Source organism: Loxodonta africana, chromosome 2 (assembly GCF_030014295.1).
Source record: "Loxodonta africana isolate mLoxAfr1 chromosome 2, mLoxAfr1.hap2, whole genome shotgun sequence".
Taxonomy (NCBI): domain Eukaryota; kingdom Metazoa; phylum Chordata; class Mammalia; order Proboscidea; family Elephantidae; genus Loxodonta; species Loxodonta africana.
In genome coordinates, this window is record NC_087343.1 from 214,103,905 (window position 1) to 214,171,146 (window position 67,242).

At 40.8% G+C, this 67,242-nt stretch overlaps 1 protein-coding gene across 2 annotated transcripts; it reads left to right on the plus strand.

Moving 5' to 3' along the window:
* The first annotated feature begins 12,067 nt into the window (after window positions 1–12,067).
* On the plus strand, window positions 12,068–59,354 carry LOC100674473 (zinc finger protein 420-like). Of its 2 annotated transcripts, XM_023539714.2 has the most exons (4): window positions 12,068–13,358; window positions 44,261–44,387; window positions 52,835–52,895; window positions 53,762–59,354. In XM_023539714.2, exons 1-4 carry the CDS (start codon window positions 13,356–13,358, stop codon window positions 55,677–55,679), a joined length of 2,109 nt encoding a protein of 702 aa, XP_023395482.2. In that variant the 5' UTR covers window positions 12,068–13,355; the 3' UTR covers window positions 55,680–59,354. The 2 variants fall into 2 exon arrangements, with proteins under 2 accessions (XP_023395482.2, XP_064135506.1); XM_064279436.1 differs by lacking the exon at window positions 44,261–44,387.
* Window positions 59,355–67,242: the final 7,888 nt, after the last annotated feature.

Consider the following 67,242-nt stretch of genomic DNA (forward strand, 5'->3'; position numbering starts at 1 on the left):
ACTCATGGTGACCCCGTTGTGCAGAGTAGAACTTCTCTATATGGTTTTCAATCCTGTAACTTTCTGAAATCAGATCACTAGGCCTGTCTTCCAAGGAACCTCTGGATGTGTTCAAACCAACAACCTTTTGGCTAGTAGTCAGCACTTAACTGTTTGTGTCTCCCAGCCACCACAGTGCTCTCTTTAGGTGAGATTGCAACTGAACAAGGGTTCTTGTCCTGTCCTATGAAGCAGTTGAAATAAGACGGATGCCACAGCTGCAAGGGAAACAGAAAGTAGAAATTTATTATTTGCACAAACAAGGAGCAGTGTGGGCCCTAGCAGCCGAAAGACCAGGTGCTCCAGCCCCAGGGGAACTTTTATGCCTTCCAGTCCCCAGGGGGCAGTATTGGCACCCAAAATCCAACACCCTGATCCCTCCCATGTCCATAGTTGGAGATCCAAGTCAGAGTCATTTGCAAAGGAAGGGAACTCTCACTTTGCAAATGAGCTTGGGTGCAGCTGTGTGGGGGGAAAGCGTCTTCCTCTCCAGTGAAGTTCAGGTCCGGGGTCAAGTTCGGGGCCACAGCTCCTCAGGTCCTCTGCATATGCCAAGATCTTGGTTTGCGCATTGCGCATACTCAGAATTTTAGCAACCCGGTTAGGGCCTGTCACACAGTGGGGCCAAGCCACAGTTAGGAACTGCGGCTTGATGTGTTACAAAGTCAGGGGGAGGGGGGGCTGCGGTGGAGCAGGGGGAACCTCGGTGGTGGCTTCCTTACTACAGAAGTAGAATTTAAACATGTCCGTTGTACTAAAATACTAAAAAACATCAACAGAAAATGATAATGAAAATCCAGCCAGAACAGGCATGATTGAGAGACAACTGCTCTAATTTTGGTCGATTATACTGTTGGTTTGCATGCACCATAGGCTTCTTTAAAAGACATTTTATCATTTCATAAACAAATTTAATGTATTTTTCCCATAGTATTAAATATTTTTGTACTATCATGCTAATGAAGAGCCCTGGTGGTGGAATGGTTAAGCGCACAGCTGCTAATTGGTGGTTTAACCTGCCCAGCTGCTCTGTAGAAGAAAGACCTGGCAATCTACTTCTATAAAGATTACAGCTTAGAAAACCCTATGGGGCAGTAGTACTCTGTCACATGGGTTCGGTAGGAGTCAGAATTGACTTGACTGCACCTAATATCAACAACAACAACATCATGTTAAAACCAGAAAAGCCAAACCTGTTGCCGTTGAGTCGATTCTGACCCCCAGCAACCCTATAGGACAGAGTAGAAATGTCCCATAGGGTTTCCAAGGAGTGGCTGGTGGATTCAAACTAATGACCTCTTGGTTAACTGGTGAGCTCTGAACCACTGTTCCACAAGGGCTCCGAAATCATGTTAAAAGTAGTAAAAATGTTGTTTTTGTTGTTGTTAGGTGCTGTCAAGTTGGTTCTGACTTCTAGCGACCCTGTGTACAACAATGAAACACTGCCTGGTCCGGTGCCATCCTCACAATCATTGCTATGCTTGAGCCCATTGTTGCAGCCACTGTGTGAATCCAGCTCATTGAGGGTCATCTTCTTTTTTGCTGTCCCTGTACTTTACCAAGCATGATGTCCTTCTGCAGGGACTGGTCCCTCCTGATAACATGTCCAAAGTACGTGAGATGTCTCACCTTCCTCGCTTCTAAGGAACATGCTGACTGTACTTCTTTCAAGACAGATTTGTTCTTCTGGCAGTCCATGGTATATTCAGTATTCTTCACCAACACCATAATTCAAATACACCAATTTTTCTTCAGTCTTCCTTATTCATTGTCCAGCTTTCATCCGCATATGAGGGAATTGAAAATACTATGGCTTGGGTCAGGCGCACCTTAGCCCTCAAAGTGACATCTTTGCTTTTTAACACTTAAAAGCAGTCTTTTGCAGCAGATTTGCCCAATGTAATGACTGCATTGTTTGGCTTCTTGACTGCTGCTTCCTTGGACGTTGATTGTGGATCCAAGTAAAATGAAATCCTTGACAGCATCAATCTTTTCTCCCTTTATCGTGATGTTGCTTACAGCTGCAGTTGTGAGGATTTCTTTTCTTTATGTTGAGGAGTAATCCATACTAAAGGCTGTGGTCTTTGATCTTCATCAGTAAGTGCTTCAAGTCCTCCTCACTTTCACCAAGTAAGGTTGTGTCATCTGCATATTGCAGGTTGTTAATAAGTCTTCTTCCAATCCTGATGCCACATGCTTCTTCATATAGTCCAGCTAGTTGGATTATTTTGCTCAGCATACAGACTGAGTAAGTGTGGTGAAAGAATGCAACCCTGGTGGACACCTTTACTGATTTTTAAACTGTGCGGTGTATCTCCTTGATCTGTTCAAACGACTGCCTCTTGGTGTATGTACAGGTTCTGCATGAGCACAGTTAAGTGTTCTGGAATTCCCATTTTTCACAGTGTTATCCATAATTTGTTTTGATCCGTACAGTTGAATGCCTTTGCATAGTCAATAAAATACAGGAAACCATCTTTCTGTTACTTTGTGTGTTCAGCCAATATCCATCTGACATCAGCAATGATATCCCTTGTTCTACATCCTGTTCTAAATCCAGCTTGAATTTTTTGACAGCTCCATGTCAGTGTATTGCTGCAACCGTTTTTGAATTATTTTCAGCAGAATTTTACTGATGCGTGAAATTACTGATATTGTTTGATAATTTCCACTTTCTATGTCTTCCAGTCAGTTGACCAGGTAGCTGTCTTCCAAATTTCTTGGCATAGATGAGCAAGCACTTCCAGCACTGCATCCATTTGTTGAAATATCTCAGTTGGTATTCTGTGAATTCCTGGACACTTGTTTATATGTGTGTGCATGTATAATGACCTCTTAACTACTTCTTCATTGTTGCTTTTTCACTTGTTCAAGTTATCTCAATTAGGAAACCCGCTGCCAATGTCATTTCAATAGCGTATATTTTACTTGACTTTTTGATTCCTTGGGTTCAATTCCACAACCCAACCATCTGCATTCTGCCAGTTATTAAGATGTTTGACTCAAGGCAAGTTAGAGTCTATGACACAGTTTTTATCTCTCTCTAATGAGAACAGATGATTTCTGTTGTGATCACAAGGTTAGATCCTAACCTTTCTTAAAAGACTCTTATTGATGTGTTGTCATCCATAATGGGATGACTTGTTGGTCTTACTCATCTGAGAAATTATACATCCCCTGGTGGATACCAAAACCAGTAAACCAAACCCATTGCCATCTAGTTGGTTCTGACTCATAGCAACATTATAGGACAGAATACAATGCACCATGGGGTTCCCAGGGAGTGGCTGGTGGATTTAAACTGCTGACCTTTTGGTTAGCAGCCTTGGTAAAGAAAACCACTTGTTGAATTGTTTTTTCATTTCTATATTTGTTTTATCCTCCACACAAATATAAAATCCACAGTGGATCTCGTATCCTTGGTGTCCCTCAAGCAATAACTCCCCATTCTCTCCTCCCCTGATTCCCTGGTACCAACAAGTAAACTTTGGTCTCTGTGCTTTAATCATAGATTAAAATTAGGGATCTATAACTTGCCCAGAATTATCTTACATGGGCACATCCATGCACTTAACTTCAGTCAAAACTGATTCATATACCTCTAGCCTCCCCTCATAAAAAAACCCCTCATAGCATGTGAAAATAAAAACAACCCTTCCACCACCAACACCACTCTGTGGACCATTGGAAAAATGTATTTTCCATGTTAGCTACCATTGATATACAAGGATTTGCCCCTAGATTTCCCCTGGAAGGAGTGGGTATGTTTGGATCCTGCTCAGCAGGCTTTGTAAAGGGGCATAATGTTGGAGAAATACAGGACCTGGTCTACCTGGTGAGGTGGGAGAAGCCAGGATCTACCCTTAAATGTCTGTGCATTTTCTGTTTTGAGTCTCTTGAGAGCCCCTGCCTTTCTTGACTGAGTTTCTGTTCCCTTCTTTATGCGAATGATTGAGGTTTCGTTGATTGGGAACTGAAGAGCTTCATAACCTGGCATCTGGACTTCTACCTTCTCCTTTCTTCAAATGATCTGCCCTGAACTGATGGTGGTTCCAGAACTTGAGTGTGGGTAAAATCTGTGGCCAGCATTTCAAACATCCATTGTCCTGGTTAGTCCCCTGTGCTTTTGATTTAGTAGTTCAGAGGAGAAGAGTGCTTAGAGGTCTGCGCCTTTAAAATGATCCCTAAGCATTTAGGAGGAAGAGGGCAGTGGCTTCTTCTTGTAAAAAAAAAAAAAATTATAACTAAAATTTTGCTGTTTTCACAGTTTTTAAGTGTACAATTCAGTGACATTAAATATATTAACAATGGTGTGTTTCCAAGCCCACCATCTAATTCCAAAACTTCTTCTTCATTCCTAACAGAAACTCAGTACCCCTTAAGCAATAACTCCCCATTCCCTCCTCCCTGAATCCCTGGGAGCCACTAACAAACTTTAGTCTGTATGCTTTTGCCTATTCTGCTTGTTATCACGTAGGTTATATCGTGGAATATTTTGCCTGTTGTGTCTCATTGACTTCATTCAGTATCATGTTTTCCAGGTTCATCCATGGTGAAGCATGAACACAATTTCTTTTATGACCGAATAAAACTTGATGGCATGTGTTTTTTTTTAATTTCAATCCATTTATCTGTTAATGGACACTTGAGTTGTTTCCACCTTTTGGCTATTGAGAATAGTGTCGCAATGAGATTTGGTTTAAAAGTATCTTTTTGAATCCCTGATTTCAAGTCTTTTGGTTGGGTTCAAATGGCCAGTCTAGGAGTGGAGTGTCTGGGTCATATGGAAATTCAATGTTTAAGTTTTTGAGGAACTGCCAAACTGTTTCCACAGCGGTTGTGCTATTTTACTTTCTCACCCACAGTGTGTGAGGGTTCCAATTTCTCTACATCCTCACCAAAACTTCTTCTTTTCCATTTTTCTGATAAGAGCCATCCTGGTGGGTGAGAAATGTTATCTCATGTGGTTTTGATTTACATTTCCCCTGTGACTAGATGACACTGAGCATCTTTTCATGTGTTTGTTGGACATTCGGTTATCTTCTTTGGAGATATGTTTATTTAAGTACCTTGACCATTTTTTAAATTTGAAAGTAGATTGCCAGGCCTTTCTCCCTAGTTTTTTTTAGTGTGGAAACTCCATGGAAACCTCTTTAGCATCATAGCAACATGCAAGTCCCCACTGACAAACGGGTGGTGGCTGTGTATGAGGTACACTGGCCTAGAATTGAAGCTGGGTCTCCCATGTTGGAGGTGAGAGTTTCGCCACTGTCTTAGTCATCTTGTGCTGCTATAACAGAAATACCACAAGTGGATGGCTTTAAAAAAGAGAAGTTTCTTCTCTCACAGTCCAGTAGGCTAGAAGTCCAAATGCAGGGCACTGGCTCCAAGGAAAGTCTCTCTCTGTCGGCTCTGGAGGAAGGTCCTTGTCGTCAGTCTTCCCTTGGTCTGGGGGCATCTCAGCACAGGAACCTCAGGTCCAAAGGACACACTTTGCTCCCGGCACTGCTTTCTTGGTGGTATGAGGTTCCCCTGTCTCTCTGCTTGCCTCTCTCTTTTGTATCTCAGAAGAGATTGGCCCAAGACCCTACCTAATCTTGTAGACCTTGTCAGTATAATTGCCACTAATCTATCTTATTACATCATAGTAATAGGATTTACAAAATACAGGGAAATCACTTAAGAAGATAAAATGGTAGACAGTCATACAATCATACAAAGGAATCATGACCTCACCAAGTTGACAGATATTTTGGGGGGACGCCCTTCAATCCATGACATTCCACCCTTTGGCCCCTAAAAATTCATGTCCTTGCCACACGTAAAACACATTCACCCCATTATAGCAAAAGTCTTAAATCAACTCCAAGTCCAAAATCCAAAAATTCTTCCTCACTGTGAAATCTAGAATACAAGTTATCTTCTTTCAAAAGTACAATGGCAGAACAGGCACAAGCTAGACATTTCCATTACAAATTGGAGAAATTGGAGGGAAAGAAGGCATAACAGGCAGCAAGCAAGTCAGTAGAACATATTAGCCCTCAAGGCTTTGCAAATAATTCTCTGTTCTCTTAGACAATTTACACAATAACCCTGCCCTCCAGACTGTAGGTGTTGGCCACACTCTCCAGATTCTGAGTTGAGGCCCCTCAGCTCTGGGCTTCAGCTTCCTCTTCCAGGCCCACTGGGACAGCAACTCTGCTCCCTCGGCTTTAGACTCACCATTTTCCTGGTCCATCTGAGTGGTGACTCTACCCTTAGAAACACCAGAGGCCACAGCTCCACCCTTTGCAACCCCAGAGGTCATGGCCATACCTTTTTTTTTTTTTAATTTTTATTGTGCTTTAAGTGAAACTTTAGAAATCAAGCCAGTCTCTCATGCAAAAATTTATGTACACCTTGCTATATACTCCTAGTTGCTCTCTCCCTAATGGGACAGCACACTCCTTCTTTCCACTCTATATTTTCATGTTCATTTGGCCAGCTCCTGACCCCCTCTGCCCTTTCATCTCCCATCTAGACAGGAGCTGCCCACATAGTCTCATGTGTCTGCTTGATCCAAGAAGCTCGCTCCTTACCAGTATCATTTTCTGTCCCATAGTCCAGTCCAATCCCTGTCTGAAGAGTTGGCTTTGGGAATGCTTCCTGTTTTGGGCTAACAGAGGGTCGGGGGACCATGACTTCTGGGGTCCTTCTAGTCTCAGTCAGACCATTAAGTCTGGTCTTTTGATGAGAATTTGAGGTCTGTATCCTTCTGCTTTCCTGCTCCCTTAGGGGTTTTCTGTTGTGTTCCCTGTCAGGGCAGTCATCAGTTGTAGGCAGGCACCATCCAGTTCTTCTGGTCTCAGGCTGTTGTAGTCTCTGGTTTATGTGGCCCTTTCTGTCTCTTGGGCCCATAATTACCTTGTGTCTTTGGTGTTTTTCATTCTCCCTTGCTCCAGGTAGGTTGAGACCAATTGATGCATCTTAGATGGCTGCGTGCTAGTGTTTAACACCCCAGACGCCAGTCTCTGAAGTGGGATGCAAAATGTTTTCTTAATAGATTTTATTATGTGACCATACCTTTTCAGATTGAGGCAGTTCAGCTTCTTGTGTTCCTTGTCTCTTCAGCTTCTGCTTCCTGGTTTCTTGGCCTCTCGGCCCTGGGCCCTCACACCCTCATCTACCCTGCTAGGGCAAATGTTTCAAAGCTCTCTGTAGCTCCACCAATAAGTGCCTGGAGGCACCCCACTCCACCAGTAGACTTTGGCCAGAAGGCAGTCAGCTCTCTTGCTCCAAGGTTCAGCAAGCCTAGCTCCACCGATAAGTGCCCAGAGGCACCCCACTCCGCCAGGAATCCTCCTGCGCACAGGCACTTAACTCTCTCGCTCTGTGGGTTGGCTCCAGCGCTGTGTGGCGCTGGTCTCCTGGTTCTGCTGCTATTGGTTCTCTGCTGCCGCGGGTTCTCAGCTGCTCCTGCTTCTCTGCTGCTGCCATTTCTCTGGTGCTGCCGGTCCTTTGCTGCTGCCAGTCCTCTATCCATTCACAGTTTGAAAACCGCTTTCAAATTTTAGGTTGGACCAGCACCCCACTCCCAGTACCAAATTCTGTCTTAGTCATCTAGTGCTGGTATAATAGAAATACCACAAGTGGATGGCTTTAATAAAGAGAAGTTTATTCTCTCACAGTTCGGTAAGCTATAAATCCAAACTCAGGGCACCAGCTCCAGGGAAAGGCTTTCTTTCTCTGTTCTCTCAGGAGGAAAGTCTTTGTGATGCATCAGTCTTCCCTTGGTCTGGGAGCATCTCAGCGTAGAAAACACAGGTTCAATGGATGCACTCTGCTCCCAGCACTGCTTTCTTGGTGGTATGAGGTCCCCAACTCTCTTTTTGCTTCCCTTTCCTTTTTATCTCTTGAGAGATAAAAGGTGGTGCATGCCACACCCCAGGGAAACTCCCTTTACGTTGGATTAGGGATGTGACCTGGGTAAGGGTGGTGTTACAATCCCACCCTAATCCTCTTTAACATAAAATTACAATGACAAAATGGAAGACAACCACGCAATACTGGGAATCATGGCCTAACCAAGTTAATACACACGTTTTTTCTGGTAGGGGAGACATAATTCAATCCATGGCAACCACTGAACAACCAACATCCCAATTTTCTATTACAGTAAGGGTGGCTATTCGACACAGAACTTGCCAATAACATAGACAAAGTCACTGGGTCTCATACTTTTGCATATAAACAACGCAAAGCCCAAGAAGGAAAAAACAGGCTTTTCCCTCCTCCTTCAGTCTTACTCTTTCTCATACAGCAGCCGGCTCGCCACAGTGAGAATGTAGGTTGTGTGGTAACGTAGGCAGAGTAGGCAGAAGGAGGGAACCTGCCTCACTGATTGCTTCACAGAGCACCTGTCTCCTCCTAAAGTGTAACCTCTTGTTATATGAGGAGATAAAATGATAAAGTTCTTAGGTGTTTCAGTTTTCCAGGTGTTTTGTCACTCACAAAGAAAAACGTTCCCACCTGACCAATGAGATTGTTATTTTGTGTTGAGAGATTATGAACATTGTTAATTTTGTGCCTTAGAAAAATGTCATGAAAACCTTCATACTTTGTGAATGAGAGGGAGTGGCTACAACTAATCTTCTCTTTACGAGTAAATTTTCAATTGGCCTTCTACCTTTCATCTTTCTATTTCCTCAGTCCTTGTGGCTTTTACCTATAGTTCTTGGCTAAGACAGTTAAGACAGTAATATCCTGGTGTTTAAGCTCAAGACTCACACCTAAGGTCGATATTACTGTTAGTCTCAACCATCTGTGATACTGTAGACCACTATTCACTGTGTTTATATGAGAATATATCATATTGTTGTACTGTTAAGTCGGTTCAGACTCATAGAAACCTCATGTACAACAGAATGAAACACTGTGGGCCTGTGCTGTCCTCACAATCGTTGTTATGTTGGAGCCTGTTGTTGCTGCCCCCGTGTCAGTCAATCTTGTTAAGGATCTTCCTGTTTTTCACTGACCGTCACTTTGCTAAGCATGATGTCCTTCTCCACGGACTGATCCCTTCCCGTAACATGTCCAAAGTACGTGAGACGAAGTCTCACCATATTGCTTCTAAGGAGCATTCTGGCTGTACTTCTTCTAAGACATATCATATAAATATGTGTAATTATTACTCTAAGACATATCATATATATATGTGTAATTAATGTTATAAATAACAGTAATTATTAAATGTAATCTAATACCCCAATAGACATAATGTGCCTCCCTTTGTATGCTATGCTGTTGTTAGCTTTTGAGTTGCTCTGACTTGTGGTTACCCCATGTGCTGTGGGATGAAATGGACCCTTGTGACTCATAGGATTTTTAATTGGCTGATTTTCACAGAAGTAGGTTACCAGGCCTTTCTTCCTAGTCCATCGTAGTCTGAAAGCTCCTCTGAAACCTATTCAGTATCACAGCATCACAGAATCCTCCACTGAAAGATAAATCGTGGCTACATCTGAGGTGCGTTGGCTGGGAATCGAAGCTAGGTCTCCCAGATGGAAGGTGAGAATTCTACCACTGAAACACCAATGCTTCCCCGAGTTTTGAGAAATCTGCAAAATGTTTCCCGTAGAGGCAGTAGTACCATTTTAAATTGCTACCATTGATAATAGCCATCCTAGTATATGTGAAGTGGTATCTCACTTTTGTCTTGATTTGCATTTTCCTAATCACTAATGACTTTGAACATCTCATGTGCTTATTGGCCATTTGTGTATCTTCTTTGGAGAAATATCTATTCAGATCCTTTGACCATTTTTTATTGTGTTGTTTATTTGTTGTTGAGTTGTAAGAATTTTGTATACATTCTGGATATTAAGCCATTATCTGATACATAATTCCAAAACATTTTCTTCAATCTGTAAGTTGTACTTCACTTTCTTGATAAAGTCTGATGCACAGAAGTTTTAATTTTGATGAAGTCCAATTTATCTACTTTGTCTTTTGTTGCTCATGATTTTGATGTCATGTCTAAGAATCTGTTGACAAAAAGTAGGTCTTGAGGCACTACCCATACGTTTTTACCCTAAAAGTTTTATAGTTTTAGTTTGCATGTGGTAATTATTCTGTTCCAAGTTAATTTTCATATATGGTGTGATGTCTGGGTCCAGCTTCATTCTTTTGCATGTGGAGACCCAGTATTCCCAGCCCCATTTGTTCAAGAGAATTTTTTTCACACAATAGATTATTTACCTTTTTGGTAAATCAACTGACCCTAAATGTATATGTTTATTCTGGCCTCTCAGTTCTATTCCATTGGTCTTTATGTCTATCCTTATAGCAGAACCAGACTGTTTGGATCATTGTAGTTTACAGTACATTTTTTGATACAGATGGATTCATTGCCCTACTTTGTTCCTCTTTTTAAGATTGCTTTGGATTGATTCATGTCTTCTTGCAATTCCATATGAATTCAGGATTTGCTTTTGGCTTTTAGAATTTTAATAGGGATTGCAGTGAATCAGTAGATCACTTTGGGTACTGTTGACATCTTAGCAATATTAAATCTTCCAATCCGTGAACACAGGATTTCTTCCCATTTACTTAAACTGAAAAAAAAAAAAAAAGCCTTTGAGTTGATTCTGACTCATGACCACCTCGTATGTTTCGGAGTAGAACTGCACTCTGTAGGGCTTTCAATAGCTGGGACTTTTGGAAGTAGATCTCCGGGCCTTTGTTCTGAGGTGACTTCCGTTTCTTTAGAGCTTTTGAATTTCTTTCCGTCATGTTTTATAGTTTTCCGTGTACAAGTCTTTCACCTCCCTTGTTTAATTTATTCCTAGCTGTTTCTTTTCTTTTAGATAACCGTTTTCTGGAAGGGTTTAAAAATGAATCAAGCCTCAGAGAAAGAGGGCTGGCCAAGATGGGGCCTGGAGGTCGAGCTCCCTCTGCACCCTGCCTGCCTCAGAGCCCTGGGACTGAAACCTGAACTTGGGGCCTGGGGGAGCAGTGAGCTTCACGAGGCAAACATGCGTGATGGCAATGCGAGGGAAGGAAGGGGTCTAAAACAAGTTGTGCACTTCTCTAGTAGCCTGGCCTTTGTTGATCAGTTTGTTATGGGCCCTCACCCACACCCTCATCCTGCCACAGCCTCCTCAGGCCTCTCAGCCTTCCACAGCTCCCTGAGGGTGGGAAAAGGGCAGTGCTGAGGGTCTCTAACCAGCCCTCCCTATCCAATGACCCCCTTCTGTCCTCTGGCACAGCCTTTCCCCATGACACTCCTTTTGTCCACTCCCCTCTCTCTAGGCTCCTGGTGGGCCATGATCTATGGTCTCTACCCTCAGAATGAGAGCTGGGTGCTGATCTCTTCTCCTCTCCCAGGAAAGGGAGGCTATCACAGAGGCACCATGGAGCCATGGTCAGTCGCGCCCTCCTCCCTGCCTTCAGCTGCCACCTGTCAGCCTCTCTTCACAGGCTTCCATTTTAGGTTCAGCCAAGGTGGGGGAGCAGCTGATTGGGTCCCTCTTTCCTGGATCCTTCATAGGCACCTCATGGCCTCTGTCCTTACCTTGGCCCTTGGCACCCCCTCTTCACCAAGCCCTGGCCATGTCTGGGCTGCAGGGAGCAGCTCCCAGTCTTTCCAGGAAGGCCGAGATTCTGGATACCCTCAGACTCACGAGCTGTGGAGGCTAGGAAGGAGGCAGCCCTGAGGGCCTGTGTCCTAGTTATGGGATGGCTCTGTCCTGGCCCAGGCTCCTCCAGGGATTCTCTGTGTCTCCTGGTATCTGGCTGTCCACCTCTGGGACAAGTTTCATTGGTAACCTGCATTCTGCTTTGGAGACAGCTGTGGGAGTGTGCATCGGCTCGCACTACCCACTCAGGCCTTTCTCCACACACAGCGCGCTCTAGCCACAGGGATGCGGGGGCACTGGGATGGCATCTATCTTCAGTGATAAGCCCAGTGTGGGCCAGAGCCTGGAACAGGCGAGCAGGACCCAACTGGACCACCAAAGCCAGCCAGGGAGTAGGGGGCTTGGACCTGGTTAGTAGAGCAGGCTGAGACATGGCGTCTATGATAGAATGTTCCTTTCTTCAGTTACAGGCTCTGGAGCAGGGAGCACTTGGATGTGGATACCCCAGGGATCTTGTGCAAATGCAGAGTTTTATCTTGGGTGGGGCTTGAGAGTCTCTGTGTGTCACAAGGTCCCGGTTTAAGCTGAAAATAACTATTATAGATGTAGGATGTAGCCACTGGTACACAGATCACGTGAGAGTGAGAGAAAACATTTACACCAAGACCAAAATAAAAGAGTATGAGACAGCTGCATGGGGTAGTGAGGAGAAAAGAAGTGGGAGCAGACTGCTTCTCAGAGGAAACGTAATGATTTTCTGATTTACTGGTTGAGCGATTTTTATAAGGTTGAAAGAGAATGGGTTCAGGAATTCTCCCAGGGTTCTGGAAAGCTGGTGGTGTCATGGTCAAAGAGTGAAGAAAAACAAAGAAATTAAAAACCTCAAAGGGAAGAAAGAAATGTTAGTTGCAAAATCAGCAGGAAAAATACTGATCACATATTACCGTGCTATAAATGAAAAGTTTTTTAAAAAAACAAAGCACAACAGAAGAGTTTTAACTGCACATAATTAGAAATTATTGACGCATGATGAGTTCATTGACTTGAACTTGAAAAATATATTCTCCCTGAAAATTCACCTATGTTGATAATCAAATAAAATGTGTGGGTTAATCTCATAGGCAAACCCTCAACCTAAGCCACGGGCCCTGATGCCCTGCGGGAAGCGGGGCTCATGTTCCCCAGCCTGGGCAGGCCTGGATGCCTTTCCTGCTCTGGGATGAGGAGGCCCCTCCATCTGTGACTTTGTTCCCAGAGGAAGAGGCCTGTGGAGCTGCATGAAGAATTCAAATGTGTGCTCTGAAGGCTGGAGCAGGATCTGCCTTAAATGCAAATATCTTCAGAGTGGAGCATGGCCCTGAGCCTGGGGGAAAGCCCTACTCAGGGAAAGGGCTGAAGGCCAGGAAGCTGTCTCTTCCTCCTTACCCAGCACTGTCTCCTTCTTCCATTTCAGGTCCCAGGAGTGGCACAGGGAGAGCTAGTGCAGTCTAGGCAGCGGGGGACTGAGGGTGACCGTCCTGCCCATCCACGCAATCACAAGTAAGGATTTTCACTGCTCTGACTGGCTGTGTGGACTGAACATCATTCATCTGCCTCCGGACTGCCTAGTAGCCCTGCTTCCACTGCCATCCCTCTTCCTAAAGTGGCTTCTTGGGCTTAGAGAGCACATTCGCATTGACTTCCAGAAGCGGGAGCCAGGAAATGGTGAGTCCTACAGAGAGCTGGGGTAATGTTACTGCAAGGGGAGAGGCTAGGTATGAATTGTTGGGGGACCATGTGCTCCTGGCCTTGTGCTTCTCAGTGAGGTAAAAAGGTGGCAGAGGAGGCTAAGGCACTGAGCCCTAACAGGCCTCCTGCGGCCCTTTTGCACTGTCGCTGGGCCCTTTCTCTACACACACAGAGATTTTCAAGCCTTGGAAGCCTGGGGCCGCCTTCCTTATATGACTGTCAGGACTGGCATCATGGGGCGTTAACATCCCTCTCCTGGGTCTTGGTTCTCTGCGTTGAATGACAGAACCTCCTGACCAGAGTCTGAAGCAGAGCAGCTGTGACTGAGGAGACCAAGGCCAGGTCCTCCAGAGCCACCCTTGTCCCATCCTGCAGTTTTCTTGGCTTCCCCCAGGCACTGGAGCCTTTTCTGTGCAGTTGTAAAACTACAGGTCCCCCCTCACACTGTGTGGTTTGGTGGAAAATGGGGGAGAGGCTGGTAGCAGAAGGCCCTGACTATTAATGGGATCCTCAGCGGGGCTTGGTCCGCTCGTGAATTCACCACTGAAATAAGGCGAGGGACAGTGAGTGCAGCTGGATCGTGTATGGGGCCTCTAGCTCCGTCCTTTTGGAGGGATGCTTTTTCCTTGAGGCTTTCAGGTGTGTGAGCAGCATGTGTCCCCAGTCTGAGTCTTTGTCCTCCCACCCATCTCTGCTAAAGCTGATATTAAACCCAGTGCCGTCGAGTCAATTCCAACTCATAGTGACCCTATTAAAAAAAAAAAGGGCCCTATAATTTTCACCTGATCTCCACCTTCTCTCCACAGTCTTGATTTGGAATCTAAAATAAAAGTGTTCTTTTTTGCTAGACAGGCTCACCTTACGAGGTGGTATTTTTAACTTCTTGGGTTTAGTTTCCAGTTGGAGAAAATTTCTAGATCACTTTCTGTTTGTACTGAGAATTTTTCAGTTTTTTTCTTATATAATTTATTTTATTTTTATTATTTTTGTTGAGAATATACACATCAGAACCTATACCAATTGAACAATTTCTACATGTACAATTCAGTGGCATTGATTAGATTTTTTTGAGTTTCTCAACAATTCTCACCCTCCTTTTCCCACTTGTTCCTCCCCCACTGATGTAAATTCACCCCCCCCAAGTTTCCTACCTTACCACTTTCTAATCGTGCACATATCTAATAAACATTCTTTTTTGTCCTTCAAAAATTGCAGCTCTTTTATTCTTAAAAAGTTTTACATAATATATACAAATTTAGTAATCCATAAAACACCTTTTCAGAATTGCTAATATGAGTTGAATAGAGTTCATTATAATAGTTTTAAATTGCTTTCCAATTTTTTTTTTTTTAATTTTTCTTATGCTTTAAGTGACAGTTTACAAACCAAGTCAGTCTTTCATACAAAAACCTGTGTAAAACCTTGCTATATACTCCTGGAAACCCTGGTGGTGTTGCGGTTAAGTGCTACGGCTCTTAACCAAGAGGTCAGCAGTTCAAATCCACCAGGAAACTCCACGGGGCAGTTCTATGCTGTCCTATAGGGTCGTTATGAGTCGGAATCGACTTGACGGCAGTGAGTTTTTTCTTTTTTTTTTTATACTCCTAGCTGCTCTCCCCCTAATGAGACAGCACACTCCTTCCTTCCACTCTTTATTTTCATGTCCATTTGACCAGCTCCTGACCACCCCTGCCCTCTCATCTCTCCTCCAGACAGGAGCTGCCCACATAATCTCGTGTGTCTACTTGATTCAAGAAGCTCACTCTTTACCAGTATCATTTTCTATCCCATAGTCCTGTCCAATCCCTGTCTGAAGGGAATGGTTCCTGTCTTGGAGTAACAGAAGGTCTGGGGACCATGACCTCTGGGGTCCTTCTAGTCTCAGTCAGATCATTCTTTTTACAAGAATTTGGGGTCTGCATCCTATTGCCCTCTTGCTCCCTCAGGAGTTCTCTGTTGTGTTCCCTGTCAGGGCAGTCATTGGTTGTAGCCGGGTACCATCCACGTCTTCTGGTCTCAGGCTGATGTAGACTCTGGTTTATGTGGCCGTTTCTGTCTCTTGGCCTCATAATTACCTTATGTCTTTGGTGTTCTTCATTCTCCTCTGCTCCAGGTGGGTTGAGATCAATTGATGCATCTTAGATGGCCACTTGCAAGCATTTAAGACCCCAGACCCCACTCTCCAAAGTGGGATGCAGAATGTTAATAAATTTTATTATGTCAATTCACCTAGATATCACCTGAAACCATGGTCCCCAAACTCCCACCACTGCTACGCTGGCCTTTGAAGCATTCAGTTTATTCAGGAATCTTTGCTTTTGGTTTAGTCCAGTTCTGCTGACCTCTCCTATATTGTGTGTTGTCTTTCCCTTCACGTAAAGTAGTTCTTATCTACTACCTAGTTAGTGAAAACCCCTCCCCCTCCCTCCCTCCCCACTCTCGTAACCATCAAAGAATATTTTCTTCTCTGTTTAAACTATTTTTTGAGCTCTTATGATAGTGGTCTCATACAATATTTGTCCTTTTGCATGTGACTAATTTCACTCAGCATAATGGCTTCCAGATTCATCCATGTTATGAAATGTTTCACGGATTCATCATTGTTCTTTACTGATGCATAGTATTCGCTTGTGTGAATATACCATAATTTTTCCATTCATCTGTTGATGGGCACCTTAGTTGCTTCTATCCTTTTGCTATTGTAAACAATGCTACAGTGAACATGGGTGTACATGTGTCTGTTCATGTAAAGGCCCTTATTTCTCTAGGATGTATTTATGTATTCCAAGGAGTGGGATTGCTGGATTGTATGGTAGTTCTGGAAACACTGGTGGCGTACTGGTTAAATGCTATGGCTGCTAACCAAAAGGTCAGTAGTTTGAATCTGCGAGGCGCTCCTTGGAAACCCTGTGGGGCAGTTCTGCCCTGTCCCGTAGGTTCGTTATGAGTCAGAATTGACTCTACGGCAGTGGGTTTGGTTTAGTTTGGTTTATGGTAGTTCTATTTCTAGCTTTTTACGGAACCGCCAAATTGATTTCCAAAGTCATTGTACCATTTTACGTTTCCACCAGCCTTGTATAAGTGTTCCAGTCTCTCCACAACCTCTCGAACATTTATTATTTTGTGTTTTTGGATTAATGCCGGCCTTGTTTTTGTTGGAGTGAGATGGAATCTCATTGTAGTTTCGATTTGCGTTTCTCTAATGGCTAATGATGGTGAGTGTTTCCTCATGTATCTTTTAGCTACCTGAATGTGTTCTTTAGTGAAGTGCCTGTTCATATCCTTTGCCCATTTTTTAACTGGGTATTTGTCTTTTGTAGTCGAGTTTTTGCAGTATCATAGATTTTAGAGATCAGATGCTGATCGGAAATGTCATAGCTGAAAACTTTTTTTCCCAGTCTGTGGGTAGTCTTTTTACTCTTTTGGTGAAGTCTTTGGATGAGCATAGATGTTTGATTTTTAGAAGCTCCCAGTTATCTAGTTCTTTTGCATTGTTAGTAATGTTTCGTATACTATTTATGCCATGTGTAGGGCTCCTAATGTTGTTCCTATTTTTTCTTACATGATCTTTATCATTTTAGATTTTATATTTAGGTCGTTGATTCATTTTGAGTTAGTTTTTGCACATGGTGTGAGGTATGGGTCTTGTTTCATTGTTTTGCAGATGGATATCCAGTTTTGCCAGCACCATTTGTTAAAGAGACTGTCTTTTCCCCATTTAACTGACTTTGGGCCTTTGTCAAATATCACCTACTCATATGTGGATGGATTTATGTCTGGATTCTCAATTCTGTTCCGCTGGTCTATGTTTCTGTTGTTGTACCAGAACCAGGCTTTAGTAAAGATTTTTCATAATAAATCTTTGTACATCCTTGATTTTTTTTCCTTAGGACTAATTACTATAATTATGATTATTATGTCAAAGAGGAGAAATCATGTTTTTTTTTTTTTATATATATTTTGACAATTTGACTTCTGGAAAACTGGCTTCATCTTACTCCCTAGTAACTTATGAGGCTGTGTTTCCCTATGTTCTTGAGAAATTTGATTCTTTTTTTTTTTTGACCATTTTGATGTGTGAAAAATTTTGTTATTCTGCATTTATATTTCTTTTTTTATTGTAGAACTGTGAATTTCTCTTTTCAGTACTGTTAGAATTTGTTTTATGTACTTGGGAGCCCTGTCATTGGGTGCAGAGGTGTTTATTATCGTTAAGTCTTCATGATGGATAATCCCTTTAATCATTGTATAGTGCTCTTCTTTGTCTTTTATGGTGTATTTTGTTTTAAAGTCTATTTTATCTTAGATTAGTATTGCCACTTCTGTCTTTTTTTTTTTTTTTTGAAGTGATTTGCTTGATATATGTGTTTCCATCCTTTGATTTTTAATGAATTTACATCTTTGTTTCTAAGGTGTGTCTCTTGTAAACAGCATAGTGATGGATCCTGTTTTTTTAATCCATCCTGTCACTCTCTATTTCTTTGTGGGTGCATTTAGACCGTTTACATTTAGTGTAATTATTGATAGTTGTGAGTTTATTGCTGTTATTTTGTAGTGCTGTTTTTTGTGGTGCTGACGTTATCTTTGTTTCTCTTACTCTTCTGTGCTGAGTTCCTTTTGTTTGTGGATTTCTTTTTCATTTCTTTTGTTTTTGTAGATTTTGTTCTTATTGACAGTTTATGTTTTTCTTCTTTTGATGAGTAGGTTTGTTAACTTTCTTTTTGATTACCTTGAAATTTACCCTTATCTTCCTAGGCTTCAACCAGTCTATTAAGAGAATTTTTCAATTTAATGTATATAAACTTCTCAAATACTGAGAATTGCCTTCTTAAACTGATTTAAGTATAAAAATTTAAATGTGAAGCACATTATTTCTCCTCTGTTAAACAAAGGGTAGCTTGGAATTTGTATTTGGTTTTTAATTAACAAAATTTCCAGGCATCTTTTTATGACAATACATAGAGAACTTAAATCTAAATTCTTATAAAACTTCACAGTACTGCATATGGTTGATCTTCGTTTGTTTGTTTTGACCATACCGCCACCAGTGGACACCTGGATTGTATCCAGTATTTTACTCTTACAAAGCTTGCTCTAAGTGAAGGTAAATGTAAATTTCTGAGATCCAAGTATTAAAAGTTTAGACATGTAAGTCGTTCTGAACTAAAACAAGTTAAATCAGAGTGAATGGGTTTTCACATGACTTTGTAAAATTGTTATATGAAAATTACGTTTCATGTTTTAAGCCACTGCTTTAAGCTTTTTTTGTCAACTGTATCATAAACAAGGAGTGCATAAATGGCTCATGTATAGTTTAAGTAACAGGAATCTAAATCCCTGATTGTAAATAGGCCTTGTCAGTTTTTATGGCCTCCCAGTGTGTCCCACCCTGATCTGGTCTATTTCCTGCCTGGACATAATATCTATCTGCATTTGAGGAGTTTATTATTATTACAGTTATTATATCTTTGACACCCAAGTCTTTTATTTATTTATTTTTTAAATAGCATTTTGTCATTTTTTCAGTAAAGGTTTACACAGCAGTTTAGGTTCCCTTTCAACAATTTCCACACAAATTGTTCAGTGACGTTGGTGACATTCTTCACAATTCATAAACATTCTCAGTATTTCTGTTCTGGTCGTTCCCTTTCCACTGATCTAGTTCCCCTGTCCTTACCTTCTTATCTTTGTTTTAAAGTAATTCTTGACTGTTTGGTCTCCTATAGATTATCTTTTAATGGAGCATAGTACTCAAAGGCAATATTCTTTATTACGTGAGCCAATCTGTTATTTAGTTAAAAAGAGACCTCAGGGGCTAGTTTTGACTCAGGGTTTAAAGAGTATCTCAGGGCAACAGTCTTGGGGAGTCCCCAGTCTCAACTGGTTTTTTTGGGGGGAATTTGAAATTCTTCACATTTTTCTCCCTTTCTATCAGGGTCCATCTACTGTGGCCCTTGTCAGAATGGCCAGTAATGGTAGCCAGATACCATCTCATCTGGTACTTTAGGTCTGAGGTTTATGTAGACCCTTAGTCCTGTAGACTAGTTTCTTCTTTGAGTCATTGGTTTCCTTCTTTCTCTTTTGCTCCAGACGAGTAGAGACTAGTAGTTGTATCTTAGATGGCCCTTGTTAGCATTTAAGACTCCAGACATTACTCGTGAAATTTGGCTATAGAACATTAACTTTATGAAGTATATTATATCAGTTGCCCGAGATGTCTCACAACAGTGTGGTCCTAATCCTTCAATCCCAGCAAACCAATCCTGCTGGTGGGTTGGTTACGTCTAAGAAGCATCCATAAACGTGGCATCTAAGTTTTAATCCATAATCTCTGTATTGGTTGGTTTTGCCTCTTTCCAGCTGTTTGTAAATTTAATTATAACTGTGTCGGGTTCTTCCATGACTTGTTTTCCTCAGAATGCTTTTGAGTTTCATACATGTTGTCTGTAGCTCTACTCTCCCCAAGTTGCTATGTATGCTTGCGTTCATACAGTGGGCCAGCATTTATCTACCCTTTGTAGGGTTTACAGGATTTGGGTGGTTCGGGTGTAACTTTTGTTCTTGTGAATATTGCTTCATTCTCTTTCTGAACTCCAAGTGCAATCACTCTCTAGTGAAGGAGAAATCACTGAGTTATAGATATAAAAGCCTGTTGCTGTTGAGTCGATTGCAACTCATAATGACCCTATAAGACAGAGTAGAACTGCCCCACAGGGTTTCCAGGGAACAGCTGGTGGATTCCAACTTCAAATTTTTGGTTAGCAGGTGAGCTCTTAAACACTGCACCACCAGGACTTCTGTAAATCGTAGCCAAGTTCTAATTTACTAAAAGAACTGATGCATTTTTCAAATTTTCTCTCCCATGAAGTATACATATATATCTTATTTGTCCCATGTGCTTATCTGATGAAGTAATTTTTGATCTTGTAATCAGTATAAAACCATATCTTGCTTTGATTTCATTGTTCAAGCCCCTTACTCTACTCCATTGTTGAAAAGGCTGTGCGTATTTTCCTGTTGTTCATTTATATCTCTATGACTTTTTAGGGCTTCTTTCTAAACTTGGGAAAATTTTCCACTCTTGTGTAACTTCTCACTCATTTTGTTGCCCTTTGATGAACTGTGAATTTTAATATATTGGAATTTGGCCAATCTTTTCCCTTATGTCTTAATCTTATTTAAAATTTGTTTCTCTATTCTAATGTCATAAGATCATTTGCTTTTAACTTCTCAAAGTATTAAAATTTTACGTTCTCGTAACTAAAACTGACCCATGTGGAATCGATTTTTGCATGTGGAGTACATAGGAATAGACTGTTCCAATTAGGTAATTATTTTATAAAAAATAAGCCTTTTGCCTTCTACTTGATTCCAGCTTATGGTGACCCCATGTGTTTCAGAGTAGAATTGCACTCCATAGGATTTTCAGTGGCTGATTTTTTGGAAGTAAATCATCAGACCTTTCTTCCAACATACCTGTACCTTGCCTTCAACCTCCAACCTTTTCTTTGTATGAGCAATTAATCGTTCACCCAATCCAGGGACTCCAAGTAGTTGATTCTTCCCCACATATTAAAGTGTGAGTGCTTTCTGTCTCTGCCCTGCAATGCTTGCTGTGTCATGAATCAACTTTCCATAGATATGGGTGGGCCTTTTCTGGGGCCATTTATTTTTTTTCTGTTGGTCAATTATGTATGCTTATAATGATATTATACTGTCTAATATATTATAGCTCCATTTGTAAAATTAGTATGTGTGAATACAATTTTATATACGTGTGTGGAGAAGCCCATTCTTTCCTTATTTCTTAGAATACCTTGGCTCTTTGTGGACATTTGCAGTTACATATATACGTTTGAAGAAATTTTTGTGAAGTTCAAAAGAGATTGGTTGGAATTTTATTGAAGTGCATTGGAAATAATGATCTATTTGTAGAGAACAGTTGTCTAAGAGTATGCACTGTGTTTTCATTTATTTCAGTCTATTTACCCAGCCCACCAGTGCCCTCAGTCTATTTAGATGTCCTTTAATAATGTTTTATAATTTTCTCATTGGGATCGCTTGTTAATTTTTAATTACACTTCTTTTCGATGCCTTTTATCCTTACTAAAAATATGTTATCTTTTTAAAATTAATTTCACCAATGGCTGGTGCTAGCATATATAAATGAAATAGTTAAAATAAATCTTAACTTGATATTTATTTTGTAACCTAAATACTCTCAGTCCTATAATCATCTGTACCATCTTTAGGGGTTCTACATATACAGTTACTTAACCTAAAAATATAGGTTGGGTGCTTTTTTAATCTTTAACATCCTCCTTTATTTTCTTTTTTTGGTATGTATTGGCTACAACCTCTAGGATAACGTTGACTAGGAATGGAATAATGGGTATCCTTGTTTTTCACCTCTTACTAGAAAAGTTTTGACATTTTCAGTATGTTCTTTGGTATACATTTTTGTATATGCCCATTTTTATCATTTCTTATCTGATTATGTCCATAACCTTCTAGCACGTCTCCCAGCTTTTACGTTTGCCCCCACACACAGTTTCTTTAAGTTCTTTAAGTGCTCTCATGTCATTTTCCATCTCTGCTCAAAGGCATACAGTTGCTCTGCATGTCACTCAGATGGGAAGCCTGGTCTTTTCAGAAGCTAGCATGTTCCCCAGAGTATTATATGCACACTGGCTCCAATCCCCTTTCCAAACTACCATCACTTTCCAGGTTCTCACTTTTCTCAGGCCATGCCGGGGTTCGGATCTCCCTGAAACATATGACGCACACGTCCACCTGCTGGCCTGTGCTCTGGCATTCCTCCTCCTGGAACAGTCTCTTCTCAGCTATCCCTTGAGTCATTTCTTCACACCTTTCAAGTCTTAGCTCAGATCAGTCTTCTCAGTGAAGCCCACCCTGAATATCCTAACTCATACTGCTACTTGCATCGTCAGCACTGTCAGTACTCTGCATTCCAGTAATCAGATCTCAGCCTTGTAGTGAACCTGGGCCCTGGGCAGTGACTCACTTGTGCTTCTCTCCCTCCATCTCCCCCACTGTGGTGAGACAAGAAGCCCTGATGGGGCTGAGGTTGGGTATGTCACCGCTCCAGGTCTGTTAGACTCCGGTAAAACAGTTTCCCTTGAGAGCAGGCCTTGTGAAGCAGACCAGAATGCTCTGAGCGAGTTTCAGAATGGCTGCTTTTCTACTGGTCCCCACTAGCAGGACAAGGGACTTTTTCTCTGATCTTCACACTGTGGAGGTTGTAGGATACATGGTGGTAAAACTCACAAAACTGTGTGGGTCTCCCTAAGGTGGGCCTCCTGGCATATTTATCCCTGAAGCTTGTGCACACCAAGCATGGTACTGATCCTAGCAATGGTTTTTGCTCTTGGGCTTCTGCTCTGGAATGATTGGCGTATGGTTCCCTCCAGGGCTGGGGACAGTCGTTTGCCCTGTGACCACAGTACTCTGAGTTCAGTATGTTCAGCTGTTTTTTCTTGAGGATGATGGAAGTGATGACTTCCAGGCTCTTTTCATATCGGACTAAAACCTGACAGTCTTCATTTGTGTTTTGTATAATTGCTATTGTCTGTTTTCTTTTACTTTCTTGATAGTGTTTATCCATGCTGCTTTTATTCTTCCAGTGCCCCAGTGTATGTGTTTACCCTTTGCTAACGACTGTTTCATTTTGTGAATAACCAGTGCATCTTCCCTTTCCCAGCCATGAAGGGCAGTGGTGCTGTTTGACTCCTGTGCCTCTCTGCTGGGAGTTGTTGAAGTCAGTGAACCTCAGAAATCTGTATGAGTGTTTGCAAAATCATCACAGAGTTCCCCCAAGTCTTTAGAATTGAAAGCGTGATTTTTTTGTCCTTACCAGCCAGGTTTCAGTAGCCAGTGTTTCCTAAAATGATTGTTTCGCTTTCATCTGCACTAACTCACTAAGATACATGTGCCTGTGTTACTGTTTATTCCATTATTGTGGTGCATTTTTCATAGAACTTACCAGTATTTGGCATCTTGTTGTTGTTGCTGTGGTCAGTTCCGACTCATAGCAACCCCATATGTGCAGAGTAGAACTGCTCCATAGGGTTTTCAAGGCTGTGGCCTCTCAAAGTAGATTACCAGGCTTGTCTTCCAAGGAAGCTCTGGGTGGCTTTGAAATGCCAGCCTTTCAGCTTGCAGTCAAGCACTTCACTAGTTGCATCACCCAGGGAGCTTGGCATTGTATTTTCTTAACTGCCACTCACAAGGAAGTTATGATCCATGTGCATCTGGATATTTCTGTTTTGTTCGGTGCTATATCTTGTTTGCCCATTTGAAGTAGGCTCTGTGTCAATATTACATAAATCAATTTTAATGAACGAAAAAGCCAAATATAAGGCCTGAAGGGAAACAGTCTTGCCTGACACATGGGGCTCTGCCAGGAGGAGATTCAGGTTGTCTGAATGGAATAGGATGTTTCCTTTGTCACCTCTCCCTGCTACCCAGTAGGCTCAAGATCACCCGTGTAATTGAGGATTAACAGCCAGAATGACAAGCACACTGTAGGTATAGGAACAGAAAGGGAGGTGTCAGGGAGGATATTAGTCTCAGGCATGTAGACCTGCATTGTGACTCTGGCTCAGCAACATACCATTTGGGCAATATTGAGCATATGATTAATAAATTGTAACTTTCCTCAGCTATAACCTCTTTGAAGCAATATGTGCTTAAGAGAGGCATGAGGAATAAATGAACTGGGGTGCTGAAAGCTTTCTGCAGATTCCTTCAAGTATAGTAGTTGCTCGATAATTGCAACATTTTATCATGAACATATTGTAGGAATGGAAGTTAGGGCTTTTGATGGCTTTAACATGTGTAGCCAGGTCCACAGCAGTGGAGGAGACTTGGAATGTGGTACTAGATTAGAGTTTGTTGTCACATTGTCATACCTGGATTGATTAGGTGATGACCTTGACAGCTCACTTCACCCCGTAGCCTATCTATTCTATAGCTGCTTGGCTGTTCAGTAAAACTGCAGCAGCAGCAGTGCGGTGTAGAAGCCTTTTGTGTCCTCACCACATGTGGGAGCCAAAGGGTTAATGGCATTTTACAGATGCCAGTCCTACAGCTCAGAGGTCAGGGTTCAGGTCGTCATGCTTTTGTGGATTCCCAGGGCTGCACATGAGAGAAGAATTTGGAGTGGAGCGTCTAGAGGATTGGTGTATAATCTCTGTTTCCTGGAACACACAAGCTGTTCAACAGCTAAATCCCCTGTACTTCAGTGAACTTACCAGAAAACGTGAATTTTAACCCCTTGTTCCTGGTCAATAAACACAGTGCCGTTTTGGTTCTACAGAGATTGGGCTCTTTCTCATCCTGTAAAATTAGCGTGTGTTTGTGTGGGTGTCTGGCTGTGTGTGTTGAGTGGAGCAGTAACTAATCATTGCTGTACAGTAGGTTTGGGTCTCAAAGTTTGAAAATTGTGATGATGTCTGGATTCTATTTTTTACTCTGTCTCACCTGAGCTCCGTTTACCTGTTTTTTTTTTTTATATAAATTTGTTTTCATTGTGCTTTAAGTGCAAGTTTACAAATCAAGTCAGTCTTTCATACAAAATATTATATAACCCACCCAAACCCAGTGCCCTGAGTAGATTCCGGGTCGCTATATGTATTATATACACCTTGCTATTTACTCCTAGTTGCTCTCCCCTTAATGAGACAGCACACTTCTTCTCTCCACCCTGTATTTTCTGTGTTCATTCAAGCTATCTTCTGTGCCCCTCTGCGTTCTCTCCCCTCTGGACAAGAGCTGCCCACATAGCCTCATTTGTCTATGGGAGATAAGAAACTCACTCCTCACCAGTATCATTTTCTATCTTATAGTCCACTCCAATCCCTGTCTAAAGAGTTGGCTTTGGGAATGGTTCCTATCTTGGGCTAACAGAATGTCTGAGGACTATGACCTGCAGAGTCCTTCCAGTATCAATCAGACCATTAAGTCTGGTCTTTTGACGAGAATTTGAGGTCTGCATCCCACTACTCTCCTGGTCCTTCAGGGGTTCTCTGTTGTGTTCCTTGTCAGGGTCGTCATCCGTTGTAGCCGGGCACCGTCTAGTTCTTCTGGTCTCAGGCTGATGTAGTCTCTGGTTTATGTGGCCCTTTCTGTCTCTTGGGGACATAATTACCTTGTATCTTTGGTGTCCTTCATTCTCCTTTGGTCCAGGTGGGTTGAGACCAATTGATGCATCTTAGATGGCCGCTTGCAAGGGTTTAAGACCCCAGAGGGCACACACACCAAAGTGAAATGCAGACTGTTTCCTTAACAGATTTTATTATGCCAATTGACCTAAATGTCACCTGAAACTGTGGTCTCCAGACCCCTGCCCCTGATACTCTGGTTTTTGACTTGTTCAATTTTTTCAGGAAACTCCTTTGCTTTTGGTTTAGTCCAGTTGTGCTGACCGCTCCTGTATTGTGTGTGGTCTTTCCTTTTACCTAAAGTAGTTTTTGTGAACTATGTAATTAGTGAATACCCCTTTCCCTCCCTCCCTCCCCACTCTCATAACCATCAAAGAATTTTTTTTTTCTGTGTTTAAACTATTTCTTGAGTTCTTATAAAAGTGGTCTTATACAATATTTGTCCTCTCAGCTGACTAATTTCACTCAGCATAATGCCTTCCAGATTCCTCCACGTAATAAAATGTTTTACAGATACATCATTGTTTTGTATCGATTCGTGGTATTCCATTGTGTGAATATACTGTAATTTATTTATCCATTCATCCATCGATGGGCACCTTGGTTGCTTCCATCTTTTTGCTATTATAAACAGTGCCACAGTGAACATGGATGTGTATATATCTGTTCGTGTAAAGGCTCTTATTTCTCTAGGATATATTCCAAGGCCCCCACATGTTTGTCAGTTTGTCGTACTGTGGGGGCTTGCATGTTGCTGTGCTGCTGGAAGCTACGCCACCTGTATTCAGATACCAGCAGGTAGTTCTATTTCTAGCGTTTTAAGGAAGTGCCAAATCAATTTCCATTTTACATTACCACCAGAAGTATATAAGTGTTCCAGTCTCTCTGCAACCTCTCTAACATTTCTAATTTTGTGTTTTTTGGCTTAATGCCAGCCTTGTTGGAGTAAGAGGGTATCTCATTGCAGTTTTCGTTTCCACTTCTCTAATGGTTAATGATCCTGAACATTTCCTCATATATCTGTTAGCTGCCTGAATGTCTTCTTTGGTGAAGTGCCTGTTCATATCCTTTGCCCATTTTTTTAATTGGGTTATTTGTCTTTTTATTGTTGAGTTTTTGCAATATCATGCAGATTTTAAAGATCAGATGCTGATCAGAAATGTCATAGCTAAAAACTTTTTCACAGTCTGTAGGTAATCTTTTTACTGTTTTAGTGAAGTCTTTGGGTGAGCATAGGTGTTTGATTTTTAGGAGCTCCCAGGTGTCTAATTTGTCTTCTACCATTTGTGCATTTTTAGTAATGTTTTCTATACTGTTTCTACCATGGATTAGGCTGCTAGTGTTGTCCCTATTTTTACTTCCATGATCTTTATCATTTTAGATTTTTTATTTATGTCTTTGATGCATTTTGAGTTAGTTTTTGTGCATGATGTGAGGTATAGGTCTTGTTTCATTTTTTTTTTTTTTTTTTTTGCAGATGGATATCCAATTGTGTCAGCACCATTTGTTAAAGAGACTCTTTTCCCCCTTTAACTGACTTTGGGCCTTTGTCAAATATCAGCTACTCATATGTGGATGGATTTATGTCTGCATTCTCAATTCTGTTCCATTGGTCTATGTATCTGTTGTTGCACCAGTACCAGGCTGTTTTGACTACTGTGGCAATATGATATGTTCTAAAATCAGGTAGCGTGAGCCCTCCCACTTTGTTGTTCTTTTTCAGTAATGCCTTATTTATCTGGGGCCTCTTACCGTTCCATATGAAGTTGGTGATTTGTTTCTCCATCTCATTAAAAAATGTCATTGGAATTTAGATGGGAATTACATTGTATCTATAGATCACTTTTGGTAGAATAGCCATTTTTACCATGTTGACCTTTCCTATCCATGAGCAAAGTATGTTTTTCCACTTATGTAGGTCTCTTTTGGTTTCTTGCAGTAGTTTTTCTTTTTTATTTTTTTTGTACTTTTTATTGTACTTTAAGTGAAAGTTTCCAAATCAAGTCAGTTTCTCACACGAAACCCATACACACCTTGCTACACACTCCCAATTACTCTCCCCCTAATGAGACAGCCCACTCTCTCCCTCCACTCTCTCTTTTCGTGTCCATTTTGCCAGCTTCTAACCCACTCCACCCTCTCATCTCCCCTCCAGGTGGGAGATGCCAACATAGTCTCAAGTGTCCACCTGATCCAAGAAGCTCACTCCTCACCAGCATTCCTCTCCAACCCATTGTCCAGTCCAATCCATGTCTGAAGAGTTGGCTTCGGGAACGGTTCCTCTCCTGGGCAACAGAAAGTCTGGGGCCCATGACCTCTGGGGTCCTTCTAGTCTCAGTCAGACCATTAAGTCTGTTCTTAGGAGAATTTGGGGTCTGCATCCCACTGCCCTCCTGCTACCTCAGGGCTTCTCTGTTGTGTTCCCTGTCAAGGCAGTCATCAGTTGTAGCTGGGCACCATCTAGTTCTTCTGGTCTCAGGATGATGTAGTCTCTGATTCATGTGGCCTTTTCTGTCTCTTGGGCTCGTAATCACCTTGTGTCCTTGTTGTTCTTCATTCTCCTTTGATCCAGGTGGGTTGAGACAATTGATGCATCTTAGATGGCTGGTTGCTAGCATTTAAGACCCAGACACCACTCTTCAAAGTGGGATACAGAATGTTTTCTTAATAGATTTTATTATGCCCATTGACTTAGATGGCCCCTGAAACCATGGTCCCCAGACCCCTGCCCCTGCTATGCTGGCCTTCGAAGCATTCTCTTTATTCAGGAAAATTCTTTGCTTTTGGTTTAGTCCAGTTGTGCTGACCTCCCCTGTATTGTGTGCTGTCTTTCCCTTCACCTAAAGTAGTTCCTATCTACTGTCTAATTAGTGAATACCTCTCCCCCATTCTCCCTCCCTCCTGCCTCTTGTACCCACAAAAGAATGTGTTCTTCTCAGTTTAAACTATTTCTGAAGATCTTATAATAGTGGTCTTATACAATATTTGTCTTGTTGCAACTGACTAATTTCACTCAGCGTAATGTCTTCCAGGTTCCCCCATGTTATGAAATGTTTCACAGATTCCTCACTGTTCTTTATCGATGCACAGTATTCCATTGTGTGAATATACCATAATTTATTTATCCATTCATCTGTTGATGGGCACCTTGGTTGTTTCCATCTTTTTGCTGTTGTAAACACTGATGCAATAAATATGGATGTGCATGTATGTGTTCGTGTAAAGGCTCTTATTTCTCTAGGATATATTCCAAGGAGTGGGATTGGTGGATCGTATGGTAGTTCTATTTCTAGCTTTTTAAGGAAGTAACAAATCAATTTCCAAAGTGGTTGTACCATTTGACATTCCCACCAGCAGTGTAGAAGTGTTCCAATCTCTCCACAGCCTCTGCAACATTTATTATTTTGTGTTTTTTGGATTAATGCCAGCCTTGTTGGAGTGAGATAAAATCTCATTGTAGTTTTGACCTGCATTTCTCTAATGGCTAATGATTGTGACCATCTCCTCATATATCTGTTAGCTACCTGAATGTCTTCTTTAGTGAAGCGTCTATTCATATCTTTTGCCCATTTTTAAATTGGGTTATTTATCTTTTTGCAGTTCAGTTTTTGCAGTTTTATGTAGATTTTAGAGATGAGGCACTGGTCAGAAATGTCATAGCTAAATACTTTTTTCAAGTCTGTAGGTAGTCTTTTTACTCTTTTGGTGAAATCTTTGGATGAGCATAGGTGTTCGATTTTTAGGGGTTCCCAGTTATCTAGTTTTTCTTCTACATTCTTTATAATGTTTTGTATACTGTTTATGCCATGTACTAGGGCTGGATATATGATTCTTGGCAGGCAATTTTTTTCCTTCAGTTTTTTAAATATGTCATCCCATTGCCTTCTTGCCTGCATGGTTTCTGCCGAGTACTCCAAGCTTATTCATATTGGCTCCCCTTTGTATGTGACTTTTCCTCTGTCCCTCGCTGCTCTTATAATTCTTTATCTTTGGTTTTGGAAAGTTTGATTTTAATATGTCTCGATGACTTTCTTTTAAGATCTACCTTATGTGGAGTTCGATGAGCATCTTGGATAGATACCTTCTCATCTTTCCCAATATCAGGGAAGTTTTTTTGCTTACAAATCTTCAACAATTTTCTCTGTATTTTCTGTTATCCCTCCCTGTTCTGGTACTCCAATCACTCGTAGGTTATTTCTCTTCATAGAGTCCCACATGATTCTTAAGGTTTCTTCATATTTTTAAATTGTTTATCTGATTTTTCTTCAAAAACATTAGTGCCAAGTGGTGTATCTTCGAGTTCAAAAATTCTAGCTTCTACTTGCTCAGTTCTGCTCCTCTGACTTTCTGCTGAGTTTTCTAATTCTGTAATTTTATTGTTAATCTTCTGAATTTCTGCTTGCTGTCTTTCTGTGGCTTTTTCCAGCTTAGTAAACTTTTCATTATGGTCGTAAATAATCTTTCTAATTTCTTCAGTTCCTTTATCTGTGTGTTTCTTGGCTTGTTCTGCGTATTGCCTCATTTCCTTCCTGATGTCTTGAAGGGTTCTGTATATTAAACTTTTGTATTCTGGCTCTGGTAATTCCAGGAATGCACTTTTATCTAGAAGATCCCTAGTTTCTTTGTTTTGAGCACCTGTTGAGGTGATCATGGTCTCCTTCTTTATGGGACTTGATATTGGCTGTTGTCTCTGAGTCATCTATAAGTTATTGTATTAGTTTATGCTTGCTTACTGTGTCGTAGGTGCTTGCTTTGTTTTGTTTTGGTATACCCCTATGGGTTGCTTGAGTGAGCTAGCTTGAGTGAGCTCTGGTGTCCTGTCCCCAGCTGGCTAGAGCTGTTATCAGGCCTATTAGTCTAGAAGTCCATTCACTTTTCTTGTATGAATTCAACTCAGGTTTCCAGGTAGCTGATCATCAAGTGTGTAGTACAGGCTCTGTCCTACAGTCTTAGAGGGGCAGGGGTTATTGGTGCATATACCAGTATCTGATTGCAGCAAGGGGTCACGCTCTGAATGAGGAAGGCGCTGAGAACTGACCCCCAAGTGTCTCTAAGGAAAACGCCTCTCTGTTCCCTAGAGCGTGCTGGTGGGTGTGTTCTGCAGAGGAACCATGGGCATCCAAAGTTTTTGGTTGTAAGGACTGGGAGGTACCAGTTATCTTTGTACCCCTGTCACAGGTGGCTGGGTGACCTGAGTGGAGCCAGCAGTCCTTAGGTCCCTGATGCAGGTAGGTGAGGACCTTGTTTAATGGGCAAGGCAATGTCAAATGTCAAACACCCACCTCTCCACCGCACAGCTGAAATGGTTGGAGTTTGCCAACAAGGGCCTATTCTCCCGAAATAGGCCCACACAGGTCCATGCAGGAGGGAAAGGTGCTCAAGGTCCACAGATGGTTTATGCCTGGACAGGAGCCGCTCTGTCCTGAGCTCCCCTGGTTAATAGAGCTAGCAAATTATCTTTTCTCCCCAATTGCAAATTTTTTCCTTCCCCAAGGCTGGGAGGATGGCTATAGGTGCTCATCAGGGTCTATCTCAGGCCCAGAGATTTAGCTGCTGAAGCCGGCTTGGGGGTAGGGGGGCGCAGTAATATATATGCAAGTACATAGCTTTTGCTGAGAGTGCCGTTTTCCTCCGGTTCCAGAGGTGTGAGTAGGCTGTGTGGCTGGCTGCTTCTCCCTGGGGAAACTCCAGCCTGAATGCTAGTACCAGCCCGCCGCCGCCACTCCGGGATTGGTGCCTGAGGGCTCCCTGTGATTCAGGTCGGGTAACTCCTCTCCGTTTCTGAACAGTCTCTTCCTCCCCCAGCCCCTGAGTTTGTTTTCTAAGGTTGCCTTTGATGCCCAGGGCTCCCAGCTTGTCACAGATATCCTCTTTTCACTTGTTTTTTCGTGTCTTTGTTGTAAGGAGTGCTCGTCGGAAGCGTCTGTCTATTCTGCCATCTTGGCTCCGCCTCCAGTAGTGTTTTATAATTTTCTTATTATAGGTCTTCTACGTCTCTGGTTAGATTTATTCCTAAGTATTTAATCTTCTTCAAGGTTATTGTAAATGGTATTGATTTGGTAATTTCTTTTTCAACGTTCTCTTCATTGGTGTAGAGGAATCCAACTAATTTTTGTACGTTCATCTTGTATCCTGCTGCTCTGCTGAACTGTTGTATTAGCTTCAGTAGTTTTCTTGAGGATTCTTTAATGTTTTCTGTGTATAAGATCATGTCATCTGGAAATAAAGATGCTTTTACTTCATCCTTACCAATCTGTATGTGCTTTATTTCTTTATTTAACCTAATTGCTCTGCCTATGACCTCCCGCAGAGTGTGGAATAAGAATGGTGATAAAGGGCATCCTTGTCTGGTTCCCTTTCTCAAGGGAAATGCTTTCAGACTCTCTCCATTTAGGATGATGTTGGTTGTTGGCTCTGTAAAAATACCCTTTATTATGTTGAGGAATTTTCCTTCTATTCCTGTTTTGCTGAGAGTTTTTTTGTGATGAATGCATTGGACTCTGTCAGATGCCTTTTCTGCATAAATTGATAAGATCATGTGGTTCTTGTCTTTTGTTTTATTTTTATGATGGATTACATTAATTGTTTTTCTAATGTTGAACCATCGTGTATACCTGGTATGAATCCCACGTTGGCCATGGTGGGATTTCTTTTTTTGTGCTGTTTTTACCTGGTTTTGGTATCAGGGATATGCTGGCTTCATAGAATCAGTTTTGGAGTATTCCATCCTTTTGTATGTTCACAAGTACCTTTAGTAGTAGTATTGTTAACTCTTCTCTGAAAGTTTGTTAGAACTCTCCTGTGAAGTTGTCAAAACTAAGGGGTTTTTTTTGTTGGGAGTTTTTAAAGTACCTTTCCAATCTTTTCTTTTGTTATGTGTTTATTTAGTTGCTCTACCTCTGTTTGTGTTAGTTTAGGTACGTGGTGTGTTTCTAGAAATTCATCCATTTCTTCTAGGTTTTCAAATTCGTTAGAGTATAATTTTTCATAGTAATCTGGTATGATTCTTGTAATTTCAGTTGGGTCTGTTGTGATATCACCTAATTTCTTATTCAGTATTTTGCTTCCTTTCATGTTTTTCTTTTGTCAGTTTAGCCAGTGGTTTCTTAATTTTGTTAATTTTTTCAAAGACCAGCTTTTGGTCTTGTTAACCTTTGAATTGTTTTTCTGCTCTCTATTTTATTTAATTGTCCTGTAGTTTTTATTATATGCTTTCTTCTTGTGCCTGAGGGTTTCTTTTGTTGCTCTCTTTCTATTTGTTCAAGTTGTAGGGATAATTCTTTGGTTTTGGCCCGTTCTTCCTTTTGGATGTTTGTGCTTATTGCACTGCTTTAGCTGTGTCTCACTGGATTCTATGAATTTCTTTATTCTGTCCTTAATTTGTTCTATAACCCAGTCGTTTTTGAGGAGGGTGTTGTTCAGTTTCCAAGTGTTTGATTTCTTTCCCCGGCTTTTTCTTTTTTTATTGATTTCTACTTTTATGGCTTTATGGTCAGAGAAGATGCTTTGTAATATTTTTTGATGTTTTGAATTCTGTTAAGCCTTGCCGTATGTGGTGTATTCTAGAGAATGTTCCATGTGCGCTAGAAAAGAAAGTATACTTGGTTGCTGTTGGGTGGAGTGTTCTGTATATGTCTATGAGGTCCAGTTGGTTGATTGTGGCATTTAAATCTTCCATGACTTTATTGAGTTTCTTTCTGAATGCTCTGCCCTTCACCAAAAGCGGTTCCGTAAAAGTTTCCTACTGTTATTGTGGAGCTGTCTATCTGACTTTTCAATGCTGTTAGAGTTTGTTTTATGTATATTGAAGCCCCATCACTGGGTGTGTAAATATTTAACATGCTTATATCCTTCTGGTATATTGTTCCTTTAATCGTTATAGAATTCCCTTCCTTACTTTGTGGTAGATCTAACTTTAATGTCTATTTTGTCAGAAATTAATATTGCCCCTTGTGCTGTTTTTTGTTTGTTGTTTGCTTAATATATTTTTTCCATCCTTTGAGTTTTAGTTTCTTTGTTTCTTTACATCTAAGACGTGTCTTTTGTAGGCAGCATATAGACGGATCATGTTTTTTATCCATTCTGCTGTTCTCTGTCTCTTTGTTGGTGCATTTAGTCAATTTCCATTCAGTGTAATTATGCACAGGTATGAGTTTAGTGCTGTCATTTTGATGCGTCGTTGACAGTTTCTTTTTTCCACTTAGTTTGTTGTACTGAATAGTTTATCTTTATATGTTGTCTTTTGCACTTATTTTTTGTTGTTGATTTTGTTATTGTTGAGTTTTTATGCTTTTCTTATGTTTTATTTTGATGTGTAGAATCATTAATCACTTTTTTGGTTACCTTAATATTTACCTGTATTTTTCTAAGTTTAAACCTAACATTTATTTCTTTATATCACCTTGACTGCCTCTCCATAGGAAAGATGTATGACTACATTTTTTATGCCTTCTTTATTGTTTTTAATGTTATCTCTTACGTGATGACACCGCCGTTTCCCTGTTTTGAGAGTTTTTTTATCTTAATTTTGTGATTTCCCCATCTGGGTTGTTAGCTGGTTGCTCTGTCCAGTGTTCTAAGTCTTGAGTTGGTATCTGATATTATTGATTCTCTAACCAGAGAACTCCCTTTAGTATATCTTTTAGTTTTGGTTTGGTTTTTACAAATTCCCTAAACTTCTGTTTATCTGGAAATGTCCTAATTTCACCCTCATATTAGATAGACAGTTTTGTTGGATATATGATTCTTGGTGGCAATTTTTTTCCTTCAGTGCTTTATATAAGTCATCCCATTGCCTTCTTGCCTGCATGAATTCTGCCGAGTAATCCAAAATTATTCATGTTGACTGTCCTTTTTAGGTGACTTTTCATTTATCCCTAGCCCCTCTTAAAATTCTCTCTTTATCTTTGGTTTTGGTAAGTTATTATATGTCTTGGTGACTTTTGAGATCTACCTTATATAAATATTTGAATACCATAACAATTCTCTCTGTATTTTCTGTTATCCTTGCCTGTTCTGGTACTCCAGTCACCCATAGGTTATTTCTCTTGATAGAGTCTTACATAATTCTTAGGGTTTTTACATTATTTTTTTTAAATATATTGGTGCCAAGAGCTTTATTTTCAATCTCACTAATTCTGCCTTCCATTTCCTCACTGCAGCTCCACTGATGTTCTATTGAGTCGTCTAATTCAGCAATTGTATTGTTAATCTTCTGAATTTTTGATTGCTGTCTCTCTATGGATTCTTGCAAGTTATTAAATTTTTCATTATGGTCTTGAATAACCTTTTTGATTTTTTTCTACTGCTTTATCTGTGTGTTCCTTGGCATATTCTGCATTTTGTCTGGTTTCTTGATCTCTTGAAGAGTTCTGTATATTAATCTTTTATATTCTACATCTGGTAATTCCAGGAATACATCCTTATCCAGAAGATTCCTCGTATATTTGTTTTTGACATTTAAAAAAATAATTTTTATTGTGCTTTAATTGAAACTTTACACATCAAACCAGTCTATCACACAAAAACTTATATACACTACATACTTCCAATTACTCTCCCCCTAATGAGACAGCCTGCTCCCTCCCTCCAGTCTCTCTTTTAGTGTCCATTTTGCCAGCTTCTAACCCCCTCTACCCTCTCATCTCCCCTCCAGGCAAGACATGCCAACATAGTCTCAAATGTCCACCTTATCTAGAAGCTTACTCCTCACCAGCATCCCTCTCCAACCCATTGCCAGTCCAATCCATGTCTGAAGAGTTGGCTTCGGGAATGGTTCCTCTCCTGGGCCAACAGAAGGTCTGAGGGGCTATGACCACCGGAGTCCATCTAGTCTCAGTCAGACCATTAAGTCTGGTCTTTTTATGAGAATTTGGGGTCTGCACCCACTCCTCTCGTGCTCCCTCTGTTGTGTTCTCTGTTGTGTTCTCTGTCAGGGCAGTCATTGGTTGTAACTGGGCACCATCTAGTTCTTCTGGTCTCAGGATGATGTAGTCTCTGGTTCTTATGGCCCTTTCTGTCCACTGGACTCGTAATTACCTTGTGTCCTTGGTGTTCTTCATTCTCCTTTGATCCAGGTGGGTTGAGACTCGTTGATGCATCTTAGATGGCTGCGTGCTACCGTTTAAGACCCTAGATGCCACTCTCCAAAGTGGGATGCAGAATGTTTTCTTAATAGATTTTATTATGCCAGTTGACCTAGATGTACCCTGAAACCATGGTTCCCAAACCCCTGCCCCTGCTATGCTGGCCTTCGAAGCATTCAGTTTATTCAGGAAAGTTTTTTGCTTTTGGTTTAGTCCAGTTGTGCTGATCTCTCCTGTATTGTGTGCTGTCTTTCCCTTCACCTAAAGTGGTTCTTGTCTACTATCTAGTTAGTGAATACCACTTTCCCACCTTCCCTCCCTCCCCCATCTCGTAACCACAAAAGAATGTTTTCTTCTCAGTTTAAACTAATTCTCAAGTTCTTATAATAGTGGTCTTATACAATATTTGTCCTTTTGCAACTGACTTATTTCACTCAGCATAATGCCTTCCAGGTTCCTCCACGTTATGAAATGTTTCACAGATTCCTCACTGTTCTTTATCGATACATAGCATTCCATTGTGTGAATATACCGTAATTTATTTATCTATTCATCCATTGAAGGGCATCTTGGTTGCTTCCATCTTTTTGCTATTGTAAACAGTGCTGCAATAAACATGGGTGTGCATTTATCTGTTCGTGTAAAGGCTCTTATTTCTCTAGGATATATTCTGAGGAGTGGGATTGCTGGATTGTATGGTAGTTCTATGTCTAGCTTTTTAAGGAAGCACCAAATTGATTTCCAAAGTGGTTGTACCATTTTACATTCCCAGCAGCAGTGTATAAGTGTTCCAGTCTCTCCACAGCCTCTCCAACATTCATTACTTTGTGTTTTTTTTGATTAATGCCAGCCATGTTGGAATGAGATGAATTCTCATTGTAGTTTTGATTTGCTTTTTTATAATGGCTAATGATGGTGAAAAAAAAATTTTTTTTTTTTTTTAATGATGGTGAGCATTTCCTCATGCATCTGTTAGCTACCTGAATGTCTTCTTTAGTGAAGTGTCTGTTCATATCTTTTGCCCATTTTTTAACTAAATTGTCTTTTTGTAGTTGAGTTTTTGCAGTATCATGATTTTAGAGATCAGGCACTGATTGGAAATGTCATAGCTAAAAACTTTTTCTCAGTCTGTCGGTAGTCTTTTTACTCTTTTGGTGAAGTCTTTGGATGAGCCATAGGTGTTTGATTTTTAGGAGCTCCCAGTTATCTAGTTTTTCTTCTGCATTCCAAATAATGTTTTGTATACCGTTTATGCCGTGTATCAGGGCTCCTAACGTCCTTGTTTTTTATTCTGTGATCTTTATCGTTTTAGGTTTTATGTTTTGGTCTTTGATCCATTTTGAGCTCATTTTTGTGCATGGAGTGAGGTATAGGTCTTGTTTCAGTTTTTCAAAGGTGCATATCCGGTTATGTCAGCACCATTTGTTAAAAAGACTGTCTTTTCCCCATTTAACTGTTTGGGGGCCTTTGTGAAATATCAACTGCTCGTATGTGGATGGATTTATGTCTGGATTCTCAATTCTGTTCCATTGGTCTCTGTATCTTTTGTTGTACCAGTACCAGGCTCTTTTGACTACTGTGGCAGTATAATAGGTTTTAAAATCAGGTAGAGTAAGACTTCCCACTTTGTTCTTGTTTTTCAGTAATGCTTTATCCAGGGCCTCTTTCCTTTCCATATGAAGTTGGTGATTTTTTCTCTCCATCTCAGTAAAGAATGTTGTTGGGATTTGGATCAGAATTGCATTAAATGTATAGATCTCTTCAGGTAGAATAGACTTTTTATAATGTTAAGTCTTCCTATCCATGAGCAAGGTATGTTTTTCCACTTATGTAGGTCTCTTTTGGTTTCTTGCAGAAGTGTATTGTAGTTTTCTTTGTATAAGTCTTTCACATCTCTGGTAGGATTTATTCTTAAGTATTTCATCTTCTTGGGGGCTACTGTAAATGGTATTGATTTGGTGATTTCCTCTTTGATGTTCTTTTTGTTGGTGTAGAGGAATCCAACTGATTTTTGTGTGTTTAACTTCTATCTCGATACTCTGTTGAGCTGTTCTATTAGTTTCAGTAGTTTTCTTGAGGATTCTTTAGGGGGATCTGTGCATAAAATCATGTCCTGTGCAAATAGAGATAATTTTCCTTCTTCCTTGCCAATCTGGATGCCCTTTATTTCTTTGTGTAGCCTAATTGCTCTGGCTAGGACTTCCAGCACAATATTGAATAAGAGCAGTGATAAAGGGCATCCTTGTCTGGTTCCCATTGTCAACGGAAATGCTTTCAGGCTCTCTCCATTTAGGATGATGTTGGCTTTGTATAAATGCCCTTTATTATGTTGAGGAATTTCCTTCCATTCCTATTTTCCTGAGAGTTTTTATCATGAACAGGTGTTAAACTTTGCCAAATGCCTTTTCTGCATCAATTTTTAAAATCATGTGATTCTTTTCTTTTGTTTTAGTTATGTGATAAGGATTACATTAATTGTTTTCCTAATTTTGAATCATCCCTGAATGCCTGGTATGAATCCCACTCGGTCATGGTGAATTATTTTTTTGATATGTTGTTGAATTCTATTGGCTAGAATTTTGTTGAGAATTTTTGCATCTACGTTCATGAGGGATATAGGTGTGTAATTTTCATTTCTTGTGGTATCTTTATCTGGATTTGGTATCAGGGTTATGCTGGCTTCATAGAATGAGTTTGGGAGTATTCCTTCCTTTTCTATGCTCTGAAATATCTTTAGCAGTGGTGGTGTTAACTCTTCTCTGAATGTTTGGTAGAACTCTGCAGTGAATCTGTCCAGACCAGGGCTTTTTTCTGTTCGGAGTTTTTTGATTACCTTTTCAATCTCTTCTTTTGTTATGGGTCTATTTAGTTGTTTTTACCTCTGTTTGTGTTATTTTAGGTAGGTAGTGTCTTTCTAGGAATTCATCCATTTCTTGGTGTTCAAATTTTTTAGAGTACAATTTTTCATAGTAATCTGATACGATTCTTTTAGTTTCAGTTTGGTGTGTTGTAATATCACCCATCTCATTTCTTATTTGGGTTATTTGCTTCCTCTCCTGTTTTTCTTTTGTCAGTTTGGCCAATGGTTTATCAATTTTGTTGATTTTTTCAAAAAACCAACTTTTGGTCTTGTTAATTCTTTCAATTATTTTTCTGTTTTCTATTTCATTTATTTCAGCTCTAACTTTCATTATTTGTTTTCTTCTGGTGCCTGTGGGTTTGTTTTGTTGCTCTCTTTCTGTTTGTTCAAGTTGTAGGGGTAATTCATTGATTTTGGCCCTTTCTTCTTTTTGGATGTGTGCATTTATTGATATAAATTGACCTCTGAGCGCTGGTTTTGCTGTGTCCCAAAGGTTCTGATGGGAAGTATTTTCATTCTCTTTGGGTTCTGTGAATTTCTTTATTCTATCCTTAATGTCTGCTATAACTCAGTGTTTCTTGAGCAGGGTATTATTCAGTTTCCACGTGTTTGATTTCTTTTCCCTCCTTTTTCTGTTGCTGATTTCCATTTTTATGGCCTTACGGTCAGAGAAGATGCTGGTAATATTTCATTGTTTTGGATTCTGCTAAGGCTTACTTTATGACCTAATATGTGGTGTATTCTAGAAAATGTTCCATGTGCACTAGAAAAGAATGTATACTTGCTTGCCGTTTGGTGGAGTGTTCTGTTTATGTCTATGAGGTCAAGCTGGTTGATTGTGGCATTTAGATCTTCTGTGTCTGTATTGAGCTTCTTTGTGGGTGTCCTGTCCTTCACCAAAAGTCATGTGTTGAAGTCTCCTACTGTCATCGTGGGGGTGTCTATCTCACTTTTCAATGCGGATAGAGTTTGTTTTATTTATCTTGCAGCCCTGTCATTGAGTGCATAAATATTTAATATGGTTATATCGTCTTGGCATAGTGTCCCTTTAATCATTATATAGTGTCCTTCCTTATTCTTTATGATGGATTTAACTTTGAAGTCTATTTTGTCAGAAATTAATATCACTACTCCTGCTCTTTTTTGATTGTTGTTTGCTTGATATATTTATTTCCATCCTTTGAGTTTTAGTTTGTTTGTGTCTCTAAGTCTAGGGTGTGTCTCTTGTAGGCAGTATATAGACAGATCTTGATTTTTAATCCATTCTTCCACTCTCTGTCTCTTCATTGGTGCATTTAGTCCATTTACATTCGGGGTAATTATAGATAGGTACGAATTTAGTGCTGTCATTTTGATATCTTTTTTTGTGTGTTGTTGACAGTTTTCTTTTCCCACTTAATTTTATGTGGTGAGTAGGTTATATTTATATATTGTCCTTTCTTTATATTTGTTGTTGTTGATTTTGTTTTTGCTGAGTCTCTATTTTTTTCTTGTATTTTATTTTGATGAGTAGGATAGTTTGTCTCCTTTGTGCTTACCTCATTATTTACCCCTATTTTTCTAAATTTAAAACTAACTTTTATTTCTTTGTGTCCCCATATCTTCCTCTCCATAAGGAAGATCTATGATTACATTTCTGAGTCCCTCTTTATTGTTCCAATGTTGCTTTCTTTTATATATGATAACATTGCTGTTACCCTGTTTTGAGGGTTTTTTTTTTTTATAATCTTCCTTTATTTTTTTGATTTTCCTGTCTGGGTGACTTCTGATTGCCCTGCCCAGTGTTCTAGTCTTTGATTGATAGCTGATATTATTGATTTTCTAACAAAGAACTCCCTTTAGTATTTCTTGTAGTTTTGGTTTGGTTTTTACGAGTTCCCTATAGTTCTGTTTATCTAGAAATGTCCTAATTTCACCTTCATATTGAAGAGACAGTTTTGCTGGAGATATGATTCTTGGCTGGGAATTTTTTCCTTCAATTTTTTATATATGTCATCCCATTGCCTTCTTGCCTGCATGGTTTCTGCTGAGTAGTCTGAGTTTATTCTTATTGGCTCTCCTTTGTAGGTAACTTTTTGTTTTTCCCCAGCTACTCTATAAATTCTCTCTTCATATTTGGTTTTGGCAAGTTGGATTATAATATGTCTTGGTGACTTTCTTTTAACATCTACCTTATGTGGAGTTCGATGAGCACCTTGCATAGGTACCTTCTCATCTTTCATGATATCAGAGAAGTTTTCTGCCAACAAATCTTTAACAGTTTTCTTTGTATTTTCTGTTATACCTCCCTGTTCTGGTACTCCAATCACTTGTAGATTATTTCTCTTGATAGAGTCCCACATGATTCTTAAGGTTTCTTCATTTTTTAAAATTCTTTTATGTGATTTTTTTCAAATATATTAGTGCCAAGTGATTTATTTTCGAGTTCAGGAAGTTTTGCTTCTACTTGCTCAATTTTCCTCTTGCTTTCTATTGAGTTGTCATCTTCTGTAGTTTTATTATTTAATCTTCTTAATTTCTGATTGTTGTCTGTTGGTGGCTTTTTCCAGCTTGTTAAATTTTTCATTATGTTCCTGAATAATCTTTCTAATTTCTTCAGTTGCTTTATCTGTTTTCCTTGGCTTGTTCTGCATATTGCCTGATTTCGTTCCTGATGTCTTGAAGGATTTTGTATATTAATCTTTGTATTCTGCATCTGGTAATTCCAAGAAGGCACTTTCATCTAGAAGACCCCTGGATTCTTTGTTTTGAGAGCTTGTCGAGGTGATCGTGGTCTGTTTCTTTATGTGACTTGATATTGACTCTTGTTGCAAGCCATCTGGAAGTTAGTGTATTGGTTTGTGCTTGCTTACTCTATCGTAGCTTCTTGCTTTGTTTTGTTTTGATATGCCGAAATGGGTTGCTTGAGTGAGCTACCTTGATTATTTTCACCTTTGTAGCTCTGATGTCCCGTCCCCAGATGGCTAGAGCTGTTATTAGGCATATCAGTCTAGGAGTCCATTCACTTTTCTTGTATGAATTCAGCTCAGGTTTCCAGGTAGCTGATCATCAAGGGTGTGGTACCGGCTCTGTCCTACAGTCTTAGAGGGGCATGGGCGATTGGTGTAGGTTCTGGTGTCTGATTGCAGCAGGAGGTCACACTCTGAACAAGGCAGGGGGCTGGGAACTGACCCCCTGGTGTCTCTGAGGTAAGCGTGTCCGTGTTCGCTAGAGCTTGCAGGGGGATGGGTTCTACAGATGGACCATTGGCACCCAAAGTTTTTGATTGTAAGGACTGGGAGGTTCCAGTTATCTTTGGACCTCTGTTGCACATGGTTGTGTGACCTGAGTTAAGGTACCTGTCCTTGGGCCCCTGATGTGGGTAGGTGAGAACCTTGTTTAATAGGCAAAGGAATATCAAACATCAAACACCCACCTCTCTGCCACACAGCTAAAATGGTTGTAGTCTGCCAACAAGGGCCTAGTCTACCCAAATAGGCCCACACAGGTCCATGCAGAAGGGAAAGGTGCCCAGAGTCCATAGACCATTTATACCTGGACAGGAGCTGCTTTTGTTCTGAGCTCAGCCAATTAGTGGTGCTGGCAAATTATGTTTTCTTCCAATTGCAAATTATTTCCTTTTCCAAGGCCAGGAGGATGGCCCTAGGTGCTCAACAGGGCATAACTCAGGCTCAGGGAATTCAGTCGCTGAAGCCGGTTTGGGGGTGGTGGGGGCATGGTAAAATATACACAAGTGCTTAGCTTTTGCCAAGAGCAGCGTTCTTCTCAGGTTCTGGAGGTGTGAGTAGGCTGTGTTGCTGGCTGCTTCTCCCTGAGGAAACTGTGGCTGAATGCTAGTAGCAGCCTGCCGCTGCTGCTCTGGGAATGGTGCCTGAGGCCTCCCCACAATTCAGGTCCGGTAATTCCTCTCTGGCTCTGAACCATCTCTTCGTCCCCCTACCCCTCAGTTCATTTTCTAAGGTTGCCTTTGAAGCTCAGGGCTCCCAGCTTGTCACAAATATACTCATTTCACTTATTTTTTGGGTCTTTGTTGTAAAGGGGGCTCACTGGAAGCGTCTGTCTATTCCACCATCTTGGCTCTGTCTCCTGTGTATTTGTTTTGAGAGGTTGTTGAAGCGATGTTTATGTGATTTGGTAGTTACTGTTATCTCTGAATCATCTATAAGTTATTGTATTAATTTATTTTTTGTTTGCTTATTGTATTCTAGCTTCTTGCTTTGTTTTGTTTTTATTCACCCAAATAGGCTACTTGAGTGACCTAGCTTAATTATTTTTGCCTTTGAAGCTCTAACGTCCTGTCACCAGATAGCTAGAGCTGTTACCAGGTATATGAGCCTAGGAGTCCATTCACTTTTCTTATATGGATTCAGCTCAGGCCCACACAGGTCCATGCAGGGGGGAAAGGTATTCAAAGTCCGCTGACCATTTCTGCCTGGACAGGAGCTGCTTCTGTTCTGAGCTCCACATCTTAGTGGAGCTGGCAGATTATCTTTTCCTTAAATTGTTCATCTCCAAGGCCAGGAGAATGGCTCAGGATGTGCAGCAGGACCTATCTCAAGCCCAGGGAAATCGACAGCCACTAAAGCTGGGGGCACAGTGAAATAATGCAAGTAGTTAACTTTTTCTAGGAACAGTGTTCTTCTCTGGTTCTGGAGGCTGGAAAGACTGTCTGACTCACTGTCTGTCTGAAGAAACTGCATCCCACTGCTACCAGCAACCTCACCACTGTGGCTTCTGGTGGTTGTGCCTGAGGGGCGCTGGTTTCCACCACATCAGGTCCGGCAGCCTCTTGTCACTTCTGAACCGTCTCTTACTCCCCCTGCCACTCAGTCCGATTTCCTAACTTTGTTTTTGATGTCCAGGGCTCCCAGCTTGTCATACATATAATCATTTCATTTGTTTTTTGGATCTTTCTGGTAAGAGGGATCACCAGTAGTATCTGACTACTCTGCCATCTTGGCCCTGCTCTCCATTTACCTTTTTAATAGCATTGCCTCTCTCTGTGAAAGGACAGACTATATGAAAAAATATATATATATGATAGCGCAGCAGTAAAAACTAGGTGACAGACATGTAAAAGTTTATGCTGCCCCAAAATAATATTCCCTTTTCTTCTGGTGGTCCTGTCAGCTCTTGATCACCTGGGGTTCTTTAATAAAATACTGCAAGCTCAGGGCCTTGGGTTGTCCCTTTGTGGAGGCCACTGTGCTTTTCATGGCAGATGAGGGGAAAATGAAAAACTACCAGTCCTGCAGTGTTTCCCAGTTGTTATTATCTCATCCTGTTTTCACCCTGTGCTTCATATTTTGTCAGATATTCTGATGGGTCCTGTGCAAGGAGGTCAACCTTCTTTTTTTTCCCCCACAAGGGAAAGATGATCTGAATATAGAAATAAGGCTTCATTGTAGAATATTTCTGTAATTTATTCTAAGTGTTCTGAATGTTCTAAACCATAGACATAGAGAGGAATGAGGCTGGAATTGGTCACAGTCAAACTGTGGGGAGATAAGTTCATTGTGGTAAAAGTATTGTTAAGTGTAATAGAGAGGATTCAATTAGTGAGAAGTGAATGTAAACAGTGAAGGGATGAGGCTGATGGCCAAATTGTAGAGTAGACCCTAGTATAACAGAGAACCCTGTGTCAAACCCCCATGAAATCTCCATTCCCCAGACCCAAGGGTCTCACCTTTCTTTTCACACATGTTGGAGTACATGGTACCTTGCTGAACCAGAAAATTTGGAATGTTTTAGGACTCAGTGAGTGTTGAGGATGTGGCTGTGGACTTTACCCAGGAAGAGTGGGCACTGCTGGATCTTTCTCAAAGGAAACTCTACAGAGATGTGATGATGGAAACCTTCAGAAACCTGGCCTCAGTAGGTATGGATGGGTTCATTTTTTTAAATTTATACTTTAGTCATCAAATATGTCATACTTATAGATGTTACTCCAGTATATGGGCCGAGAAATGGGAATACATTGTTAAATAAAACAGCTATTTTCATTTTTTCTCTGGAGCATTCATATCCTGGCCTCCTCATGAATTCAAAGCTCTGTGTATTTAATTGACTTCTCATTTCAATTGTGGTTGAAAGCCTTAACGTTCTATGTATTGTAAGTGTGAGCACTGACATCAGGGGTTTCTTTGGTGCACAGAGAGAATATTTGTTGTGTGGGACCTTGTAAACTTTCTTACTGTGTTTATTACAAGCTTGCCATGATTATTTTGGTATACATAAATTCATACTTCCTCACCACCAGAGACCCCGAGGACCAAAGTATTGGCTCAGTGTCAGGGAAGTGTTCATTGTTCTTCCCTGTCTTCCCACATGATATGCCTTTTCCATGAGCACCATGTCAGCTAACTCATTTGTCCTCCCAGAGTAGGAATAGAGACACCTAAGGAGCCTACAGGTAGCAGTCATCCAAGACTACAGTGTCGGGGGCACCAGGAGGCATTAGAGAATAGGTCTGCATGGAAGGAATGAGATTTGAATAAATCCGCTAGAAAAATTCTCTTTTGTGTTGAAGAGTATGTACTTCACAGATACCTGAGCTTGCTTTTCTGACTTTCATCACTCCTAACACACCTGTGTTCATGGAAAAAGACTATCCCTCTTGCCTTTTTTAATATTCTGTGTGCATTGTGTCCAATGCCTTTGTACTTTGCTCTTGTTTTTTTTTTTTTTTCTTTTTTTTTTTTTTATAATAACTTTTATTAAGCTTCAAGTGAACGTTTACAAATCCAATCAGTCTGTCACATATAAGTTTACATACATCTCACTCCCTACTCCCACTTGCTCTCCCCGTCTTGAGTCAGCCCTTTCAGTCTCTCCTTTCTTGACAATTTTGCCGGCTTCCCTCTCTCTCTATCCTCCCATCCCCCCTCCAGACAAGAGTTGCCAACACAATCTCAAGTGTCCACCTGATATAATTAGCTCACTCTTCATCAGCATCTCTCTCCCACCCGCTGACCAGTCCCTTTCATTTCTGATGAGTTGTCTTCGGGGATGGTTCCTGTCCTGTGTCAACTGAAGGTCTGGGGAGCATGGCCGCCGGGATTCCTCCAGTCTCAGTCAGACCCTTAAGTTTGGTCTTCTTATGAGAATTTGGGGTCTGCATCCCACTGATCTCCTGCTCCCTCAGGGGTCCTCTGCTGAGCTCCCTGTCAGGGCAGTCATCAATTGTGGCCGGGCACCAACTAGTTCTTCTGGTCTCAGGATGATGTAGGTCTCTGGTTCATGCGGCCCTTTCTGTCTCTTGGGCTCTTAGTTGTCATGTGGGCTTGGTGTTCTTCATTTTTCTTTGCTCCAGGTGGGTTGAGACCAATTGCTGCATCTTAGATGGCTGCTTGTTAGCATTTAAGACCCCAGACGCCACATTTCAAAGTGGGATGCAGAATGATTTCATAATAGAATTATTTTGCCAATTGACTTAGAAGTCCCTGCAAACCATGCTCCCCAGACCCCCGCGCTTGCTCCGCTGACCTTTGAAGCATTCATTTTATCCCGGAAACTTCTTTGCTTTTGGTCCAGTCCAATTGAGCTGACCTTCCATGTATTGAGTGTTGTCTTTCCCTTCACCTAAAGCAGTTCTTATCTACTGATTAATCAATAAAAAAACCCTCTCCCACCCTCCCTCCCTCCCCCCCTCGTAACCACAAAAGTATGTGTTCTTCTCAGGTTTACTGTTTCTCAAGATCTTATAATAGTGGTCTTATACAATATTTGTCCTTTTGCCTCTGACTAATTTCGCTCAGCATAATGCCTTCCAGGTTCCTCCATGTTATGAAATGTTTCAGAGATTCGTCACTGTTCTTTATCGATGCGTAGTATTCCATTGTGTGAATATACCACAATTTATTTAACCATTCATCCGTTGATGGACACCTTGGTTGCTTCCAACTTTTTGCTATTGTAAACAGAGCTGCAATAAACATGGGTGTGCATGTATCTGTTTGTATGAAGGCTCTTGTATCTCTAGGGTATATTCCTAGGAGTGGGATTTCTGGGTTGTATGGTAGTTCTATTTCTAACTGTTTAAGATAACGCCAGATAGATTTCCAAAGTGGTTGTACCATTTTACATTCCCACCAGCAGTGTATGAGAGTTCCAATCTCTCCGCAGCCTCTCCAACATTTATTATTTTGTGTTTTTTGGATTAATGCCAGCCTTGCTGGTGTGAGATGGAATCTCATCGTAGTTTTAATTTGCATTTCTCTAATGGCTAATGATCGAGAGCATTTTCTCATGTATCTGTTGGCTGCCTGAATATCTTCTTTAGAGAAATGTGTGTTCATATCCTTTGCCCACTTCTTGATTGGGTTGTTTGTCTTTTTGTGGTTGAGTTTTGACAGAATCATGTAGATTTTAGAGATCAGGCGCTGGTCGGAGATGTCATAGCTGAAAATTCTTTCCCAATCTGTAGGTGGTCTTTTTACTCTTTTGGTGAAGTCTTTAGATGAGCATAGGTGTTTGATTTTTAGGAGCTCCCAGTTATCGGGTTTCTCTTCATCATTTTTGGTAATGTTTTGTATTCTGTTTATACCTTGTATTAGGGCTCCTAGGGTTGTCCCAATTTTTTCTTCCATGATCTTTATCGTTTTAGTCTTTATGTTTAGGTCTTTGATCCACTTGGAGTTAGTTTTTGTGCATGGTGTGAGGTATGGGTCCTGTTTCATTTTTTTGCAAATGGATATCCAGTTATGCCAGCACCATTTGTTAAAAAGGCTGTCTTTTCCCCAGTTAATTGACACTGGTCCTTTGTCAAATATCAGCTGCTCATACGTGGATGGATCTATGTCTGGGTTCTCAATTCTGTTCCATTGGTCTATGTGTCTGTTGTACCAATACCAGGCTGTTTTGACTACTGTGGCTGTATAATAGGTTCTGAAGTCAGGTAAGGTGAGGCCTCCCACTTTCTTCTTCTTTTTCAGTAGTGCTTTGCTTATCCGGGAGTTCTTTCCCTTCCATATGAAATTGGTGATTTGTTTCTCTATCCCCTTAAAATATGACATTGGAATTTGGATCGGAAGTGCGTTAAATGTATAGATGGCTTTTGGTAGAATAGACATTTTTACTATGTTAAGTCTTCCTATCCATGAGCAAGGTATGTTTTTCCACTTAAGTATGTCCTTTTGAATTTCTTGTAGTAGAGCTTTGTAGTTTTCTTTGTATAGGTCTTTTACATCCTTGGTAAGATTTATTCCTAAGTATCTTATCTTCTTGGGGGCTACTGTGAATGGTATTGATTTAGTTATTTCCTCTTCGGTGTTCTTTTTGTTGATGTAGAGGAATCCAAGTGATTTTTGTATGTTTATTTTATAACCTGAGACTCTGCCAAACTCTTCTATTAGTTTCAGTAGTTTTCTGGAGGATTCCTTAGGGTTTTCTGCGTATATAATCATGTCATCTGCAAATAGTGATAACTTTACTTCTTCCTTGCCAATCCGGATACCTTTTATTTCTTTGTCTAGCCTGATTGCCCTGGCTAAGACTTCCAACACGATGTTGAATAAGAGTGGTGATAAAGGGCATCCTTGTCTGGTTCCCGTTCTCAAGGGAAATGCTTTCAGGTTCTCTCCATTTAGAGTGATATTGGCTGTTGGCTTTGCATAGATGCCCTTTATTATGTTGAGGAATTTTCCTTCAATTCCTATTTTGGTAAGAGTTTTTATCATGAATGGGTGTTGGACTTTGTCAAATGTCTTTTCTGCATCAATTGATAAGATCATGTGGTTTTTGTCTTTTGTTTTATTTATGTGATGGATTACATTAATGGTTTTTCTGATATTAAACCAGCCTTGCATACCTGGTATAAATCCCACTTGATCAGGGTGAATTATTTTTTTGATGTGTCGTTGGATTCTATTGGCTAGAACTTTGTTGAGGATTTTTGCATCAATGTTCATGAGGGATATAGGTCTATAATTTTCTTTTTTTGTAATGTCTTTACCTGGTTTTGGTATCAGGGAGATGGTGGCTTCATAGAATGAGTTGGGTAGTATTCCGTCATTTTCTATGCTTTGGAATACCTTTAGTAGTAGTGGTGTTAACTCTTCTCTGAAAATTTGGTAGAACTCTGCAGTAAAGCCGTCCGGGCCAGGACTTTTGTTTGTTGGGAGTTTTTTGATTACCGTTTCAATCTCTTTTTTTGTTATGGGTCTATTTAGTTGTTCTACTTCTGAATGTGGTAGTTTAGGTAGGTAGTGTTTTTCCAGGAATTCATCCATTTCTTCTAGGTTTTCAAATTTGTTAGAGTACAATTTTTCATAATAATCTGAAATGATTCTTTTAATTTCATTTGGTTCTGTTGTGATGTGGTCCTTCTCATTTCTTATTCGGGTTATTTGTTTCCTTTCCTGTATTTCTTTAGTCAGTCTAGCCAATGGTTTATCAATTTTGTTAATTTTTTCAAAGAACCAGCTTTTGGCTTTGTTAATTCTTTCGATTGTTTTTCTGTTCTCTAATTCATTTAGTTCAGCTCTAATTTTTATTATTTGTTTTCTTCTGGAGCCTGATGGATTCTTTTGTTGCTCACTTTCTATTTGTTCAAGTTGTAGGGACAGTTCTCTGATTTTGGCTCTTTCTTCTTTTTGTATGTGTGCATTTATTGATATAAATTGGCCTCTGAGCACTGCTTTTGCTGTGTCCCAGAGGTTTTGATAGGAAGTATTTTCATTCTCGTTGCTTTCTATGAATTTCCTTATTCCCTCCTTGATGTCTTCTATAACCCAGTCTTTTTTCAGGAGGGTATTGTTCATTTTCCAAGTATTTGATTTCTTTTCCCTAGTTTTTCTGTTATTGATCTCTAGTTTTATTGCCTTGTGGTCTGAGAAGATGCTTTGTAATATTTCGATGTTTTGGACTCTGCAAAGGTTTGTTTTATGACCTAATATGTGGTCTATTCTAGAGAATGTTCCATGTGCGCTGGAAAAAAAAGTATATTTTGCAGCAATTGGGTGGAGAGTTCTGTATAAGTCAATGAGGTCAAGTTGGTTGATTGTTGTAATTAGATCTTCTGTGTCTCTGTTTAGCTTCTTACTGGATGTCCTGTCCTTCTCCGAAAGTGGTGTGTTGAAGTCTCCTACTATAATTGTGGAGGTATCTATCTCGCTTTTCAGTTCTGTTAAAATTTGATTTATGTATCTTGCAGCCCTGTCATTGGGTGCGTAAATATTTAATATGGTTATGTCTTCCTGATCAATTGTCCCTTTTATCATTATATAGTGTCCTTCTTTATCCTTTGTGGTGGATTTAAGTCTAAAGTCTATTTTGTCAGAAATTAATATTGCTACTCCTCTTCTTTTTTGCTTATTGTTTGCTTGATATACTTTTTTCCATCCTTTGAGTTTTAGTTTGTTTGTGTCTCTAAGTCTAAGGTGTGTCTCTTGTAGGCAGCATATAGATGGATCGTGTTTCTTTATCCAGTCTGTGACTCTCTGTCTCTTTATTGGTGCATTTAGTCCATTTACATTCAGGGTAATTATAGATAAATAAGTTTTTAGTGCTGTCATTTTGATGCCTTTTTATGTGTGTTGTTGACAATTTCATTTTTCCACACACTTTTTTGTGCTGAGGCGTTTTTCTTAGTAAATTGTGAGATCCTCATTTTCATAGTGTTTGACTTTATGTTAGTTGAGTCGTTACGTTTTTCTTGGTTTTTGTCTTGAGTTATAGAGTTGTTATGCCTTTTTGTGGTTACCTCATTATATACCCCTATTTTTCTAAGTAAAAACCTAACTTGTATTGTTCTATATCGCCTTGTATCACTCTCCATATGGCAGTTCAATGCCTCCTGTATTTAGTCCCTCTTTTTGATTATTGTGATCTTTTACCTATTGACTTCCATAATTCCCTGTTATGTGTATTTTTTTTTTAATTAATCTTAATTTGTTTGTTTTTGTGATTTCCCTATTTGAGTTGATATCAGGACGTTCTATTTTGTGACCTTGTGTTGTGCTGATATCTGATATTATTGGTTCTCTGACCAAACAATATCCTTTAGTATTTCTTGTAGCTTTGGTTTGGTTTTTGCAAATTCTCTAAACTTGTGTTTGTCTGTAAATATCTTAATTTCGCCTTCATATTTCAGAGAGAGTTTTGCTGGATATATGATCCTTGGTTGGCAGTTTTTCTCCTTCAGTGTTCTGTAGATGTCGTCCCATTCCCTTCTTGCCTGCATAGTTTCTGCTGAGTAGTCAGAACATATTCTTATTGATTCTCCCTTGAAGGAAACCTTTCTTTTCTCCCTGGCTGCTTTTAAAATTTTCTGTTTATCTTTGGTTTTGTTGAGTTTGATGATAATATGTCTTGGTGTTTTTCTTTTTGGATCAATCTTAAATGGGGTTCGATGAGCATCTTGGATAGATATCCTTTCGTCTTTCATGATGTCAGGGAAGTTTTCTGTCAGAAGTTCTTCAACTATTTCCTCTGTGTTTTCTGTCCCCCCTCCCTGTTCTGGGACTCCAATCACCCGCAGGTTATCCTTCTTGATAGAGTCCCACATAATTCTTAGGGTTTCTTCATTTTTTTTAATTCTTTTATCTGATTTTTTTTCAGCTATGTTGGTGTTGATTCCCTGGTCCTCCAGATGTCCCAGTCTGCATTCTAATTGCTCGAGTCTGCTCCTCTGACTTCCTAGTGTGTTGTCTAATTCTGTTATTTTATTGTTAATCTTTTGGATTTCTACATGTTGTCTCTCTATGGATTCTTGCAACTTATTAATTTTTCCAGTATGTTCTTGAATAATCTTTTTGAGTTCTTCAACAGTTTTATCAGTGTGTTCCTTGGCTTTTTCTGCAGATATCCTAATTTCATTTGTGATATCATTAAGCATTCTATAAATTAGTTTTTTATATTCTGTATCTGATAATTCCAAAATTGTATCTTCATTTGGGAAAGATTTTGATTCTTTTGTTTGGGGGGTTGGAGAAGCTGTCACGGTCTGCTTCTTTAAGTGGTTTGATATGGATTGTTGTCTCCGAGCCATCACTGGGAAACTAGTTTTTCCAGAAAATCCGCTAAAAAAAAAACTGCAGTCAGATCCCTATCAGAGTTCTCCCTCTGGCTCAGGCTATTCAGATGTTAATGAAGCCGCCTGGGGAGGGTGGGGGAGGGAACAGAGAGATAGGAGAGTAGCACCTCAGAATATAGCCAGAGTTGCTTGTCTTGCTTGGAATGACTGTTACATCTGAGATTCCCGCGGGCGCGTCGCCTATGTGTGCTGGCTGTGTGGAGATTGCCCCCAGGGGGTCTGGCCCGCTGGAGTCACGGTCAGATCCTCCGCTTCCAGCCACACGCCCAGCGTCAAGGCTCCCCTACTGGGACGGTGCACTCTCAACTCCAAAATCAGTCGCTGCCTCCCGGGGACTTCTCGTCCCTCCAGCCGCGTGGCCGTGCCGCCCCCGTGAACCAGGTGGGCCCCCTCCCGGGGTTAGTTCAGATGGGTGGAGTAGCTCCCCGTGCTTGTGCCGCGACCAAGTGTCCCGGCTGGAACGCTGTTCTCCCCACTCCAATACCAGTCGCTGCCTCCCGGGGACTTCTCCTACCGGCTGCGTCCCACGCCGCCCGCGCGACCCGGCTGGTCCCCTTCCCGGGGTTAGTTCAGGGGGTGGAGCAACTCTCCGTGTTTATGGCGTACCTGCGAGCAGTCCAAATCCCTGCGGGACGGTTCCCCGGCTCGGATGCTGCTCTTTCTGCTCCAAGATCAGTCACTGCCTCCCGGGGACTTCTCCTACCGGCTGCGTCCCACGCCGCCCGTGGAACCGGCTGGTCCCCCTCCCGGGGTTAGTTCAGGGGGGTGGAGCAGGTCTCTGTCCTTGTGCCGTACCTGACTGGTACGCTGGCTCCAGGCTCTGGAAACTATCGCTGCTTCCCCGTATTAGTTCGTTCTCCGTCTCTAAATCCGTGTTTGTTGTTCAGAGTTCGTAGATTGTTATGTATGTGATCGACTCACTTGTTTTTCCGTGTCTTTGTTGTAAGAGGGATCCGAGGTAACGTCTGCCTAGTCCGCCATCTTGGCCTGTACTTTGCTCTTGTAATTATACCCTGTTTATTGTACTATCACTCCCAATCTTCATGGAATTATTTCCTAGTAAATTCCTTTTGACCATTGCCAAAGTACTGAAACAGCAAAATGTATCAAAGCCTTTCTTTTCTTACAGCTACGTTTTCACTCTGAGTAATTCTTTTCCTTTTTGTTTCATATTTGAACGTCACCTTAAATTAGTGGGGCAGCTTCTCAAAACCTTAATGATGGAGAAAAGCTATTCACTGAAATTACAGTAGTACAATTCATGAAAAATAACACCTGGTTCTTCATGGTAGGAGAAGTCTGTGAACTGCGTGACATTGAAGATCAGGATAACAACCAGAAAATACATGTGAGGTGAGTGATATTCATTCTAGAGACAGCAGTGCTTCAGGAGACAGTCCTAAAAAGGTATTACGGCATTAAAATATTTATATAAGGAGCAAAAGTGGCACAAATATTTGAGCACTCCACTGCTAACTGAAAGATTGGCAATTCGAACCTACCTAGTGGCTCTGCAGGGTAAATATCTGGCAGTCTGCTTCCATAATAATTGTAACGCGGAAACCCCTATGGGGCACTTCTGTTCTTTTATATGGGGTCACTATGAGGTCCAGTTGACTGACTCAACTGCACCTTACAACATCTATATACACACAAACACACATGCACACACACGTACTTAATCTGCATATATATGTATATATACTCCCTTTGCTTGGGAGTCTGTTCCGACTCATACATAGTGATCCTATAGGACAGTGTAGAACTCTACCCCGTGGGGTTTGCAAAGCATACACACACATGGGCACACGCACACACACATATACATATATCTCAAACCCGTTGCCATCAAATTGATTCTGACTCATAGCAGTCATGCTGGGTGTGTTCAAACCACTTTAGATTCTAGTTGAGTGCAAACATTTTGTGCTATCCAGGTATCTTACATACGTATATAAAACGAGCTCTAATACTGTATGTTCACAAAACTTTCACAGTGCAATATTTTCATAAATATGGCTCAGATATTGAATATTTGATAATATAATTCCTTTATATACAATTATGAGAAAGCCCCATGTTTTAGAAACACAGTAAAAATAATGGTAACATCTCTGCCAGATAATTTAATCTTTGAAACATGAGACAATTCAGGGCAAAAAAATACATGTTTACTGTGTATGGTGATGGTGAAACAGTAACAAATTTGTATCCAACAGCATGCTGCCTATTTTTAAGAGAAGACATATTGTAGAGAACATCTGTGAAACTACTGAAGATAATCAATGTGAGCAGACCTTCAGCTGGATTCCAAATCTTTTCATGTTCCAGAGAACTCCTGTGGAAGAGTATCCCTCTGAATGCCTTGAGTGTGGAAGATGCTTGATTGTTCATTCCTCACTTAGGCATCGTATGAGCTCCCACTCTGGATGCAAGGTCTATCAGTGTAAGGAAAGTGGAGAAGCCTGCAGTTGTCACTCTTACCTCCACACTCCTGTGAGAAATTTTACTAGAGGGAAACCCTATGAATGTAAGGAATGTGGCAAAGCCTTTAGTCGGTCCTCATACCTCATTGTACATTCAAGAATTCACAGTGGAGAGAGGCTGTATGAATGTAAGGAATGTGGCAAAACCTTTCGTTATTCTTCAAGCTTCACTAGACATAAGAGAATTCACAGTGGAGAGAGGCCTTATAAATGTAAGGAATGTGGGAAAGCCTTTAGTCAGTCTTCAGACCTCACTGTACATGTAAGAATTCACAGTGGAGAGAGGCTTTATGAATGTAAGCAATGCAGCAAAGCCTTTCGTCATCCCTCAAGCTTCACTAGACATTTGAAGACTCACAGTGGAGAGGGGGCTTATAAGTGTAAGGAATGTGGGAAAGCCTTTAGTTGGTCCTCAGACCTCACTGCACATACAAGAATTCACAGTGGAGAGAGGCTTTATGAATGTAAAGAATGTGGGAAAGCCTTTAGTTGGTCCTCAGACCTCTCTGCACCTATAAAAATTCACAGTGGAGAGAGGATGTATGAATGTAAGGAATGCGGCAAAGCCTTTAGTCATTCCTCAAGTTTCACTAGACATTTGAGAACTCACCATGGAGAGAGGGCTTATAAATGTAAGGAATGTGGGAAAGCCTTTAGTCAGTGTTCAGATCTCGGTGCACACATAAGAATTCACAGTGAAGAGAGGCTTTATGAATGCAATGAATGTGGGAAAGCCCTTAGTCAGTCCTCAAACCTCATTGCACATATAAGAAATCACACTGGTGAGAGGCTTTATGAATGTAAGGAATGCGGCAAAGCCATTAGTCATCCCTCAAACCTTGCTAGACATATGAGAACTCACAGTGGAGAGAGGCTTTACGAATGTAAGGAGTGTGGAAAAGCCTTTAGTCAGTCCTCAGATCTTGCTGCACATATAAAAGTTCACAGTGGAGAGAGGCTGTATGTTTGTAAGGAATGCAGCAAAGCTGTTAGTCACCCCTCAAACCTTCGTAGACATATGAGAACTCACAGTGGTGAGAGGCCTTATGAATGTAAGGAATGTGGGAAAGCCTTTAGTCAGTCTTCACACCTCGCTATACATATGAGAGCTCACTATGGAGAGAAGCCTTATGAATGTAATGAATGTGGGAAAGCCTTTCGTCAGTCCTCACATTTCAAGTCACATATAAGATCTCACAGTGGAGAGAGGCCTTATGAATGTAACGAATGTGGGAAAGCATTTAGTCAGTCGTCAGACCTCACTGCACATATGAGAACTCACAGTGGAGAGAGGCCTTATGAATGTAGGGAATGTGGGAAAGCCTTTAGTCAGTCCTCACACTTCACTGAACATAAAAGAATTCACAGTGGAGAGAGGCCTTATGAATGTAAGGAATGTGGCAAAACATTTATTCGGTCCTCACATCTCACTACACATATAACTCACTGTAGAGGGAGGCCTTTTGAATGTAAGGAATGTGGCAAAGCGTTTAGTCATTCTTCACACTTCACTACACATATGAGAACTCACTGTAGCAGGAGTCCCTATAAATGTCAGGAATGTGGCAAAGCCTTTAGTCAGTCCTCACACCTCACTACACATATGAAAACTCACAGTGGTGAGAGGCCTTATGCATGTAAGGAAATGTGAGAAAGCCTTTAGGTACCCCTCACACCTCACTGAGTGTATAAGAACTTATAATGGAGAGAGGCCTTATGAATGTAAGGAATGTGTAAGCCTTTCCTCAGTCCTCACATTTCACTGCACATTAAAGAATTCATAGTGGAAAGAGGCCTTAAGTAAGGAATGTGGAAAAGACTTTTTGTCAGTCTCTGGTGCTTACTGAATATAAATAACCTTACAGTGGGGGAGACTTTATGAATGTAAGGAACGTGGGAAAGCATTTAGTTATTGCTGATGCCCTACTGAATACATAAGAAATCACCCTGGAGAGAAGCTTTTTGAATATCTGGAATATGGGGATTCTTTTGTGCATGCTCAAACCTCACTGATCTTAAAAAAATTCACACTGGAGAGATGCTTTATAAATGTAAAGAATTTGTCTGTATGTATAAACTGTTCTGATGATACAGCCAATGTTCAATTGCAGACATTCACTTCACCCTTTAATAGAAGCATGCATCTCCTACAAATAAGGCCAGTTTCCTACCAAAAAATCCCAGATCTTTATTGTTACATATAATAAATGAAAATTTGTCCACTTGTCCATTAAGTATCTGTTATAGTTGTTGGGTTTTTTGAAGTTAATATCCAAATAAGATTTCCATGTTGCCTTTTCGTTTGCAAATCTGTTTAATCTGTCTTACACAGAAACGCTCTCCTGTCTTGTAAAATGTTAAAATGTTTGGCATTCTCATACAGTAAAACCTGTGATAGTCAGAACCTGTGAAAGTCAGAAACCTGTCAGAGACTCAGAAAAACAAGGCAGCCCCATTGAGTGCCAGCTCTCACAGATTTCACTGTATTTGTTTTGTCATGATTTCATTTAATTAGTTTGTCTTCTGTATTTTTTGTAATGTAGAATTGAGTATAGCAGAGGTCTGTATAGTATAAGGGTAATGTAAGTCAAAGATGTAATTTAAAATATTTCAGTAGCCATATTACCTGAACCTGTCGAGTCGATTCTGACTCATTGCGACTCTATAGGACACAGAAGAACTGCCCTAGAGGGTTTCTGAGGAATAGCTGGTGAATTTGAACTACCGACCTTTTCTTTAACAGGCGGGCTCTTAATTACTATGCCACCAGGGCCATGTTAAAAATTAAAAACATTTAAGTGTGAAATTTTTAATGAAAAATTTTACTTAACCCAATATATTCAGTTATTTTCAATGCAAAAATTGTAAATGAAATTGACAACTGGAGTAATCAATATAAATTTATTTATGGGACATTTTACATTTCCTTTCTTTTGTACTCATAGGTCTTCCAGAATCCAGAAGCAGCATATCTCATAAATATTACTGTTGAAAAAGTAGATTCACAACCCCGGGTTACGCCAAACATACTTTTCCAATAATTGAGTCAAGTTTATTGTTATATTTAAATTAATTAAAGTTAATTCAGTTTCTTTGTTTCACTAGCCACATAGGTTTTTTGCACAACACTATTAACGTTTGAATCCAAAAGAAGTCCATGGATCACTTTGTAGTTTCCTTTTGCAGACCTGGAATCAACAATTTCTCTCCAAACCTCTGGTTCATTTTGAAAATACATGTCTGTGCAATACATGGGCTCAGTGCTAAACCAAAACCTGTTGCCATTGAGTCAATCTTGTCTCGGCCTTTCAGTGAACATCTAAAATACATATTTTCTTACATCGTAAATACGTATTCTTATTCCCAGTACAAATTTAAGATTTTAAGTTTTTTTTTTTTAAATGTGAAAGAAATGATGCTGAACAATGTTAAGTAGGCAAACTAAACTTTATTCAGGCTGTTGCGATATGAGAGAGACCTCAGCATAAGTCTGACTTCAGTTCATAAGAGTGAAGTAAGGCAAGGGTTTTTAAAGTGAGTTTTGCGTGACATGGGGCACTGGAAACTTACTAAGTAGAAGTTGGCAAGCAAAGATTGGGCAGGAGGATGGGTTTTAGGCAAGAATTCTAATAGTGTTCAGAAGTATTTGCTCAAGGCTGATTTATTAGGCTGAAGCAAGGAACATTCATAGGGTAAGTGGTATAAATGGGCAAATCTTGTCACTTTGTTATTTTATATTAGTATCTTTTTTTTTAAATAATAAAAATGTTGGTTCCTAGTAACATTTAAATAGTTTCAATATAATTATACTAAAGTTCTACTAACTAAAAACATACTCTGTGAAGTACTGAGTTTTTTCCCCCTCTCTTTTTGTACTTACTGTTTACACATTTACGTTAAGGACGTTAACACAAGTTTACCATGCCCAAACATTGGCTGGAGCACAAACTCTCTTCTGCACGGTTATGTGATTAGTTTGATGTTTTTTCCTGCTATCCACTTGGCTCCAGCTTGTGGTGACCTTACGTATGTTGTTTCTGCGTGCTGTGGATTCAGTTCCAACTCATAGCGACCCCATGTGACCACAGAACTGTCCTGTGAGGTTTTCTTGGCTGTAATCTTTACAGAAGCAGATTGTTAGGTCTTCCTCCCATGGAGCCGCTGGGTGGGTTTGAACTGTCAAGCTTTCTATCAGTAGCCAAGTGCTTAACTAATTGCTTAACCAGGGCTCCTTGACCTTATGCATAACAGAACAAAATGTTTCCCAGTCCTGCAGTATCTTTGCAGTCATTGGTATGTGTCATGGCTTGAATTGTGCCCCCCAAAAATATGTGTATCAATTTGGCTAGGCCATGATTCCCACTATTGTGTGATTGTCCACCATTTTGTCATCTGATGTGATTTTCCTATGTGTTGTAAATCCTACCTCTATGATGTTAATGAGGAGGCATAGGTGGCAGTTATGTTAATGAGGTACAGCTCAAAATCTACAGGATTGGGTTGTGTCTTGAGCCAATCTCTTTTGCGATATAAAAGAGAGAAGTGAGCAGAGAGACAGGGGAACCTCATACCACCAAAAAAGGAGCAGAGAGCAGAGCCGGGAGCAGAGTGTGTCCTTTAGACCCAGGGTTCCTGCATGGAGAAGCTCCTAGTCTAGGGGAAGATTGATGACAAGGACCTTCCTCCAGAGCTGACACAGAAAGCCTTACCCTGGAGCTGACCTGAATTTGGACTTCTGGCCTCCTAGACTGTTAGAGAATAAACTTCTTTCTTGCAGCTATCCACTTGTGGTATTTCTGTTATAGCAGCACTAGATAACTAGATAACTTCCAAACTGGGGGTCATCTTCTCAGCCCTATGTTAGACAGTGTTATGTTGTGATCCATAAGCTTTTCATTGATTGATTTTCTAAAGTAGGTTGCCAGGCCTTTCTTCCTAGGCTGCCGTAGTCTGGAAGCTCCACTGATACCTCTCCACCATGGGTAACCCTGTTGGTATTTGAAATACTGGTGGTATAGCTTCCTGCATCAGCAACATACCAGCCACCACAGTATGACAGACTCACAGATGGGTGGTGGCAGTTTGATAGGCTGTAATGTTTGTTTGTGTTTACATTTAATATCCAGGTATGCTTTCCTTTTGAATTACTCCCTTAACACATAAAACTTTCACATGATTCAGAATTTAAAAACTATATGAAAAGATGTAATCAGAAGGCTGACTTCCTCCTATACTACCTGTGTTCTGTTAATATCAGCACCATTTGCTAACTATGTCCATTTTAATTGTTTCCTGTGTAACCTTCCAGTGTTTCTGAGAAAATCTCTCCCCCATAATACACAAATACATACATAAATGTATGTTGTTTATCATGTTTTCTTCACATAAGTGTATTGTTGCCCACCAAATATATGCTGGACATCAGTCTATCTCAGTTCATAGTATTGAGAAGGCCAAGGCATTGACGTTGGCAAAAGCTGTGCATGGGTGTGGTAGAGCTCAGGAGGGTTGGTGGGCGTTTTACTTCTGTCTCAGAATGTCCTTAGTCAATGTAGTTGTATGCTGTTGCATCCATTCCAATTCATATTGACCATATATGACAGGGTAGAACTGCTGCATTGGGTTTTCTAGCTTGTAATCTTTATGAGAACAGATCTTTAGGTCTTTTCTCTGGTAGCATCTGGTGGGTTCTAACTATTAGTTAGCAGCGAAGTGCTTAACCACTGCACCACCAGGGTCAGTAAACCGTGTGTAAATATCCTGACAGTTTGCCTGATAGTCCCTTGTTAGATTGTGCTCATCAAGTGCTGAAGAAAAGAATCAAACCCCTTAAAGTCTTTGTTTTTTCGTTTTGCATGTAGATTGAAAATTTTCTGTTTTAAACATATGGTTCAAATGTTTACCTTTAATATCAATGATACAATCCCTAGCAATTTAAGGCCCTTCTGTTTGTGGACAGGTATTTTATGTAGGCTAGTCTCTGTGAGAAGGTATGGTGGTGCAGTGGTTAAGAGCTACAGCTGCTAACCAGAAGGCCGGTAGTTCGAATCTACCAGCTGCTCCTTGGAAACTCAAAGGGGCAGTTCTACTCTGTCCTGTAGGGTCACTATGAGTCGGAATCGACTTGACAACAATGACTTTTTAGTTTTTAGTCTCTGTGAAGAAGCCCTGGTGGCATAGTGTTTAAAGCATTTAACTGCTAACTGAAAGGCTGGTGATTCGAACCTACCAGTTGTTCCTTGGGAGAAAGATGTGGCAGTCTGCTTCCACAGAGATTTACAACCTCGGAAATTCTATGGGGCTGTTCTACTCTGTCCTTTGGAGTCACTGTGAGTTAGAATCGACTCCACGGCAATGGGTTTTTTTTTTTTTTTAATTTAGTCTCAGTGAGCCACCACCCATCTCTCACTTTGTTGTACTGTGGTGGCTTATATGTTGCTATGGTGCCTGGAAGGTATGCCACCAGTATTTCAAATCCCAGCAGGGTCACCTAAATGGTCAGGTTTCAGTGGAGGTGCCTGATTAAGATGGGCTAGGAAGAAAGGTCTAGCCATCTATTTCCAAAAATCATCCAACGAAAAATGTACGGATAAGAACAGGATATTGTCTAACGAGAATCAAACAGATGCTGCAGGACCTAGCAACTTTTCATTCTGTTATACATAGAATTGCCATGGGGTGGAGCCTAATGGACAGCTAATAACTAAGTCTCTGTGAGAGGCACACACAGACAGAAGGGGTTGAGATTTCTCAGCTACATATCTGCAGTTCTGAGGGGCTCCATTAAATAATGCTAATGATGATCCTCTTAGCCATTCTTAAATCCTTCTGAGTTTATGCAGGTATTTTATTCATGTGGTGTCTGAGGAGGGGACAAAGAAAGGGATATTGAGTTCTTTTAAATCTCTGTTTTATGAGCCCTGGTGGCACAGTGGTCAAGAGCTATGGCTGCTAACCAAAAGGCCGGCAGGTCAAATCCACCAGCCGCTCCTTGGAAACACTATGGGGCAGTTCTGCTCTCCCCAGTAGGGTCACTATGGTTCAAATGGACTCCATGGCAACCAGTTTGGGGTTGCTTTTTTTTTTTTTTTTGGTTTAAAGGTAGTAATAACAACGACCTTTCAAAGTACTAAAACTGATCTTTTCTCTGCCATTAGAGTTGAGACTTTCAGTTTTAAACCCAGCGTTCTGATTGTGCAGACATAATTGTCAGCCTCCACCTGGCCCTGAGAGGATCACATTTCTAGGTGTGTGATTGAAAGTGCTGTGGAGACCCTTAGCTTTTAAATACCTGGGTTTGATTGTTTAAGTTGGAGCCTGGACAAAAGGATCCCTGACCTCTAGGGATCCTCAGGTCTTTGCCCATGGAGAGGAGAGGGGACAAGGAACCCACAGGTGGGTTCGTAGTGAGCGAGATGTGACCCTTGGACCCCTTTTCCCTTGCAGCTATCCAGTCCCCTTTTTGCCTGGGGACCCCTGTATTTTCCCTGGCGGAGACCTGCTGACCCCTTTACATAGCTATTTGGCCATGAGCAAATTACTGGACTTGCTCTGCCTGTATTTCCTCATTCTTAAAAATGAGTAAATAACATCTCTCTGGCACAATCATTGCCCTAACTCTAAGAAACTGCTACTTGGCCCCACAGCTCAGCCTCGCTCCCCAGGCCACCCCAGCCGTATGCAACAGCCCCCTCCACCTCTCTGAGATCTCACCACATTTCTGCTCTCAGCCTGTAGGTCTAAATACATGTTGGGATGGTCAGGCCCTTGGATGCTTACTGCACTGGGGCCAGTGGAGCGGCCTGAAGAGGGAGGGGGGGTTACCACCAGGGAAGACATGGGCTCACACTGCTGTCCAGTTAGAGGGGCCACCTCATCAGGCTGAGTGACCCTCAGGAAACCACTGTGCTTTCCTAGGGCTGTAGTCTCTCCTGAAAGTAAGATTAGTTCAATAGGCAGTGTTTCTGAGGACTGCCTAGAATATCACCTCCGCAAAATGTCAGTTCCACTTAGAAGTTCCACCACCCAGACGTTTGAGTCACACTGGCCTCACAGCACAGATGCCTCCATCTGCCCTCAGAAAGGCCTTTGATTTAATATTTTTTCCCATTTTTATGAGGAAACTATCTCAGCTTCCAATATAATGTGGCCAACACGACGCTAGTCTTTGACCCTACAGTTTGAGACATTAGGGAGGCAGGAGTCCTGATCCACAGGACGCCAAAGAGATGCCTGTGGATGAGAAAGGGTGAGAATAAAGCTCTCTTGTGCTTAATGACCTGCAGGCCCAGGAAGTCAGGGAGTCCTGGAGGGAGGATAAGGCCTCGCCTTGTGCTAGTCCTGCCCTGTCCCCACCCCGCTTCTGCAGCAGCCACGCCCCATTCAAACAACCTCCCGCCCAGGCCTGGTCACTGTCGAAGCCTCGCCCCCTGCACTGCACCACCTACATCCTGCTTCCCTCCACTTTCCTGCTAAACTGGAAGCCCGCTGCTCTGGGCAAAGACCCCGCAGGTGAGTTTCCGTCTTTGCAATTCAGACCTGGGCTTGTGTCTTTCCAGCACTCTTCCTCACCCTATACTCCACACCCGGACAGGGGCTCCTGCAGATGTTAAAGTCCCTGCACCGCCTGCCCCACATAGGTCCCTCCCCACCGCACAAGCCTCCTCAGCTGGCCCAACCCTGTCTTGTGGTGAACTGGCCCTTTATTAAAAATGGAAATCCTGGTGGCTTAGTAGTTAAGAGCTAAGGCTGCTAACTAAAAGGCCAGCGGTTCGAATCCATCATGCACTCCTTGGAAACCCTATGGGGCAGTACTACTCTGTCCTGTAGGGTCGCTATTAGTTGGAATCCACTTCATGGCCAAGGCTTTGGTTTTTTTTGCTACTGTTGTTTTTTATCAAAAGCTCTGCTTTAAAAAGTCAGCCTAGAGAGGAGGAGCCAAGATAGCAGAATGGACAGACGCTTCCATCCAGCCCTCTTTTTTGCAAAGACCCGAAAAAACAAGTGAAAGGAGGATATTTGTGACAAGCTTGGAGCCCTGAGCTTCAAAAGCAAGCTTAGACAACGAACTGAGGGGGCAGGGGAAGGAAGAGACTATTCAGAAGTGGAGAGGAGTTACCGAACGTGAATCGTGGGGAGCCCTCAGGGACCATTCCTGGAGCTGCGGGGGCAGGTCCTAGCATTGGGCTGCAGTTTCCTTAGGGAGAAGCAGCCAGCCACATAGCCTACTCACACCTCTGGAACCGGAGGAGAACAACGCTCTTGGCAAAAGCTAAGTACTTTCGTATATTTTACTGCGCCCCCCACCCCCAAGCCAGCTTCAGTGGCTGAATCCCTGGGCCTGAGATAGACCCTGGTGAGCACCTACAGCCATCCTCCCAGCCTTGGGGAAGGAAAAAATTTGCAATTGGGGAGAAAAGATAATTTGCTAGCTCCATTAACCAAGGGAACTCAGGACAGAAGCAGCTCCCATCCAGGCATAAACCGTCCGTGGACCTTGAGCACCTTTCCCTCCTGCATGGACCTGTGTGGGCCTATTTCGGGAGAATAGGCCCTTGTTGGCAAACTCCAACCATTTCAGCTGTGGGGTGGAGAGGTGGGTGTTTGACGTTTGACATTGCCTTGCCCATTAAACAAGGTCCTCACCTACCCACATCAGGGACCTAAGGACTGCTGGCTCCACTCAGGTCACCAAGCCACCCGAGACAGGCGTCCAAAGATAACTGGAACCTCCCAGTCCTTACAATCAAAAACTTTGGATGCCCATGGTCCCTCTGCAGAACTCACCCACTAGCATGCTCTAGGGAAAGAGACACGTTTTCCTCAGAGACACTCGGGGGTCGGTTCTCAGCCCCCTGCCTTGTTCAGAGTGTGACGCCCTGCTGCAATCAGATACTGGTATATACGCCAATCACCCCTGCCCCTCTAAGACTGTAGGACAGAGCCTGTACCACACACTTGATGATCAGCTACCTGGAAACCTGAGCTGAATTCATACAAGAAAAGTGAATGGACTTCTAGACTAATAGGCCTGATAACAGCTCTAGCCAGCTGGGGACAGGACACCAGAGCTCCCAAGGCAAAAATAATCAAGCTAGCTCACTCAAGCAACCCATAGGGGTATACCAAAACAAAACAAAGCAAGCACCTACGACACAGTAAGCAAGCATAAACTAATACAATAACTTAAAGATGACTCAGAGACAACAGTCAATATCAAGTCCCATAAAGAAGCAGACCATGATCACCTCAACAGGTGCTCAAAACAAAGAAACCAGGGATCTTCTAGATAAAAGTGCATTCCTGGAATTACCAGAGCCAGAATACAAAAGTTTAATATACAGAACCCTTCAAGACATCAGGAAGGAAATGAGGCAATACGCAGAACAAGCCAAGAAACACACAGATAAAGGAACTGAAGAAATTAGAAAGATTATTTACGACCATAATGAAAAGTTTACTAAGCTGGAAAAAGCCACAGAAAGACAGCAAGCAGAAATTCAGAAGATTAACAATAAAATTACAGAATTAGAAAACTCAGCAGAAAGTCAGAGGAGCAGAACTGAGCAAGTAGAAGCTAGAATTTTTGAACTCGAAGATACACCACTTGGCACTAATGTTTTTGAAGAAAAATCAGATAAACAATTTAAAAATATGAAGAAACCTTAAGAATCATGTGGGACTCTATGAAGAGAAATAACCTACGAGTGATTGGAGTACCAGAACAGGGAGGGATAACAGAAAATACAGAGAAAATTGTTGAAGATTTGTAAGCAAAAAAACTTCCCTGATATTGGGAAAGATGAGAAGGTATCTATCCAAGATGCTCATCGAACTCCACATAAGGTAGATCTTAAAAGAAAGTCATCGAGACATATTAAAATCAAACTTTCCAAAACCAAAGATAAAGAATTATAAGAGCAGCGAGGGATAGACGAAAAGTCACATACAAAGCGGAGCCAATAAGAATAAGCCTGGAGTACTCGGCAGAAACCATGCAGGCAAGAAGGCAATGGGATGACATATTTAAAAAACTGAAGGAAAAAAATTGCCTGCCAAGAATCATATCCAGCAAAACTGTCTCTTAAATATGAAGGTGAAATTAAGACATTTCCAGATAAACACAAGTTTAGGGAATTTGTAAAAACCAAACCAAAATTATAAGAAATACCAAAGGGAGCTCTTTGGTTAGAATATCAATAATACCAGCTATCAATCCAAGACTAGAACACTGGGCAGAGCAACCAGAAGCCAACCCAGACAGGGAAATCCAAAAAATCAAAGCAGGATTATAAAAAAACAAAAGCCCAAAACAGGGCAACAGTGATGTTTTTATATAAAAGAAGACAAAATTAAAATAATAAATAGGGACTAAGAAAGGTAATCATACACCTTCCACATGGAGAGGAAGATACGGCGATACAAAGAAATAAAAGTGAGTTTTAAATTTAGAAAAATAGAGGTAAATAATAAGGTAACTACAAAGGAGACAAACTATCCTACTCATCAAAGTAAAATACAGGGGAAAAATACAGACTCAACAGAAACAAAATCAACAACAACAAATATAAGGAAAGGACGATATATAAAGAAAATCTACTCAGCACACGAAATTATGTGGGAAAAAGGAACTGTCAACAACACACAAAAAAAGACATCAAAATGATAGCACTAAATTCATACCTATCCGTAATTACCCTGAATGTAAATGGACTAAATGAACCAATAAAGAGACAGACAGTGGCAGAATGGATTAAAAAACAAGATCCGTCTATATGCTGCCTACAGGAGACACACCTTAGACTTAGAGACAGAAACAAACAAAAACTCAAAGGGTGGAAAAAAATATATCAAGGAAACAACAATCAAAAAAGAGCGGGAGTGGCAGCATTAATTTCTGACAAAATAGACTTTGAAGTTAAATCATCAGAAGAGATAAGGAAGGACACTATATAATGATTAAAGGGACAAAATACCAAGAAGATATAACCATATTAAATATTTACACACCAAATGACAGGGCTGCAAGATACATAAAACAAACTCTATCAGCATTGAAAAGTGAGATAGACAGCTTCACAATAATACTAGGAGACTTCAACAGACCACTTTCGGTGAAGGACAGGACATCTAGAAAGAAGCTCAATAAAGATACAGAAGATCTAAATACCAGAATCAACCAACTTGACCTTGTAAACATATACAGAACACTCCACCCAACAGAAACGAAGTATACTTTCTTTTCTAGTGCACATGGAACATTATCTAGAATAGACCACATATTAGGTCCTAAAGCAAGCCTTAGCAGAATCCAAAACATTGAAATATTACAAAGCATCTTCTCTGACCATAAGGCCATAAAAGTGGGAATCAATAACAGGAAAAGCAGGGAAAAGAAATCAAACACTTGGAATCTGAACAATACCCTGTTCAAGAAAGACTGGATTATAGAAGACATTAAGGATGGAATAAAGAAATTCAGAGAATCCAATGATAATGAAAACACTCCCTATCAGAACCTTTGGGACACAGTGAAAGCAATGCTCAGAGGTCAATTTATATCAATAAATGCACACATCCAAAAAGAAGAAAGAACCAAAACCAAAGAATTATCCCTACAACTTCAACAAATAGAGAGCAACAAAAGAAACCCACCGGCACCAGAAGAAAACAAATAATAAGAATTAGAGCTTAACTAAATGAAATAGAAAACAGTAAAACAATTGAAAGAATCAAAAAGACCAAAAGCTGTTTTTTTGAAAAAAATCAACAAAATTGATAAACCACTGCCCGAACTGACAAAAGAAAAATAGGAGAGGAAGCAAATAACCTGGATAAGAAATGAGATGGGTGATATTACAACAGACCCAACTGAAATTAAAAGAATCATATCAGATTACTATGAAAAAGTATACTCAAACAAATATGAAAACCTAGAAGAAATGGATGAATTCCTAGAAACACACTACCTACCAAAACTAACAGGTATGCAGTGATGGTTCAACATTAGAAAAACAATATAATCCAGACGAACTAGATGGTTCCCAGCTACAAGGGATGACTGCCCTGACAGGGAACACAACAGGGAAACCCTGAGGGAGCAGGAAAGTAGTGGCATGCAGACCCCAAATTCTCATAAAAAGACCAGACTTAATGGTCTGACTGAGACTGGAAGGACCCCAGAGGTCATGGCCCCCAGACCTTCTGTTGGCCCA

What these genes read in the sequence shown, in the direction of transcription:
- LOC100674473 (XM_023539714.2), top strand. An exon ending in CAGAAACCTGGCCTCAGTAG is followed by an intron (nt 44,388 to 52,834) that starts GTATGGATGGGT and finishes TCTTCATGGTAG; the next exon opens with GAGAAGTCTGTGAACTGCGT. An exon ending in AACCAGAAAATACATGTGAG is followed by an intron (nt 52,896 to 53,761) that starts GTGAGTGATATT and finishes TGTATCCAACAG; the next exon opens with CATGCTGCCTATTTTTAAGA.